Raw genomic sequence first — 72,089 nt, forward strand, 5'->3', positions numbered from 1 at the left:
GAATGCAGGTGATAGAGACTGTCACACACATGGAAAATAGCAATGGCTGAGTTTTTGGAAGTAGATTGCCAGGCCTTTCCTCTGAGCTACCTCTAGGTGGACTTCAACCTCCAACCTTTCAGTTAGCAGCCGAGCGTGTTAACTGTTTGCACCACCCAGGTACTCCTCAGGGTGTGGAGGTGCCTCACAACGGTGGTTTCCCTTCCCCTTCCCTCTCCAGATTCCATGATACTCCCAAGGCCAGGGGAGGAAATGAAACCTGCACTCAATACACGTGATGGCTGGCCAGAGCCCCACCCTGCAACGTTCCGTAGCCTGCAGGATAATGTCTCTGAGCCTGACTGACTCAAAACTGAGTGATCCGGCCCTGAGGACAGCACTGACGTCATGTCTTCCTCTCATCCCTTTACGCATCAGCCAGACTGAAACACTAGTAATTCCTCTAAAAGAACCAGGTTCGAGTGGACTCTTACCTCCACCTTTTGCATTTGTAGTGCCGTCTGCCTGGAACAAAGAAAACTCCAGTGGTATGGTGGTTAAGCGCGTGGCTGCTAACCGAAAGGTCAGCGGTCGAACTCACGGAAGACAGATGTTGCAGTCTGCTTCTGTAAAGATCGCAGCCTTGGAAACCCTATGGGACAGTTCTACTCTGTCCTATAAGGTTGCTATAAGTCGGAATTGACTTGACAGCAATGGGTCTGCCTGGAGCACTGGCCATCGGCTCCTGTAAAGATTACAGCCAAGAAAATCCTATGGGGCAGTTCTATTCTGTAACACAAGGGGTCGCCATGAGTTGGAATTGACTCGACCGCAAAAGTCGAGTTTTGGTTTTCTGCTTAGAACATTTTCCCTCTGTTCTTCATCTGGCTACTTATACTTCAAGGAGCCCTGGTGATGCAATGGTTAAGTGCTTGGCTGCTAACCAAAAGGTTGTCAGTTTGAACCCGCTCAGGGGGAGAAAGACTTGGCAATCTGCTTCAGTAATGATTACAGCCAAGAAAACCCTATGGGGCAGGTCTACTTTGTCACATGAGTTGGAATTGACTTGACAGCACCTAGTAATGACAACTTATACTGCAGGTCACAGCTGAGCCCCCTCTCCTCCAGGAAGCCCTCCTGGATGCTCGGGCTGGGTCATGCTACCCTCTGATCACCACTGAGACCCAGCCAGGCTCGGAGCTGCAGAAACCAGCTTCCTCTGGGTTTCTCTGTCCCATCTAGGGACGGGTTTTGTCACTTGCTGGGCTGTAAGTTTCATGATGACAGGGCCCAATGCTATATTAACTTACTGTTAGGAAGTGAAAACTCAATTTTGTCATCTGTGAAATGAGCTAAGCATCCACTTTCCAGCGTCTGGGGGAATAACTGAAATGATACGCAAAATGTCTGGCAAACATCACCCTCCAGAGACATGATTGCCCTTGCTAATGATCTTAATGTGTTCTTCTGCACAGCTGACACCTCCCTCAGGAAGCCCTCCTGAATTCCCAGGCTAAATCAAGAGTCCCCCCTGGGTTCCACATTCCAGCCCTGATCGCTCTGGGTCACCACTGTCTGGGGACAGGTCTGTCTCCCCCACTGGACCCCCACTACCGCCTAGCACAGGGCCCCACACAGACAAGGCACTGGGGGAAGATGTGTTGAATAAATGGGTGGTGAACTAATAACTTAGCAGTGACTTAATCTCTGATTGTTGTTTGTCCACTAGCCCTCCTTCCCGTTCTAGCAAAAGGTATCTGAAAGCAGACACTGAGGTGTGTACAATTATGTCATTTTTCTCTAAATGCTAAAATTACAGTGGCTTAATATTTACTTCTTCTTTCATGCAAAAGAAATCCACAGGGATTTAGGACAGGCCTAGTTGGGTGACTTCACAAAGTCTCTAGACACCTGATTCTTCTTCACTGGTGTGCTGGTAAATTAGCTTTCTGAAAAAAAAGAAAGTCCCTGACCACAATCAAAATCAAACTACTATTATGACATCATTTAATGTGGAGTTGGGAAGAGATGCACACAATTCACTCTCACAAGCTGGGTTCAGCATTACTCTGACTTGATGCTCTGTCGCCCTCCACATGTGGTGTTCACGTTATGATCCAGGATGGCTGCTCAGTTCCAGCCATCACATTCCCATTCCTGTCTGTAGGATAGAACTGATGCCACTCCTTCCTTTTAAGGACATGCTCCATAAGTCACACACTATGCTTCTCACACCTTAATGACCAAAATGTAGTCACGTGGCCACACCTAATTCAGGAGAAACTGGGAAATGCAGTTTTTTTTCCAGGGACACCATGCCCAGCTAAAAATGGAGAATTCCGTTACTATAAAGGGAGGAAAGAATGAATACTGGGGCTCTGAAGGCAACCTGTACCATAGCTGCTGACCAGGTTGAGCTGTTCTGTGGTGAAATGACCATTGTGGCGCAGGCGGTTTGCACTCCACTACTATCCTAAAAGCTGGTATTCAAACTTACCCAGTGGTGCCACAAAAGTCCTGGCGATCTGCTTCCATAAAGATTACAGCCAAGAAAACCCTATGGAGCAGTTCTACTCGGTAACACGTGAGGTCACTGTGAGTTAGAATCGGCTCGACAGCAGAGGGTTTGGGTTTGGTTTAGGGTTTGGGGAGGGGCCTCAGGATGCTTGACCTTTTTTTTCTGAAGGAGAAAGAGGGGAGTTGTGTCAGGTTATTTCTGCTGAACTCCACCTTGGGGAAAGGTTTGGGACTCAATCAATCTTACATTTCTGAGCCTGTGAGTGTTGTGTTCTTATTCTCTTATTCATTCATTTGTTCATTCATTCAACAAACATTTATTGAGCACCTACTGTATGATAGGAACTCCAATGGTACCATGGTGAAGCACTCAGCTGCTAACTGAAAAGTCAGCAATTTGAAACCACCAGCCACTTCATGGGAAAAAGATATGGCAGTCTGCTTCCTTAAAGACTGTTGGTGTTGTCATTAGGTGCCTCGAGTCAGTTCCGACTTACAGCAACCCTATGCACGACAGAACGGAAATCCTTAAAGATCACAGCTTTGGAAAGCCTGTGGGGTGTTCTACTCTGTCCTGTGGGGTTGCTACGAGCCAGAATCCACTCCATGGCAGCAGCTTTGGTTTGGTTAAATACGTTTCACCTTCTTTGTCTCGTTTGCTTCGAAGGACCGTTGTTTCTCTGTTCTTTGTGTGTCATGTGATTTTTCATGGGGCGTTGGAATTTTCGAGGGTGTTAACTTTCTCAATTCCCCCCAGTATTTGCTGTTTTTGCCCTACTGCTTTCTGCAAGAAGCTCGTAGGTGGGCAGAGCCTTTGGCGTTTGCTTACTGTTTCCTCTCCTTCTCTGTGATAGCTCCTTCTCCTTCTCTGGTTTAGTTGGGATTTGAAAATTCCAGGTCTCATTTTTCAGCTTTCAGTGTCTGCCAAACGCACCAGAGTGTCAGTCTGCTTCTGTAAAGATTACAGCCTGGGAAATCCTAAGGGGCAGTTCTGCTCTGTCTTACAGGGTCGTTATGAGTCAGCAGCCGTGGGTTGTGGTTTTACTGTATGACAGACACAGGTGTGGCTATCTTAGAGCTGACAGTCTAACGGAGGAGACGAATGTTAAATAATCGCACAAATAAACAGTTAATGATGTAACGTGATAAATGCTACCAAGGACAACAGGGCTCTGAGAGTGTTTAACAGGGCTGAATCTGTGATATGGGAAACGGAAAGGTATCTTTGAAGAAATTTGTACAGTTTTATTTTGGGGGGAAAAAATCACAGTGATTCTCAGCTGTTCCCAGTGGCAAGGGAGATTGCTGCAGACTTGGCCAAAGGGTGACAGGACACTGGCTGGTGGCCAAGGTGGCAGCTTCAATGTCACCACTGTGACTCAGCAAGGCTTGGAGCTGCAGGAGCCAGTTGCCTCTGTCACTACCAGGCAGGAAATGACTATTTTATTTTTTTACTTGTCATTTGACCTGATTTTTTAAAATACTTTATTTTTGTTGTTGTGTTGTTGAAAATATACAAAGCAAAGCATATACCAATCCAACAGTTTCTACATGTACAATCCATGACACTGATTACACTTGGGTTGTGCAACCATTCTCGCTCTCTTTTTCTGAGTTGTTCCTCCCCCATTAATGTAAGCTCACTGTCCCCTAAGCTTCCTATCTAAACTTTCTAGTTTGTGTTGTCGGTTTGATCCCATATAGGTAGTTGTGATGGTTAAGGTTGTGTGTCACCTTGGCTGGGCCATGATCCTCAGTGGTTTGGCAGTTATGTAATGATGTAGTTATCCTCCATTTTGCAATAATGTAATCACTTCCATGATGTGATCTGATGTGATCAGCCAATCAGTTCTAAGGGGAGTTTCCTCAGTGGTATGGTCTGCATCCAATACATAAGGATGTTCTGGCGAGGCTCGCTGGCTTTTGCTGGCTCGGATCCTGCATTTGGCTTATCATAATCTGACGTCGGGTCCTTGAGGCTTCATTGAGCCAGCAGCCTGTTGCATTGCCTGCCGATCTTGGGATTCACTGGCCTCCACAGCCTGTGAGCCATCACACTGCCATCTTGCCTGCTGATCTTCAGTTTGTCAGCCCCTGCAGCTGTGTGAGTCAGGAGAAGCCTCCGGCCTGATGTGTGACCCACAGACTTGGGGCTTGTCAGCCTCTATAACTGTGTGAGCCATTTCCTTGACATAAATCTCTCTTTCTCTCTCTCTATATATGCTTCTCTAGAGAACTCAGGCTAAGACAATAGTTCTTTAAAAAAGCACAACGCTCAAGACAGACAGTCTTTACTAATTAAGGCTAAACTATTATTTGGTTTAAGGAAGACTTCAGGGGGTATTTTTGATTTAAGCTGCAAAGATTATCTCAGGACAATAGTTTTGGGGGTTCACCCAGCCTCAATGGCTCCAGAAAATCTGAATTCCAGAAATAGCTAATCTCTCTTTTGACAGTGGAAGGAGGTCAGGGTGGGAGTGAGAGGAAGGAGTCCGTAGAGTAGGGGTTTCGGGTTGGAAGGGAGCTGGCTAGATATTAGGGGCTTCCTAGACAGTCTGGACTCTTGGACAGACAAGGGTAAGGCCTCCCAGAATGGCTTTCCAGGGCAGCCACAAAAGCAGCAATCTGCACATATGGGCTTTGGGGGGTTTATTTTTTAAACAATTAGAATTTGGAGCTGCATTGTCCAATGCAATAGCCACTGGCCACAGGTGATTGCATAAATTAAAATTAATTAAAAGCAAATGAAATAAAAAATTCAGTTCCTCAGTTACCCTGGCCACATTTCAAGGGCAGTAACTACACGTATCGGACAATAATTGTATTGGCCAAAGCAGGTATAGAGCATGTCCATCGCTCTAGAAAATTTTATTGGACAGGGATAGTCTTAAGGCATGAGCTTTGGAATCAGGTAGACTGAGTTGGCATTATGCATTGCTGTGTGACCTTGGGTAAGTCACTTTCCCTCTCTGAGCCTCACTTTTATTCTACATACATCTACTAAATATAGAAGGTGGGAGTGGGCTATGAGAGATGGGGAATCGAGGCTCCAGGGAGGGAGAAATAGCTCTGTGGAGGGGCTGGGAGCAGGGATTTCTGGGCCAGGCAGCCTGACGTGGAGACCAATTCCACCATGTTCTACCTGCGTGACCCTGGGCAAGTCACTTAACCTCTCCTTGAACCTCACCTGCTTAGTCTGTACAGTGAGAGCAAATTATCTTTTCTTCAGTGGGTATAGTGAGAATGATATTTGTTGCAGTTGAGTTGATTCCGACTCATAGCAACCCTATACGACAGAATAGAACTGCCTCATCGGGTTTCCAAGGCTGTAATCTTTATGGAAGCAGACTGCCACATCTTTCTGCAGTGAGTGGCTGGTGAGTTGGAACCGTTGACCTTTCAGTTAGCAGCTGAGTGCTCAACCACTGTGCCATCAGGGCTCCTGAGTGAGGATGGCAGGGCACCTGAATTACATAACACACACACAGTGTAGTGGCTGGCAAGTGGCAAGTCCTCAATAGACAAGATTTGAGCTCAGGTCTGCTACTACTGTGGGCAATGATCACGCCGCACTAGGTGGCTTTGTGTGGCTCACAGAAGCACTGAATGTTTTTCAAATGGTAGATCTGTCCATGTAGGAGTTTTATCTGTACTCATTTCTCTGGCCGTCATCTGTTTCAATTCTCCACTGAAGGGGTGTAAAATTCAAATGGCTCAAAACTGAGCGGTCAACCCTACCTACACGTGTGCTGTGAGGACTTCTGGCGGTTGTGATACCTCCCCATTTTCTCTGCATCCGGTACTTTTTTTTTTTTCAAAAGAGAAAAATTAAGTGCCATGTGTAGAGGCTACATTTTGAAGTGCCTGGCCAGTTACAAGAGAACGCTTTTGCTGTTTTCTGAGCATACCTCCCCTCTTGCCCCCCAAGACAAGATTGAGCCCCAGAAGCTCTGAACAACACATCCCTGCACCCACACACTCTGACCACAGTGATTGGACCAAGGATGGGCACCTGACCCAAGTGAGCCAATCAAGAATCTTTGAAACAAGGGCTGGTTATACAACTCATCCTTCCTCCACTCTGACCACAGTGATTGGACCAAGTGTAGGCACCTGACCAAATTGAGCCAATCAGATGCCTTCTTCAGGGGCCTCAGAAATAAGGGTTGATTACACAATTTGTCCCTGCCTCCACTCTGGCCACAGCAATTGGATCAAGGGTGGGCCCAAGTGTGCTGATCAGATGCCTTTTCCAGGGGTTTCGTAAACAAGGCAGAGGGATTCTAGATAAGTTGGGGTGTTCCCTTGAACAGAGGTACTGTGGACTTGAAAGCTGTGGGGTGGCTGTCTGTCTACTCATGGATGGAGAAACAAAGAACCCATCAGCAGATAGAGAAGGAACTGTGAATTTCATGTACCTGGAGAAGAGGAGTGAAGTCCCTGGGTGGCTCAAATGGGTAAGTGCTGGGCTACTAAAGGCTGGCAGCTCGAACACACCAAGAGGTGCCTTGGAAGAAAGGCCTGCTGATCTGCCTCTGAAAGATCAGCCATTGAAAACTCTACGGAGGACAGTTCTACTCTGACACACTGTCGTGGATTTAATCGTTTCCCCCCAAAAACATCTGTCAACTTGGCTAGGCCATGATTCCTAGTATTGTGTGATTGTCCACCATTTTGTCATCTGATGTGATTTTCCTATGTGCTGTAAATCCTACCTCTATGATGTTAATGAGGTGGGATAGTGGAAGTTTATGTTAATGAGGCAGGACTCAATCTACAAGATTAGGTTATGTATTAAGTCAATCTCTTTTGAGATAAAGAGAAAAGTGAGCAGAGAGACTGGGGACTTCATACCACCAAGAAACAAGAGCCAGGAGAATAGTGCATCCTTTGGACCTGTGGTCCCTGCCCTGAGAAGCTCCTCAATTGGGGAAGATCAGTGATAAGAACTTTTCCCCAGAGCCAACGGAGAGCAAAAGCCTTCCCCTGGAGCTGGCACCCTGAATTTGGCCTTCTACCCTCCTAGACTGTGAGAAATAAATTTATCTTTGTTAAAGCCATCCACCTGTGATACTTCTGTTATAGCAGCACTAGCTAACTAAGACAAACACGTGGGGTCATCATGAGTCAGAATCAGAAAGTGGCACCTGGTTTAGTTTTGGTTTGGAGAAGAGGATAGAACGGGCAGGAGGGTTAGGGCTGAGAGAGGCAGCAATCAACTGCCTGGTTCCAGGAGCTTTCCTGCTTTCTGACTATGCACTCCGACCTTTGGTGGTAGATTGCAAAATTGGCCACAAATTAAAAAATGGCCAGAAAGAGGTGAAGTCAATTTCCCCACCTCTTGAACCTGGCTGGGCCTGCCACGTGACTTGCTTTGGCCAATAAGATGTGGCCGAAATGATGGCGTGCTAATTCTGAGCTTGGGCCTTAAGAGGCCTTGTTGCTTCCACTCTCTTGGAATCTTGCCTCTGCCATGTAATCAAGCTCAGTCAGCCTGACAGAGGATGAGAGATTGGTGGAGGAGAGGCCAGTGGTCCTAGATGAGGCTACCTTGTCCGTCCAGGCAACCTGCCAACTGAACATAGATACGTGAGCGAGCCCAGCCAAGACCAGAAGAACTGTCCAGCTGAGCCCAGCCCAAAGTCATGACCCACAGAACTGTAAGCTAAACAGTTTCAAGCCACTAAGTTTTGGCATGTGTTTGTTATACAGCAAAAACTAACTGAGACACTCTTAGATTCCTGGAAATTTCCCTAGACCCTTATATTAAATTCCTCATTTTTTTTTTTCTTAACCTACTTCAGTTAATTTTTTTGCTTGCTGCCCAAGAATTTTAAGCATTAGAGACTGCTTATCTAGGTGACTTCTGGGAATTGGTGAGCTGGGGTGTTGGCAGGTGGCAAGAGGATAGACAAGCTGTCCCTGGGGCTTCCAACAAGATGGAAATGTCCCACAGATGAGTGACTAGGAAATCAGGAGGAAGGAGGCCTCATATGGAACCCTTGTGAGGAACCTCGTCCTGTCCCCAGTCCCAGGATTCTCTTCCCACCCCGCCTAGTATCACCTCTTGGGCTGACAGGACAGATGCCCATTCTTCAGCTGCATCTCTGTATTGTTTGTCTGTCAGTCCTATGATAAAGGGAGAGGAAAAATAATAAAAAAAATAATAATAACAACAATAGTAATACTCATGGCTGATATTAAGGGCTCACTGTGTGCCAGGTACTGTTCATCTTATTTAATCCTCACATCTACCCTTTGAAGTAGGTATTATCATTTTCCATGTTTTACAGATAAACAACTGAGGCACAAAGGGGTTAAAAGGGTCACCCAAAGTTCCACAAGCTAGTGTATGGCAGAGCTGGGAGTTAAACCCTAACAGCATGGCTCCAGGATTCAGGCCCTTAACTGCTGTTATGGATTGAATTGTGTCCTCCCTCAAAATATGCACTGGAATCCTAACCTCTATACCTGTAGATGTAATGTAATGTAATTATTCGCTCTGTTGTACATAAGGACACTATGACTTGGAGCCAACTCGAAGGCATCTACCAACAACAACAACAACAATGTGATTACCTTGCACGTAATGTAATCATCTTCCATAATGGAATGCAATCAGTCAGTTGAGGTCATACCAGTGTAGGGTTGATTCTAAACCTAATCATGTCAGAGTTATAAAAAGAGCAGAATAAACACAGAGACAGGAGGACAGAGAGGTGCCAAGGAACACCAAGATTGCCAGTAGACACCAGAAACAACAGAGAGGCTCACAGAAGGAATCAACAAGGCTGAGACCCAGATTTGGACTTTTAGCCTCCAGAACTGTGAGAAAATAAATTTCTGTTCTTTAAAGCCACCCACTCGTGGTACTTGTGTTACAACAGCTCTAGGTAACTAAGACAATGGCAAACAACAGGGATCTCTCTTGGCCATTGGTAGGTATGGTAGATGTGTACAGGGTGTCTCACCCAGCCCATACCCCTCTTTTCTGAGACCTGCCTCTCCCCACCAGGAAGGTCAAGGCCACCATGTTGGTGCCACATGACCTCATCTCCAAGGTAACAACTGATCGGACAATGCTGGTTCCTTCCAGCTGGTGCTAGTACTGGTCTGTCATGGGAGTCTGTTGTCTGCAATTGTATAAATCTTGGACAAGATGAGGGGGAAGACAGGAAGTGGCCCCTCCCATCTGCTCAAGGGTGGGAGTGGGGCAGGATGACAGGGCCTCATGATGGGCCGAGTGAGGATTTTCAAGGCAGCCTGATTTCTTGATCTTTCCCTCTAAGTACACAGCTTTGGTTAGATCTGGGTTAGTTCACGTTCAGCTGCGTGTGGGCAAGCTGAGGAATTTCCCTGAGGTTTAGTATTACTCATTTGGAAAATGCTGGTGATAATAGTACGCACCTCTGAGAGTTGGTGTGACTTTAAGACATCTGGTACTTACTGAGGATCCAGGAAATTGGAGCTATCACGATGATGAAGATAATGGGGATAATTCAGGCAGCAGCCTGCCCCTCTCCCCAATCCAGAAGGTCCCACAGGGGCTCATGGACTGGTAGGCCTGGCCCATGTCCCTCCCAGCCAGTTTACAAAGTCTCCCCAAACTATCTCAACCCTCTAGAAGACTTCTTTTCTTCGGTACAAAGAGTACGAAGGCTTGTATTGTTAATAGTGGGAAAAGAGGCAGTGTTGGGTAGGAGCTAGAACTAGGAATCAGGCAGGGCTCTGGGTTCGAATCCTTTCTTTCCAGCTGTGAGGCCTTGGGCAAATCTCTTCTTTATGAATCTTGGCCTCCTCTTGGACAAAAATGAGATCTTCATCCCTACTCCCCAGAACTCTTGTGGGGAGTATGCTAGAATAATATTTAGAAAGCACATAGTAGGTGCTCAATAATTGGTAAGATGCTAAGCGCATTCTAATAACTGCTAGAGGCAATGGTGGTTCAGTAGTAGAATTCTTCCTGTCATGGATTGAATTGTGTCCCCCCAAAATATGTGTATCAATTTCACTAGGCCATGATTGTGTGATTGTCCACCATTTTGTCATCTGAGGTGATTTTCCTATGTGTTGTAAATCCTATCACTATGATGTTCATGAGATGGATTAGTGGCAGTTTTGTTGACAAGATCTACAAGATTAGTTGTGTCTTAAGAAAACCTCTTTTGAAATATAAAAGAGAGAAGTGAATGGCGAGACAGGGGGCCTCCTATCACCAGGAGAGCACCCCCGGGAGTGGAGCATGTCCTTTGGACCCAGGGTTCCTGTGCAGAGAAGCTCCTACATTGGGGAGGATTGATGGAGGGGACCTTCCCCCAGAGCCATCAGAGAGAGAGGGCCTTCCCCTGGAGCTGGCTCCCTGAATTCAGACTTCTGACCTACTGAACTATGAGAGAATAAACCTATGTTTGTGAAGCCATCCATTTGTGGTATTTCTGTTATTGCAGCACTAGATAACCAAGACACTTCCCCTCCATGTGGGAGGCCCAGATTTGATTCCTGGCCAATGCGCCTCATAAGCAGTCACCACCCATCTGTCAGTGAAGGCTTGGGTGTTGTTCTGATGCCGAACAGATTTCAGCGGCACTTCCAGACTAAGATGGACCAGGAAGAAAGGCGCGGTGATCTATTTCCCAAAATCAGCCAGTGAAAACCCTATGGATGACAACAGTGTGATCTGCAGCCGATCGTGGGGATGATGCAGGACCAGGCAGTGTTTTCGTACGTTGTGCCTGGGGTCACTATGAGTCGGGGCCAATGGCAGGTAACAACAGCAACAATAGTAACACCTAACACATAGGGTTAAACTGTAAGGTGGATCCTGTCCTTCCTCTGCTCTGAGCCCCTCAGGGCGCCCGTACACATCAGGGGGCCATGTTATTCTCTCCACATAGGCCTAAAGCCCCTTGGGGTGGAGTCTATTGGGTTGGCCTCTGACTCGCTGGGGAGGGAGCTTTGTGCCTTGTGGGGCCCCGGGCTGAGTGGAGATTGGCTGGTGGACAGCGTGAGGGACAGGAGGTACCTTTGACTCTAGATGTTGGTGAAGCCCATGCTGCCCATCAGTGCCACAAACCCCAGAGATGTGGCCTCGAGGAGCCTATGGCAAAGGCTCCTGACAGGGAGAGTACGGGGTCCAGCTCACTGGGTCTTCATCAGCTTCTGGGGTTAAGTGGGGACAAGACTGAAGGAGCCACCCTCTCTCCACGCTCCCCACCATCACACCTCCTGAATCTCTCTTCTTTTCATCCCCTGGTCCTTGCTCTGCCTCCTCCCTGGTCTCCTGCCCCAGTCTCACCCTTGCCCCTCTCTCCACCACACAGGAGACGGAGGGTCTTTCTAAAGTACAAAACTGGCTCTGGCCTTCCTCTGCTCAGAACCTGCTGTGGCTCTCCAGCAACCTACCCCCCGTCCGGCCTCATCTCTTTCCACTTCTGCCCCTTTACCATCCAGCTACAATAGACCCCGTTCCATTTGCCAAGCTCACCTCTCTCTTACCTCCAGTCTGTGCTGCTCCCTATCTGTCTTTGTTCTCTAGTGCTGCTATAACAGATATACCGCAAGTGGATGGTTTTAACAGGGAGAAATTTATTTCTCACAGTCTAAAAATCAGGGTGCTAGCTCCAAGGGAAGGGTTTTCTGTCGGTTCTCTGGGAAGGTCCTTATCATCAATCTCTCTCTGGTCTAGGAGCTTCTCAGCGCAGGGACTCCAGGTCCAAAGGACGCTCTCACTTCTGGTTCTTCATTCTTGGTGACAGGAGGTCCCTCTGTCTCTCTGCTTCCTTCTCTCTTTTATATCTCAAAAGAGATTGGCTCAAGATACAACCTAATCTTGTAGATTGAGTCCTGTGTCGTTAACATAACTGCCTCTAATTCTTCCTCATATGCATGTGAAAGCTGGACAAGAATAAGGAAGACTGAAGAAAAATTGATGCCTTTGAATTGTGGTGTTGGGGAAGAATATTGAATGTACCATGGACTGCCAAAAGAACAAACAAATCTGCCTTGGAAGAAGTGTGACCAGAATGCTCCTTCGATGCAAGGATGGTGAGGCTATGTCTCACATACTTTGGACAGGTTGTCAGGAGGTATCAATCACTGGAGAAGGACATTATGCTTGGTAAAGTAGAGGGTCAGGGAAAAAGAGGAAGACCCTCAATGAGACAGACTGACGCAGTGGCTGCAACAATGAGCTTAAGCATAACAACGATTGTGAGGATGGTGTAGGACTGGGCAGTGTTTCGTTCTGTTGTACATAGGATTGCTATGAGTTGGAACCGACTCAGCAGCACCTAGCAACAAAAATCCTGCTTCATTAACATTGTAGAGGAAGGATTTACAATATGGAAGAAAATCACATCAGATGACAAAATGGTGGACAATCACACACTATTGGGAATCATGGCCTAGTCATTTGACACCCATTTTTAGGGGACATGATTCAATCCATAACACTCTCCCTGGAATGGTGTCTGTGCCATTGCTCTTCCCCTTGGCCTGGATAAAATTCTTAGGTCTCCTAGTGCCACCTCAGACATCCCTTTCTCCAGGAAGCCCTCCATTATCCCAGGCTGGGTCAGGCACCCCCTCTCGACTCCTGCAGACCCCTAGGCTCCCACATCCCAATCCTGGGTTGTTACCATCTGGAAACAGGTCTGTCCCCCACTGGGCTGTGAGCCCTGGGAGGGCAGACTCAGGACTGTCTTGGTCACCGTGGTGTCCCTAACGCCAGCCAGAATGCTCTGGGCACACAATAACCAACAACCAAACCCGTTGCCATGGAGTCAATTTCATGTGTTTCAGAGTAGAACTGCTCCATATGGCTTTCAATGGCTGTGACCCTATAGAAGTAGATTGCCGGGTCTTTCTTCTGCAGTGCTGCTGAGTGGATTCAAACTGTCAACCTTTTGGTTAGTAGCCAAGTGCAAACCCTTTTTGGCACCCAGGGACCTGGGCACACAACAGGTGCTCAATAAACATTCCCTGACTAGTTGATGAATGAATAAAGGGGGTCTTGAAAGTATCGCCACTCTAAATGAACACAATGGGCTCACCAGTGGCTACAAGATTTTATTTTTTTTCTCCCAGCGAGTCACCCCGACACCAAATCCTAAAGGCCCCACTGGACTCTGGCTAGGGAGAGGAGGCAGCTGCCTGGGACCCAACCAAGGCTTTGTTTAGAAAGCACATAGTAGGTGCTGAATAAGTGGTAAGATATTAATAGTATTATGACAGCTAGAGGCATTTGTGGGTCAGTGGTAGAATTATGGAGACCTGGGTTCAATTTGGAGCCCTGGTGATGCAGTGGTTGACAGCTACGGCTGCTAACCAGGTCGGCAGTTTGAATTGGCCAGCCACTCTTTGGAAACCCTATGGGGCAGCTCTACTATGTTCTTTAGGGTCACTCTAAATCAAAATTGACCAGATGGCAATGAGTTTGGTTTTTTTTTAGTTCAATTTAAGAGTCCTGGTGGCACAGCGGTTAAGCACTTGGCTGCTAACCAAAAGGTCAGTGGTCCAAACCCACGTTCGAACACGGAACACAGAACTGACATGGCCCACTTGCATTAGTCACCTCCCTGATGACATCTTTTATACACTTCCTGGGCCATGGTACTGATACGTACTGCATTTGTGATATACTTCACAGAACACAGTACTGTTATGGCCTGCTTGCAATTGGCACCTCATTTTTTTAGATATTAGAAAACTACCAACACATAATAATTCAGCATCTATTCCATTAGTGAAAAAACATGGCATTACCAAAAAATTTCTCTGCCTGCCGCCCGCAAAAAAAATTTATCCTTTAAAGGATTCTCCTCAGTTACTCCTTTTGAGTAGGCCATCTGTTTCTTGTCTTGTCTCTGATTGGTACAACTATTATAGCCTTTTACAAAGGACAAAATGGAGGCTCCGAGAATTTAAGTCACTGGTCCAGGATGTCATAGGTGGCAAAGAGCAGAGCTAGGATCTACACCAAGGCAGTCGAAATTCTCGATCACTTAGTCAAGTGTGCCCCCACCACCCTATCCCTGGCTTTGGTTTCACTTATTCTTCTAAGTCAGTTTTCATATTGTCTGGAGTTGGGAGTTGGACCCTTAGACTTTGATTCCAGACCCTACGCACTCGCCCAGCTCACTCTTCTGCCTCTTACTGAATGGTGACTGTTGTGGTTGGAACACAAGCTCCAGTCATAAAATGCTGAAGAATTTGAGCATGTAGAAATAGAAATTTCTCCAAGGTTAAAAAACAAACCAACAAAACACACACAAACACACAACCATCCATAAAGCCTAAAGAACAATAATATATCAGAAAAAATTATATGCAATCGATATCACAAAGAGCTAATTTCACTTATACATAAAGAGCTCCTAGAAATCAATAAAAAAAAAACCAACAACTTAATAGGAAAATACACAAAATATGTGAGTAGGCAGGTCATAGAAAATAAAATTCAAATGCCTCTTGACAGAGACAAAAATGCTTAGCTTCACTCATGGTACGAGAAATGGAAATTAAAATAAACCAAGATAACATTTTCTACATATCAGATTGGCAAAGACCCAAAATTTGACGACTTATCATGTTGGCGAGTTGAAGACAACAGGAACTCTCACACATTACTGGTATAATCCCTGTAGAGAGTAAATCTGCTAGTCTTTGAAAATTGAAAATTCCCATTTTCTTTGACCCTGTGATTGAACTTTGAGGAACGTATTCCACAGGTGAGGAGTCCCTGGGTGGTGCAAACAGTTAACAAGCTTGCCTGCTAACCCAAAGATGGGCAGTTTGAGTCCACCCAGCCTCATTTTGGAAGAAAGGCCTGGTGATCTAAGGTGATCTACTTCCGAAAAATCAGCCATTGAAAACCCTATGGGGCACAGTTCTATTCTGATACACATGGGGTCCCTCTGAATTGGAATTGACTCCACAACAACTGTGTTTTTTTTACTGGTTTGTTCTACAGATGCACTTGCACAGTGTGAAATAACTGATGTACAAGGTTATTTATTGCACCTTGTTTATGATAGCAAAAGTTTGGAAATACTCAACTTTGTATCAGTAGGGAACTGATTAAGTTATGGTCCATTCACACAATGGAATAATACACAGTTGTACAAAGAATGAGGAAAATCTCTCTCTTGGTTACCTAGCGCTTCTGTAACAGAAATAACCGCAAGTGAGCGGCTTTAACAAACAGAAATATAGTTCCTCACAGTTAAAAAAAAAAAAAAACACCAAACTCATTATCATCGAGTTGATTCTGGCTCACAGCGACCCTACAGGACAGACAGAGTAGAACCGCCCCATAGAGTCTCCAAGGAGAGCCTGGTGGACTCTAACTGCTGACGCTTTGGTGAGCAGCCATACCACTTAGCCACTATGCCACCAGGATTTCACAGATTGGGAAGCTAGAAGTCTGAATTCAGGGCACCGGCTCCAGGGGAAGCCTCTCTCTTTGTTGGCTCTGAGTGGAGGTCCTCATCTCTTCAGCTTCTATTCCTTGGCTCCTTGGCAGTCTTCATGTGGTGTATCTTCCTCCATCTCTGCTTGCTTGCTTGTCCTAATCTGCTCTTTTTATATCTCATAGGTGATTAATTTAAAACATACACTGATATGGCCTCTTAAGATAACATAACATATGACCTCTTAATATAACATAAAAAAAAAAAGCTCCCAAGTGGGTTTATAACCACAGGTATAAACCCCTAAAACCAAACCCGTTGCCATGGAGTCCCTTCCATATAGGATAGCAACCTGATAGGATACAGTAGAGCAGAACTGCCCCATAGGGTTTCCAAGGCTGCAGTCTTTACTGGAGCAGACCACGACATCTTTCTCTCACAGGGCAGCTGGTGGGTTCAAACCACTGACCTTTCAATTAGCAGCCAAGTGCTTAACCAATATGCCATCAGGGCTCCTTACCACAGATATACAAACCAAAACCAAACCAAATCCGTTGTTGTTGAGTCAATTCTGCCTCATAGCAAACATAGAGGGCAGAGTAGGATTTCCCCGTAGGGTGTCCAAGAAGTGCCTGGTGTATTCAAACTGCTGACCTTTTGGTTAGCAGCCATAGCTCTTAACCACAACGCCACCAAGGTTTCCACCACAGGTATAGGGGTTAGGACTTACAACACATATTTTGGGGGGACACAATTCAATCCATAACGATTCTATGAACTGAGAGGAAAAGGTCACCAAGACAAGTAGTTAAGATATAAATGCAAGCTGCTGAACAGTCTAGATGAGATGCTAACTTTGGTGTAAAAAAGGAGGAAAAATAAATATGTATTTGCATTTGTTTGTAAATCTATAAAGAAATGTGGGGGGGGTGGTGTGAGGGGAGTAGGGATCTGAGAACTGGTTGTGTGGAGTTGGAGGGAGGCTTCAGTGGAGACTATATTTTAAATATATTTTTGAAATTTCACTAATGGGAATGTATAACCCATCCTAAATTTAAGTAACACTTGAATTAAAGAAATGAGAGTATGCTGTGGATTGAATTGTGTCCCCCCAAAAGGTACATTGAAGTCCTAATTCCTCTGGACCTGTGAATGTGACCTCGTGTCTTTGAAGATGTTACTAGTTTGGTTAAAAAAAAAAACAAACCTGTTGCCGGCGAGCCAATTCTGACTTGTAGCGACCCTATAGGACAGAGTAGAACTGCCCCATAGGGTTTCCAAGGAGCACCTGGTGGATTCAAACTGCTGACCTTTGAGTTAGCAGCCTAGCACTTAACCACTAGGCCACCAGGGTTTCCACGTGTATGAATACATAAGGTCATACTGGAGTCCTTATAGAAGGAGGGGAAGAGACCCAGAGACAGACAGACATAAAGAGAAAAACGCCATGTGACCACAGAGGCACAGATAAGATTTATGCTCAGCTGCAAGCCAGGGGGAGTCTCTGGGAGGTGCAAACAGTTAACAAATACACTCAGCTGCTAACCAAAAGGTTGGAGGTTGGAGTCCACCCAGAGGCGGCTGGTGATCTAATTCCAGGAAAAAAAATCGGTCATTGAAAACCCTACAGAACGCGGTTCTACAGTGAACCACACAGGGCTGCTGTGAGTTGGAATAGACTGGAAGGCAAACGGTGGTGTGGACGGCAAGTCCGCAAACAGGGAATGCCTGGGGCCTCCAGACGCTGGCTGGGGGACAAGAAAGGATCTTCCCCTAGAGCCTTTGGAGAGAGCATGGCCCTGCTGACGCCCTGAATTCAGACTTATGGCCTCCAGAACTTTGAGACAACAAGTGTCTGTTGTTTTAAGCCACCCAGTGTGTAGTACTTTGTTACGGCAGCCACAGGAAGCTAGTGTTGTTTTTGTTAGGTGTCACTGAGTCTGTTCTGACTCACAGCAACCCTATGTACAACAGAACGAAACACTGCCTGGTCCTGCACCACCCTTGAAGCCTCCACCAAGCCTTCCCCCTGCTCCGCCAGGGTCCCCACTCCCTCTGCAGCCTTCCAAGCCACGGCTGCTAACAGTGGTTTGAATTTGGTGCCAGAATCCCACGTGTGCACGAACCAAGATTTAGATGCATGTGCAGGGCCTGAAGAGCTGTGTCCTCAGTCTGTCCTTGGACCTAAACATCACCAACATGATTCAACATCTGGACCTCCAAATGTGGGCGTGGGAGGGCTAAGGGCAGAGAGTTCGGGGCACCAAACCCAACCTCCAGATGCCACTGGAAATAAAAAGCTCCCCAACACCCTCAGACAGCAAGCATGTGGCTTTGGGGTCACTAGACACCGCGTTGCTCCTGCCTGTGTAGACAATAAATTTCCACTTCCTGTTTCCCTAGCAACTGGTGGCGTGGCATCTGTCTTATTTCAATCGGCTAATAGGACAGGACAAGAACCCTGTTTCAGTTACATCCTCACAATTGTTGCTATGGTTGAGCCCATTGTTGCAGCCACTGTGTCAATCCACCTCGTTGAGGGTCTTCCTCTTTTTTGCTGACCTTCTACTTTACCAAGCACGATGTCCCTTTCCTGGGACTGATCCCTCCTGACAACATGTCCAAAGTATGTGAGATGTAGTCTCACCATCCTTGCTTCTAAGGAGCATTCTGGTTGTACTTCTTCCAAGACAGATTTGTTCGTTCTTTTGGCAGTCCGTGGTCTATTCAATATTCTTCTCCAACACCACAATGCAAAGGCGTCAATTCCTCTTCGGTCTCCCTTGTTCATTGCCCAGCTTTCAAATGCATATGAGGTGATTGAAAACACCATGGCCTGGGTCAAGTGCACCTTAGTCTTCAAGGTGACATTTTTGCTTTTCAACTCTTTAAAGAGATCTTTTGTAGCAGTTTTGCCCAATGCAATGGGTCTTTTGAGTATAAATTAAGTTCTCATTTGTCTCTCTCACACACTTGTGAGTGAACGTGCACAAATTCACACACACCAGAACCCAAGCCCCAGAGTAAGACTGCCAGGGTGCACGTTCCATCACCTCCTAGCGCTTGTAACTTGGGAAGTTACTTAACCTCTCTAAGCCTTATCTATTTAAAAAAAAAAACAACTATAACACGGAAATAATAAAGGTATCTCCTTTGTATGAGTGTTGTGAGGATTCAAGGGCCTGATAATCCAAGGACCAGTGATTCTCAATTATACTTTGGGGGGTGATTTTGTCCCCCAGGGACAGTTGGCAATGTCTGGAGGCCTCTTTGATTGTCACAACTGGGGGAGGGAGTGGATGTTACTGGTATCTAGTGTGTAGCGACCAATGATGCTGCTAAATATCCTACAATGCACAGCACAGCCCCCCAAAATGAAGAATGTTCCAGTCCCAAAATGTCAATAGGCCGAGGTCGAAAAACTCTGACCTCATTAATGCTTATGTGGAGCCCTGGTTGCACAGTGGTTAAGGGCTACAGCTGCTAACCAAAAGGTCAGCAGTTCGAATCCACCAGCTGCTCCTTGGAAACCCTATGGGAGGCAGTTCTACTCTGTCCTATAGGGTCGCTATGAATAGAAATGAACTCGATGGCAATGAGTTTGGTTTGGTTTTTGGTTAATACTATGTAAGGAGCCCTGGCGGCACAGTGGTTAAGGTGCTCAGCTGCTGAGGCTGCTAACCAAAGTGTCGGTGGTTTGAGACCACCAGCTGCTCTGTGGGAGAAAGACGTGGCAGTCTGCTTTGGTAAGGATTTCAGCCTTGGAAACCCTTTGGGGCAGTCCTGCTCTGTCCTATAGGGTTCCTGTGAGTTGGAATCGACTCAAAGGCAACAGGTAATGCTTGTAAAATGTTCAGAACTGTGCAGGGCACAGGTGCCTGCTGGGTAACTGATTGACATTATTATCATCATTGTTATTGGCATTCCTGTCTCACAATTGCAAGCCCTGGGTGTACTGTAAACATACCTTTTACATATCTCTTGGGAAAGCAGTATAAGAAGTGGTTACGTTTTGAAGATCAGAAATCCCCACTTACAGAACAAATAACCAGGTACAGAATAAGTTTAAAACATCAGCTATCTTCATGGTAAATAATGGCTCGGGGTTACAAGTCCCAGGGGCAGATATGAATGCTAAGCTCTGGAAGCCTGTCCGAGAGGCCTCAGAAGGCAGCCGTAAGTGACCAGCTGCTCAGTGTCAGGATTTCGCCAAGTCCATCCAACCGTTTCCCCACTGCTGTCCCTCACCAACACCGTAGTTGGTGATAAAGTCATGAGCTGTGTAACGTCCATTCAGGCAATGTCTGACCACTTATATGCCTGTGGTCCCATAATGTTATAATAGAGTTCAGAGGTTCAGATTGGAGAACAGGATGTATCGGATTTAAGCATGTCCTACTTGACAATCACAACAGTCCTCAAAAGCAAAGAAAAAACTCTCCAAGCTGTTAAAGGATCGGCTCCGCTGAAAGCCACAAGGCTAACAAAAATGCGAGAGGGACTTAGATATGGAGAAATTGCTAATGATGTGGATTGAGGACCAAACACAGAAGTGAAGCCCTCAATCACTGCTAAGTAAGGCACAAAGCTTGTTCGAGATGCTTAAAGAAAAAGCAGGACCAGACTACGGTATCGAATTTAGTGCTAGCTCAAAAAAAAAAATTTTTTTTTTCTGGGTAGTTTGGGTGCTACAGACAACGTTTTTTTGCTGCATAATGTGAAAATGAGTGGTGAGCCTGAGAGTGCTGATGTGAAGACAGCAGAATTTGTTGAAGCCTTAGAGAAACTAATGGTGTTCCAACAATGTCCAAATCACACAACGGCCTAATTTGCAGTACTTAGACTCTGGTGCTTTAGTGGTTTAGAGCTACGGCCGCTGTAGCTAACCAAAAGGCCGGCAGTTCGAGTTCACCAGGTGCTCCTTCGAAACCCTATGGGCCAGTTCTACTCTGTCTTATGGGGTTGCTATGACTTGACAGCAACCGGGTTTTTTGTTTATATCATGAAAGTTAAGCAGCACGTGACTGTACTTCCATTTTACAGGTAGGAAAACTGAGGCATAGCAAGCTTGGGTTGCCATGGTCATAAATAGAGAGGTAGGAGGTGCCCCACCAGAGTGCCCAGTGGGGAGCTCGCTACCTCCCTGCCACCTGCATTGATTTCATCTCTGAGTCTGCAGCTGGTGTGACATTTCTAAAGTGGTGCTCCAACTCCCCTGCTCATAAACCCTTCATGGGTCTCCAGTGTCCTCAGGACACAGTGCAGACTCCTTAGCTTGGCACATCTGCTCCATCTCCTGCTCTGCCCACCACTCTCCCATCATTCTCTGCGTCTGTCAGACACAACTCGTTACGGTTGCTCTGGCCTGCAGGCCTTTGCGAATACTGTTCCCCTACCCAGGATGCTGTTCCTTGCATTCTTTCTCTACCTGTGATTCAAGTTTCTTCACAAGGATCCTCTGTTCTGAAGCCATTCCTGTCCCTCAGGTGTGCTTGGTAATAGGTACTACAATGTTTGGGCAGGGACCCCAATTGACCTGATGGGGTGATGTTGTTGTTAGCTGACCGCCAGTCAATTTGCAACACATAGCAACCCAAATGTGACAGAGTAGAACTGCCCCATATGGTTTTCCAGAAGTCGACTCGACTGCACTGGGTTTTTTTTTTTTTAATCTTTACGGGAGCAGATTGCTGGGTCTTTCTCCTGAAGAACCACCAGGTGGGTTAAAATTGCTGACCTTTCTGTTAGTAGCTGAGCACTTAGTCATTGTGCCACCAGGGGTCCTTCATAGGGTGATAAACCAAACCAAACCAAACCAAACCCTTTCTCCCTCAGAGCAGCTGGCGGGTTCGAACCACCGGTCTTTTGGTTAGCAGGCCAGCGCTTAACCACTTCGCCACCAGGGTGCTGCTCTCTTTAGTTAATAATGATGTCTCGCAACTCCTTCATCGGTTTGTGAAATGTGTACCACACTAATGCAAGTTGTTAGCAACAGGAGAAACTGTGGCCTTTGGTCATTCCTGCCTCTGATGCGGAGTGACCAAAATGGGGTAACTATGCCCCACTCTCCATCTTCATCATTCTCCCAGCTTGCAGGGGAGGGACAAGTGAAACCCCGGAGACCTTCTCCTTTGTAAAATGGGAAATTAATAACAATGCCCTGCTCCAGGGTCAGACAGGACCAAGAACATGAGGCGCCCAGCACAGCGCCTGGCTCATAATAGATGCTCAATGGATGGTGGTAACTCTTAAAATAATGTCAATTACGATTATTATCAGGGCACTGGTGGCTCAGCGGTAGAATTCTCACCTTCCATGCAGGAGACCCAAGTTCGATTCCCAGCCAGTGCACCTCATGGACAGCAACCAGTGGAGGTTTACATGTTGCTGTGAGAATGAACAGGCTCCAGAGGAGCTTCCAGGCTAAGATGCACTAGGAAGAAAGGCTTGGCGATCTACTTCCAAGAATCAGCCAATGAAAGCCCTATGGATCGTAATGGTCTGATCCATAGCCGATTATGGGGATGATGCAGGACTGGGCAGTGATTCCTTCCATTGCACATGGGGTCACCATGACCCGAGGTCCACTTCAAGGCAGTATTTTGCTACTACACTGCAGGGGAGAGGAAATATTTGCCACTATACTACTATCGTAAATAACTATTTTTCCTTTGGTTCACTTGTTTATTCCCCGCCCCCCACCCCCCCGACCCAGCACACCTCTCCCAACTAGACTGTCAGTTCCAGGAGGGCAGAGATTTTGTCTTGTGTCCACAGTGCCTGGTGTATCATAGGTGCCTAATAAACGTTTTTTAAGCAAATGAATGAATGAATGAGTGAAATGGAGGTGTTGGAATTTGAAGTCTCAGAAGCTCATGCTTTTCCTTCCCAGAGAGGTCAAGGTTCCATGGTGAGGCAAAAGATCAGCCACAAATCTCTCAAAACAGTCATTATCAGGTGACTGGATGATTTCTTTCATAAGGTTTTCACTGGCTAATGTTTTTCAGCAGTAGACTGCAGGGTCCTTCCTCCTAGTCCGTCTTAGTCTGGAAGCTCAGCTGAAACCTGTCCTCCATGCGTGACCCTGCTAGTATCTAAATACCGGTGGCATAGCTTCCAGCATCACAGCAACACGCAAGCCCCCACAGTATGACAAACTGACAGACACGTGGGGGTCTTTATTAGCATTAGTCAAACTGCCTCTCCACAATTTCTCTGAGGCCTCTGCCCCACAAGGCTGGGGCAATTGATTACACAGGTCAGAAGACCACCAATGAGTGATAAGCAAAGACCTGCAGTGTGATTAATAACCTGGGCTCTGGTTCCTCCATTCCCAGTATCCACTCTTTTATCCAGGTAACAGCGCCTGAAGTCTCCTTTGAGAAACCAATTTCCTCGTGGTTCCAGAGAGGCGAGTGACCCAGGTCTGGGTAATCAGAGCACTTCACCCAGCCACAGTGATTGGTTGATAGCTGGACACATGACCCAAGTCTGGCCAATCAGAGCATTTCATCCCCACACCACAGTGATTGGTTAAGGGCTGGGCATGTGATCCAAAGCAGGCCAAGGAGGAGCAATCCTAGGACTTTTGCTGGAATTGGGGAAATACTCTCTTTTCATGGAATTGCTAAACTAAAGTAATATATGCATGGAGCTGATGGAAGCCATCTTTCTACCATGAGGAGAGAATTTGCCCAAGAACAAGGTAGACATATAGGAAAGCACAGCTAGTATAAGAAAAGAGAGATTTCTGATGACATCATTTAAACACCCAGATTCAGCTGTGCCTGAAATTGGCTCTGCTCCCTCAGATTTTGTGTTATGTGGGCCTATATACTCCCATTGTTTCTCTTGAACCAGTTTGATTTGGGATTCTGTTACTTGTACTCAGTTACTTATTTCCAGCCTCAAGTAGCTCCAAAAGAGCTCTGATCGAAAGGAAAGCTGACAAACAAAGTTTTGGGATCTAGCTGAGTCTGAAGGTGAGTAAACGAAGCAACCTAGGGGAAGATGTGGCTGAACTGAACCCTGGGGGAAGTGGAGAGTTTAGCAGATCAGTGTTTCCCAAACCTCTCATGTTGTTATTAGTTGCTTTCCAGTGGATTCTGACTCATGGCGACCCCATGTGTACATAGTAGAACTGCTCCATAGGGTTTTCAAGGCTGTGACCTTTTGGAAGTAGATCTCCATGCCAGGCTTGTCTTCTGAGGCAACTCTGAGTGGGTTTAAAATGCTAACATTTTGACTATTAGTTGAACGCTTAACAGTTTGCATCACTCGGGGAATCCTAAATATCTAAATTCCAACCAAGGCTTTAACAGCTTCTGCCTGGTTCAGTCATGGCCTAGGATGCACCACCAGAATGGACTAGAATTATTAAAGTTATGATGAATAGTAAAGATAGCCAAAATGGGAAAAATTATGGGTTGAATCGCTACTAGAAATTTAATCTCCCTTTGGAGAACAACGGCAGTGTAAGCACTGCGTAGCAACCAATCTCTAGCTCTTGGATTTTGAGCACAGTCCAAAGCAGCACTGCCTGCCTTAAAGATGGCGGCACCCTGCTCAAAAATGGCAGTGCCATGCTCAAAGATGGTGGCACTTAGCTCAAAGATGCTGGCCACCATGCTGCTTTGAATGTGTGTTGCTCTCCTGCAGTCCTGCCAGTAATCCAATCTCAGGCATCAGGCTCCTGAAAGGGCTCGCTATGCCTATTCCAAGTCTCTCATTCCAGAGCTTGGACCCATAGTGTTTTTGGATCTGAGTACTGTACAGAATATGCCAAATTGTAATACTTTCAGTCAGTTTCTGTTTTGTCGGCCATGACTGAATCCATTGGAACTGGTTCAGTGCACACCTGTGGAGGTGGGGCCATGCAAATAAGGTGTATGGAACCCTAACGAGGGGGACTGGTCAGTTTTGCAACCCCGCTAGGCTTAAAGGAAGACAGAGAAAGAGAGAGAGGAGCTGTAACATGGAAGACAGAGAGAGGCAGCAGAGGCAGCAGAACCAGGACAGACAGGGAGAGCTGTATCACTGGAAAGGGTGAGAAGCAGCAGCAGAGAAAAGGCATCAGCAGAGGCAGGAGACTGGCAGGAGATCAACAGTAGGGGTCCTGGTGGACTCCCTGGCCCACAGAGTGAGAAAGCTGAGCACCTTCAGGCAGGAAGCTTGCAGGTGGAGTAAGGTGCCTCCAGGCATGTGGTGGAGCTAGGTTTGCCAACTCACTGAGCTAGAAATCTGAGTGCCTTTGGGCTGAGGCTTACTGGCAGAGTAGGGTGCCTCAGGGCACATATCCACAGAGCTAAAACAGCTTTGTAACATTTGCCCAAGTAGGGCAGAGGCCAGGCTGAGGAACCAAGGGACAGAGAGAGACCTGCCTGGGGGCATGGCTGAAAAGAGGGTGTCCTGGTTGAAGAATTGTATCTTGAGTGTTCCTGAACCCGAACTGTAACTTGTTACTTCCTTAATAAACCCCATAACCCTGAGTATGGTCTGTGAGTTCTGTGTGGTCATTGCAACGGATTACTGAACCCAGCAGAGAAGTAGAGAGTGTCATGGGGCTGGGGGGGGGGGGGCGCTGGTGTCAGAATTGGTAAAAAGGTTGGATGGTAGAGGCACATCTGACCTCCACTTCATAGGAATCAGCCTTGGACTGTTGATCGTGATTCAACTTTCCCTTTGTGAAGTTAGAGGTCAGACTCCCCCAGCATACGATTTTTACAGTTGGCATCAGAAGCAGAATTAGAGCCTAGAAAATCCTATGGGGCAGTTCTACTCTGCCACATGAACTCGCTATGAGTCAAAAAATCTACTAAACGCCATAAAACAACAACCCTTTGACCCATTTCTGAAAGTCTATCATACAGAAATAATCATACATGTAGACAAAGATATAGGTTATTGTTAAGTTCAGTCAAGTTGATTCCAACTCATAGCGACCCTATGTACAGAATGAAATACTTTCCAGTCCTGTACCAACCCCACAATTGTTGCTATACCTGAGCCCGTGGTTGCAGCCACTGTGTCAATCCATCTCATTGACCATCTTCCTCTCCTTTGCTGACGCTCCACTTTACCAAGCATGGTAACTTTTTTCAAGGACTGACCCCTCCTGATAACATGTCCACAGTACATGAGATGAAGTCTCGCCATCCTCGCTTCTAAGGAGCATTTTTTAAAGAAATTTTACTTTAGATGAAGTTTTACAGAGCAAACTAGTTTCTCATTAAGTAATTAATACACGTATTGTTTTGTGACATTGGTGGCCAACCCCACCACACGTCAACACTCTCCCCTTCTCGACCTTGGGTTCCCCAGTACCAGCTTTCTTGTCCCCTCCTGCCTTCTTATCCCTGCCCCTGGGCTGCTGTGCCCATTTAGTCTCATTTTGTTTTATGGGTCTGTTTAATCTTTGGCTGACGGGTGAACCTCAGGAGTGACTTCATCACTGAGTTAAAAGGGTGTCCTGGGGCCATACACTTGGGGTTAAGGAGCAGTCTGGCTTTGCTTTTCTACGACAGATTTCTTTGTTCTTCTGGCAGTCCATGGTATATTCAATACACATGAACACCACAGATCAAAGGCATCAATTCTTTTCCAGTCTTCCTTATTGGTTGTCCGGCTTTCACATGCGTAGGAGGTGATTGATTAACAACACCATGGCTTGGGTCAGGCACACCTTAGTCCTCAAAGTGATATCCTTGCTTTTTAACACTTTAAAGAGATCTTTTGCAGAGGATTCACCCAATGCAATACATCATTTGATTTCTTGACTGCTGCTTCCATGGGCATTGATTATAGTTTCAAGTAAAATGACATCCTTGACAACTTCAATCTTTTCTCTGTTTATCATGATGTTGCTCATTGGTCCAGTTGGGAGGATTTTTGTTTTCTTTATGTTGAGGTGTAATCCATACTGAAGGCTGTGGTCTTTGATCTTCATCAGTAAGTGCTTCAAGTCCTCTTTGCTTTCAGCAAGCAAGGTTGTGTCATCTGCATAACACAGGTTGTTAGTGAGTCTTCCTCCAATCCTGATGTCATATTCTTCTTCATATAGTCCAGATTCTCGGATTATTTGCTCAGCATACAGATTGAATAAGTATGGTGAAAGGATACAACCCTGATGCACACATTTCCTGATTTTAAACTACGAAGTATCCCTTGTTCTGTTTGAATGACGCCCTCTTGGTTTATGGGTAAGTTCCTCATAAGCACTATCAACTTTTCTGAAATTTCCATTCTTCATAATTTTATCCATAATTTGTTGTGATCCACAGTCGAATGGCTTTGCACAGTCAATAAAACACAGGTAAACATCTTTCCGGTATTCTGTACTTTCAGCCAGAATCCATCTGACATCAGCAATGATATCTCTTGTTCCATGTCCTCTTCTGAATCTGGCTTGAATTTCTGGCAGTTCCCTGTCGATACACTGCTGCAATCATTTTTGAGTGACCTTCAGCAAAATTTCACTTCTGTTGTGATATTAATGATATTGTTCTATAATTTCTGCATTCTGTTAGACCACCTTTCTTTGGAATGGGTACAAGTATGTATCTGGTCCCTTCGGTTGGTCAGGTACTTGTCTTCCAAAATTCTTGGCAAAGACAAGTGAGTTCTTCCAGTGTTGCATCCCCTTTGTTGAAACATCTCAACTGATATTCTGTCAATTACTGGAGCCTTGTTTTTTTTGCCAATGCCTTGCTGCAGTTTGGGCCTCTTCTTTCAGCACCATCGGTTCTTGATCATATGCTACTTACTAAAATTTGTGAACATCGACCAATTCTTTTTGGTACAGTGACTCTGTGTAATCCTTCCATCTTCTTTGATGCTTTCTACGTTGTTCAATATTTCGACCTTAGAATCCTTCAGTATTGCAATTCAAGGCTTGAATTTTTTCTTCAGTTCTTTCAGCTTAAGAAATGCCAAGTGTGTCCTTCCATTTTGATTTTCCCACTCCAGGTATTTGCACATTTCCTTATTATACCTTTCTTTGTCTTCTTGAGCCACTCTTTGAAATCTGTTCAACTCTTTTACTTCATCATTTCTTCCTTTTTGCTTAGGCTACTCTACATTCAAGAGAAAGTTTCAGAGTCTCTTCTGACATCCATTTTGTTTTTTTCTTTCTTTCCTGTCTCTTTAATGGCTTTTTGCTTTCTTCACGTATGATGTCCTTCATGTTATCCCACATCTTGTCTGGTCTTTGGTCATTAGTGTTCAATGCATCAAATCTATTTCTGAGACAGTCTTTAAATCCAGGTGGGGTATACTCAAAGTTGCACTTTGGCTTTCATGGACTTGTTTTAATTCTCTTCAGCTTCACCTTGAACTTGTGTATGAGCAATAGATAGTCTGTGTTATAGTTGGCCTCTGGCGTAATTATGACTGATGATATCGAGCTTCTCCATCGTTTCTCTCCACAGATGTAGTAGATTTGATTCCTGTGTTTTCCATCCACTGAGGCCCATGTGTGTAGTCTCCGTTTCTGTTGTTGAAAAAAGGTATTTGCAATGAATAAGTTGTTGGTCTTGCAAAATTCTATCGTGTGATCTCCCATTCGTTTTTATCACCAACACTGTATTTTCTAGCTACCGATCCTGCTTCTTTGTTTCCAACTTTTGCATTCCAATCACTAGTAATTATCAAGGCATTTTGATTGCATGTTTGATCTATTTCAGATTGCGGGAGTTGGTAAAATTCTTTAATTTCTTTATCTTTGGCATTAGTGGTTGGTGTGCAAATTTGTATAATAGTCATATTAACTGGTCTTCTTTGTAGGCTTTTGGATATTATCCTATCACTGATGGTATTGTACATCATGATAGATCTTGAAATGTCCTTTCTGACCATGAATGCAATGCCATTCCTCTATATTCCTTGCATATAGACCATATGATTGTCTGATTAGAAATGGCCAATAGTAGTCCATTTCAGCTCACTAATGCCTAGGAAATGTATCTTTATGTGTTCCTTTTCATTTTAGATGGCTTCCAAATTTCTTAGATTCATACTTCGTAAATTGCACATTCTGATTATTAATGGATGTTTGCAACTGTTTCTTCTCTTTTTGAGTTGTGTCGTATAAGCAAATGGAGGTCTTGAAAGCTTTACTCCAACCGTGTCATTAAGGTTGACTCTACTTCAAGGAGGCACCTCTTCCCCAGTTGTATTTTGACTGCCTTCCAAGCTGAGGGGCTCATCTTCCCACACTATATCATCGGCCTGGTAAGATACACCCTAAGGGACCTCTCCTATATTCCAGGCATACTCTTCTTTACCTCCATTATGTAATACCAATCCTATATCCCCTTGGTAATCAGGATCAATCACACCAGCCAATATGGTAACTCCCTTTTTTGCCTGTTGATCCAGAGGCACGAGGAGCCCAAAGTGGCCTGTTGGCATTCTTAACTTCCAGTTCAACGGAATAAGTGTGGGAATATTCCTCCTTTTGGAACTGAGACTTCTAGGCCCACAGAGCATAAGGTAGTGGCGACAGGAAGCAAAAATCTTGTGAGCGGGTCACTAGGGGTAATAGTGAGTGCTGCCACTCCCATTTCCACCCCTAGAATCCTAGCTATGGGAGAAACAACACCATATATTGGATGCTGGTTTAGAGCACATACAGCCTCCTGGAGAACATTGCCCCAACCCTACAAAGTATTGCCACCTAGCTGGTGAAGTAATTGTCTTTAGAATGTCATTCCATCGTTCCATCAAGCCAGCTGCTTCAGGATGATGGGGAACATGGTACTGAAGCCAGTGAATTCCACGAGCATATGCCCACTGCCACACTTTGTTTGCTGTGAAGTGAGTCCCTTCATCTGGGGCAATGCCATGTGGGATGCCATGACATGGTGGATAAGGCATTCTGTGAGTCCATTGATGGTAGTTTTGGCAGAAGCATTGCATGCAGGGAAGGCAAATTCATATCGAGAATAAGTGTATATCTCAGTAAGAATGAAACGCTGCCATTTCCATGATGGAATTGATATAGAGACCCTAAAGAAATTATTTGAGGCATCACCAGAGTAATTCGAAGCTGGGTTGGAGTCTAGGCTTAGAAACTCATTTTGTGTAGAAAAACTTGTAGAACCAGAAATCTGAACTGGTTACAGCAGTTCTGCCTGCCAAGAAGAGTGACTGCTCTGTTGTGACAAAGCCAAGAACAAACGTTGTTCCCAAGGATGCCCCCACCCCATATCTAACCAACAAAGCATATATCATTAAGTGGGTACCTAGTCGTACAAATCACTAAGTAGGTAACTAAACCAAAACCAAACCCCATTACCACTGAGTCAATTCCAACTCATAGTGACCCTATAGGACAGAGTAGAACTGGTAGATTCCAACTACTGACATTTTGGTTAGCAGAAGAACTCTTAAAGTAGGTAACTAGTCTCTATGAGTTGGAATTGACTCGACAGTAACTAACAACAACAACAGTCAACAAAAACTCTTTAAATCCATCATGCAACTCACATATATTGTGTTCCTTAATCATTATTCAAAAGCGGCTGTAGCAGTACATGGATGTAGCAATAGAAGTGCTCACTCGTCTATACCAAGAAATTTGGAAGACAGCTACCTGGCCAACCAACTGGAAGAGATCCATATTTATGCCTATTCCCAAGAAAGGTGATGCAAGTGAATTGGGAAATTATCAAACAATATCATTAATACCACGTGCAAGCAAAATTTTGCTAAAGATCATTCAAAAGTGGCTGCAGCAGTATATTGACAGAGAACTGCCAGAAATTCAAGTGGGATTTAGAAGAGGACATGGAACTAGGGATATCATTGCTGATGTCAGATGGATCCTGGCTGAAAGCAGGGAATACCAGAAAGATGTTTACTTGTGTTTTATTGACTATGCTAAAGCATTAGACTGTGTGGATCATACCAAATTATAGATAACGTTGCAGAGAACAGGAATTCCAGGACACTTAATTGTCCTCATGAGGAATCTGTACACGGACCAAGAGGCAGTTGTTCGAAGAAAACGAGGTAATATTGCATGCTTTAAAGTCAGGAAAGGTGTGCATCAGGGTTGTATCCTTTGCTGTATTGTGTCTGTATGCTGAGTAAATAATCCAAGAAGCTGAACTATATGAAGAAGAATGGAGCATCAGAATTGGAGGAGGACTCATTAACAACCTTCGATATGCAGATGACAACCTTGCTTACTGAAAGTGAAGATGACTTGAAGCACTTACTGATGAAGACCAAAGACTACAGCCTTCACTATGGATTGCACCGCAACATAAAGAAAACAAAAATCCTCACAACTAGACCAATGAGCAACATCATGGTAAATGGAGAAAAGATTCAAGTTATCAAGGACTTCATTTTACTTGGGTCCACAATCAACACCCTTGGAAGCGGCAGTCAAGAAATCAAAAGACGTATTGCATTAGGCAAATCAGCTGCAAGAGAGCTCTTTAAAGTATTGAAAAGCAAAGATGTCACCCTGAGTACTATGGTGGGCCTGATCAAGCCATGATGTTTTCAATCGCCTAATATGCATGTGAAAGCTGGACAGTGAATAAGGAAGATTGAATAATTGACGCCTTTGAATTGTGATGTTGGCGAAGAGTATTGAATATACCATGGACTGCCAAAAGAATGAACAAATCTGTCTTGGAAGAAGTACAACCAGAATGCTCTTGGAAGCAAGGATGGCGAGACTGTGTCTCACAAGCTTTGGGCATGTTTTCAGGAGGGATCGGTCCCTGGAGAAGGACATCATGCTTGGTAAAGTAGAGGGTCAGGGAAAAAGAGGTGGATTGACACAGTGGCTGCAACAATGGGCTCAAGCAAAGCAACAATTGAGAGGATGGCACAGGACAGGGCAGTGTTTTGTTTTGTTGTGCATAAGATCATTATAAGTCGGAACTGACTCGACGGCACCTAACAACAATAACAACACACCTCAACATAAAGAAAATAAATATCCTCACAACCGGACCAATAAGCAACATCATGATAAATGGAGAAAAGATTGAAGTTGTCAAGGATTTCATTTTACTTGGATCCACGATCAACACCCATCAAAGCAGTTAAGAAATCAAAAGATGCATTGCATTGGGTAAATCTGCTGCAAAGGACCTCTTCAAAGTGTTGAAGAGCAAAGATGTCACCTTGAAGACTAAGGTGCACCTGACCCAAGCCATGGTGTTTTCAATTGCCTCATATACATGCAAAAACTGGATAACGAATAAGGAAGACCGAAGAATAACTCATGCCTTTGAATTGTGGTGTTAGCGAAGAATGTTGAACATATCATGGACTGCCAAAAGAATGAACAAATCTGTCTTGGAAGAAGTATAACCTGTATGCTCCTTAGAAGCAAGGATGGTGAGACTCCCCCCAAAAAACCCCAGTGCCTATGTCTCACATATTTAGACATGTTGTCAGGAGGGATGAGTCCCTGGGGAGGGACATCATGCTTGGTAAAGCGGAGGGTCAGAGAAAAATAGGAAGACCCTCAATGAGATGGATTGACACAGTGGCTGTAGTGATGGGCTCAAGCACAACAATTGTGAGGATGGTGCAGGATCTGGCAATGTTTTGTTCTGTTGTACATAGGGTCGTTATGAGTCAGAACCATTTCCATAGCACCTAACAACAACAATCATTATAAGGACCCCACTTTCGTTAACCTGCTTTTACTTTTTACAAATGGCATTGTAACCAACCCATATTTTTCTTCTGTGTTTGCTTCCTCCTGTTAAAGTACGTTAATCAACTGTTGACTGTACTTTCTTGGATTCTGCTAGTTTCTTGTGCCCCGGTGCACATTGGCAGAAGTCCCTTATTCATGAATGATTTCCTTATCTTTGTCTTGGCTTAATAAAAGCCTGTTTTGATTAAAAATGTGTCTAGGTTCTTTGTGCTCTACAAAAGAAGTGGTCTAATGTAATCAAACTGCTACCAGGTGGCTGGTTGATGGGCTTGAGGAATGGTGCTTTACTTAGCATCCTCAACAAGATGGACTGACACAGTGGCTACAACACTGGGTTCAAACATAGCAATGATTTGAGGATGGTGCAGCACCAGGCAGTGTTTCCTTCTGTACACAGTGACACTATGAGATGGAATTGACTGGACGGCACCTAACAATAACAACTAGTGCTACTATAACAGAAATACCACAAGTGGGTGGTTTTAACAAATGGAAATTTACTTTCATGGTTCAGGAGGACAGAAGTCTGAATTCAGGGCACAAGCTCTAGGGGAAGGCTTTCCTTCTCTGTCCCCTCTTGGGGAAGGTCCTTGTCTCCTTTCAACATCTGTGGGCCCGGAGTCCCTTGGAGATTTCCATAGGTCTTGGCATCAATCTTCCCCTGGGTCAGGGAGTTTCTCAGCATAGGGACCCTGATTCCAAAAGGAAGCACTCTGCTCCTGGCTCTTCTTTCTTGGTGGTAGTCAGGTCCCTCCTCTCTCTGCTCCTTTCTCATTTTATTTCTTGTAAGATAAAAGGTGTAACCCAAGCAAGAGTGTGACTTGAGTGAGGCTGGTAACTCAATATGCATCCTACCCTAGTCTTGCCTCTATGACTTAACAAACTCAACCCATTCACAAATGGGAATATAAACATAGGCAGAGGTTAGGATTTAGAACACATCACAAAATGGAGGATAATTACATCATAGGTACTGGTGCTGTGATTGTACCAAATCCAGTTGGGGTGCCTTAACTCTTGCAGTGTCTGCCTCAGCTTGGCCATATACTCTTTAAGATTCCCCAGGTGGAGAGTTCCTTGGATGCCCATGTAACACTCCAGAGGGACGGGAAACAGCCCAAGTCTGAACTTGCTCAGTGGGAGAATGTGCCAAAGCAAGCTCTCCAGGACAGCCGTGGAAATGGGTTTCCAAAAAAGCTGAAGGTGGTAGCTGGGAGCATTGGCCCAGGGCAGGCATGATGGCAGTGAGCTGGGAGTCTGTGATCCCACACCCATGTAAGTCCAGGTGATGGAGGGTGGCTGAGGCTCTCGCTAGCAGAACTTGGAAGAACTCAGCCCTTAAGCCAGTCAGGTTGACATCACTCAAATTCAGGTGACTTAGGTGGCTGGTGCTCAGGCATAAGCACAGGTATGTCAAGTCAGACTCCAAAAGCAAGCAATTTGTTATGAAGAGGGTCTCCAAGGGGGTCTTCAGGCACCTGAGCACCTGGTCCAGGTGTCCTTCAAGGAAGAGGATGGAGCCCAGGTGGAGCTCCTGGAGCTGATTCAGATTGAGCAACTGAGAGGTGAAATGGGCAACAAGCTTCTTCACATCCTCTGCTGTCCGGGAAATGAGGGAAATTATGTAGATGTGAGAGAGATGGAGTCCAGTCAGATTAACCATCTGCCCCAGGTGAGGAGCAAACCTGGCCAGGGTGGACAGTTCCCAGGTACAATTCACTTCCACCTCCTGGACACAGTCCGTTTTGAGGATCTTCTTAATATTTTGGAGTGGCATTGCAACAATATTCAGCTTCCTACAGCACAGGTGTATCTGACCTTTTCTCTGCTTGACCTTCTTAATGAGGAAGGTGAGAAGTTGATCAGGGGCAGCTTCATCGAGGCACAGGTCTATCAGCACCTCCATGGGGCCATAGGCCACTTATCCCCTGCCTTGGAATTGTCTACTTTTTTCTTTTTAGTCCTTAGTTCCTCTAATAAGCACACAGAGGCCCTGGCCCCAGTTCCAGACCATACATTCCAGAAGTCGGTATGAGTATTTGCCCGTAAATCCAGCACTTTCAGTTTTCCTCTCCTGGGATGAAACTTCTGGGCAAGCAGGACATCAACCCCATTCAGTGCAGCCCTTAAAATGTCCTGGCGACACTGTCAAGCCTTCATCAGAGCCCCTAGGGGGAGGCGAATGAAGGGCCATGCCTGCACCATTGCCTTCAGTGTCTCGCTACGTCTGCCAGCGACAGCCGCCTTGAACAGGGGCGGGAAGAGTTCCGTGGGCAGTGACCGCAGAGCAGCGATGGCCAAGGCCTCGTCCCTCAGCAGGCTCTGGTTTGCAAGGTCCAAGAGCCTGGGTGGGCCCCAGCTGTTCATGCTGATGAGTCTCCTCCAAAAGCAATCCCGATCTGTGGTTGGCAGGGTTGGTGTGCTCAGACCTCAGGCAGAGCCAAGGTAGTGACTCCAGCATTCAAGGCTCTGGATCACTCCCTAGGTCCTCAGAAACCTTCAGAGACCTTTCTGGTTCCACATCTTTGGGTCAAGCATCAGGCCAGAGGCTTCTCCTGACTCACATAGCTGCAGGGGCTGACAAACCCAAGATCTACAGGCCAGATGGCAGATGGCAGGCTACTGGCTTAGAAGCTTTGGACCCTGTCGAATCCAAGATCCTCGGGTGAAACAGGAGGCTGCTGGCTGAAGGGCTGCAGGGTATGATGAACCGAAGACCAGCACGTCACAAGGCAGGCCACTGGCTCACAGGCTGAGGAGACTGATGAATCCCATGATCAGCAGACAATACTGCAGGGCACTGGCTGTAGTCCAAGAACTGGAGGTCAGGTGATGTAGAGCTGCATGCAAGATCCAGAGGGAAGAAAGCCTTGCTGGAACATCCATATATATACCGGAGGTAGGCCACACCCCCAAGGAATCGTCCCTTTCAGCTGATTGGCTGCTCATAGTAGATCTCATCACAGAGGTGATTACATTCTACCAGATCTCATTATGGGAAATGATTACATTATATCAGATCTTATCAATGAGGTGATTATATTATATTTCATCAGGACGGTGATGCTATTAAAGCAGATCTCATCATGGAAGTGATTACATTATTACATAACTCAAGGTTCCATGCAGAGGTAAAGGCTCAGTCAGGAATCTCTTAAAGAGTCATTCTCAGGTGACTGGATTATTTCTTTAATCTTATTGTTGTTAGATGCCGTCCAGTAGGTTCTGATTCATAGCGACAGAACGAAGCACTGCCTGGTCCTGTGCCATCCTCACAATTGTTGTGCTTGCGTCCATTGTTGCAGCCACTGTGTCGATCCTTCTCATTGAGGGTCTTCCTCTTTTTCATTGACCCTCTACTTTACCCAGCATGATGTCCTTCTTCAGGGACTGATCTCGCCTGAAAACATGTCCAAAGTATATGAGGCCCAGTCTGGTCATCCTTGCTTCCAAGGAGCATTCTGGTTATACTTCTTCCAAGACAAATTTGTTTGTTATTTTGGCAGTCTGTGGTATATTCAATATCTTTGCCAACACCACACTTCAAAGCTGTCAATTCTTCTTCAGTCTTCCTTATTCATTGTCCAGCTTTTGCATGAGAGGCAATTGAGAATGCCATGGCTTGAGTCAGGCGCACCTTAGTTCTCAGGGTGATGTCTTTGCTTTTTAACACTTTAAAGAGATCTCTTGCAGCCAATTTGCCCAATGCAATATGTCTTTTTATTTCTTGACTGCTGCTTCCATGGGTGTTGATTGTGGATTCAAGTAAAGTGAAATCTTTGACAACCTCAATCTTTTCTCCATTTATCATGATGTTGCTTATTGGTCCATTTGTGAGGATTTTTGTATTCTTTATGTTGAAGTGTAATCCATACTGAAGGCTATATAGTCTTTGATCTTCATCAGTAAGTGCTTCAAGACCTTCTCACTTTCAGCAAGCAAGGTTCTGTCATCTGCATAACGCAGATTGTTAATAAGTCTTCCTCCAATTCTGATGCCCTGTTCTTCTTCATATAGTCAGGCTTCTCGGAATATTTGCTCAGCATACAGATTGAATAGGTATGGTGAAAGGATACAATCCTGATGTACACCTTTCCTGACTTTAAACCATGCAGTATTACCTAGTTTTGTTCCAATGACTGCCTCTTGATCCATGTACAGATTCCTCATGAGCACATTTAAGTGTTCTGAAATTCCTAATTTCCGCAATGTTATACATAATTTGTTGTGATCCACATAGTCTAATGCCTTAGCATAGTCAATAAAACACAGGTAAACATCTTTCTGGTGTCTTTGCTTTCAGCCAGGATCCATCTGACGTCAGCAATGATATCCCTGGTTCCACGTCCCCTTCTACAGCCATCTTGAATTTCTGGCAGTTCTCTGTCAATATACTGCTGCAGCCACTTTTAAACGATCTTCAGCAAAATTTTCCTGGCATGTGATATTAATGATACTGTTTGATAATTTCAGCATTCAGTTGGATCACCTTTCTTGGGAATAGGCATAAATATGGGTCTCTTCCAGTCGGTTTGACAGGTAGCTGCCTTCCAAATTTCTTGGCATAGAATTCCAGTGTTGCATCCGTTTGTTGAACATCTCAATTGGTATTCCATCAATTCCTGGAGACTTGTTTTTCACCAATGCCTTCAGTGCAGCTTGGACTTTTTCCTTCAGCACCATTGGCCCATGATCTTATGTTACCTCCTGGAATGGTTGAACGATGACCAATTCTTTTTGGTATGGTGACTCTGTGTATTCCTTCCATCCTCTTTTGATGCTTCCTTTGTCATTTAATATTTTCCTTGTAGAGTCTTTCAATATTGCAACTTGAGGTTTGAATTTTTTTTTTTCAGTTCTTTCAGCTTGAGAAATGCTGAGCGTGTTCTTCCCTTTTGGTTTTCTATCTCCGCGTCTTTGCACATGTCATCATAATACTTTACTTCATCTTCTCGAGCCGCCCTTTGAAATGTTCCGTTCAGCTTTTATTTCATCATTTTTTTCTTTTGTTTTAGCTACTTGACATTTAAGAGCAAGTTTCAGAGTCTCTTTTGACATCCATTTAGGTCTTTTCTCTCTCTCTTGTCTTTTTAATGACCTCTTGCTTTCTTCATATATGATGTCTTTGATGTCATTCCACAACTCATCTGGTCTTTGGATATTAGTGTGCAAAGTGTCAAATCCATTCTTGAGATGGTCTATAAATTAAGGTGGGGTATACTCAAAGTCGTACTTTGACTCTCATGGACTTGTTCTAATTTCCTTCAGTTTCAACTTAAACTTGCATATGAGTAATTGATAGTCTGATCTGCAGTCAACCCCTGGCCTTGTTCTGACTGATGATATTGAGCTTTTCCATCATCTCTTTCCACAGATGTAGTCGATTTGATTCCTGTGTATTCCGTCTGGTGAGGTCCATGGGTATAGTCACTGTTTATGTCGGTTAAAAAAGGTATTTGCAGTGAAGAAGTCATTGGTCTTGCAAAATTCAATCATGCAATCTCTGGCATGGCTTCTATCACCAAAGCCATATTTTCCGACTACTGATCCCTCTTTGTTTCCAACTTTCGCATTCCAATCACTAGTTATTATCCGTGCATTCTGATTGCGTGTTTGATCAATTTCAGACCGCAGAAGTTGATAAATATCTCCAATTTCTTCATTTTTGGCCATAGTGCTTGGTACGTAAATTTGAATAATAGTTGTATTAACTGGTCTTCCTTGTAGGCATATGGATATCATCCTGTCAGTGACAGCGTTGTACTTCAAGATAGATCTTGAAATGTTCTTTTTGATGATGAATGCAACGCCATTCCTCTTCAAGTTGTCATTTCTGGCATAGTAGGCTATATGATTGCCCAATTCAAAATGTCAAATACCAGTCCATTTCAGCTCACTAATGCCTAGGATATGTGTTCTTTTTCATTTTTGACAATTTCCAATTTCCTTAGAATCACACTTCAGACATTCCAGGTTCAAATCATTAACGGATGTTTGCAGCTGTTTCTTCTCATTTTGAGTCCCGACACATCAGCAAATGAAGGTCCTGAAAGTTTGACTCCACCCACATCATTAAGGACGATTCTACTTTGAGGAGGCAGCTCTTCCTCAGTTGTATTTTGAGTGCTTTCCAACTTCAGAGGCCCATCTTCGGGCACTATGTCAGACAATGTTCCACTGCTATTCATAAGGTTTTCACCAGCTAATTCTTTTCAGAAGCAGACCGCCAGGCCCTTCTTCCTAGTCTGGCTTAGTCTGGAAACTCAGCTGAAACCGCTCTGCCATGGGTGACCCTGCTGATATTTGAATACCGGTGGCATAGCTTCCAGCATTGCAGCAACGCCCAAACACCACAGTATGATAAACTGACAGATGTGTGGGGAATTTCTTTAATAGCATTAGTCAAACAGACTCTTCTATGATTTCTCTGAGGCCTCTTCCCCACTGTGCTGGGGCAATTGATTACCCAAGTCAGAAGACCACCAATGGGTGATAAGCAAAGACTTGCAATATGATTAATAAGCTGGGTTCTGTGATTTCTCTGTGCCCAGTGTTCATGAGTTGTAGAATGATACCAAAGACATCATACATGAAGAAAGCAAAAAGTCATTAAAAAGACACTAAAGAAAGAAAAGACCAAAATGGATGTCAAAAAAGACTCTGAAACCTGCTCTTGAAAATAGAATAGCTAGAGCAAAAGAAAGAAATGACGAAGTAAAAGAGCCGAACAGAAGATTTCAAAGGGTAGCTCGAAAAGACAAAGTAAAATATTATAAAGAAATGTGCAAAGACCTGGAAAGAGAAAACCCAAGGGGAAGAACACTTTAGGCATCCCTCAAGCTGAAAGAACTAAAGAGAAAATTAAAGCCTCGAGTTGGAAGGACTTCCTGATCATTCCCAATCACAAAAACGGAAGATTTTAAGTCTTCCAAAGAAGTTATTATTTGGTTCTTCTGTCAACCGATCTCCTTCACAAATGAGGGAGATGACATTTATTTTCTCACAATGAAATCTGAAGGAGTTTAAGAGACCTGCTTTAAAGCTGATTTTCCTCTAGGTTTTCAATACTTCTCCTTAACTCTTGCAGTTGACTGTATAAAACAATGTTAAATTTCTGTGAGTCAAAATTTGGTCTTTTACTTCTTTTAATACATCAGCATTTGGTTGGTGGACAGATTTTATACATTCAGTGTCTGACTCATAAAATGTTACTTATTTTGTAGAATTAACAAAACAGTTATGAAAAGGATAAAGTCCTCAGTTATGCTACCACTGAGGACTTTCAAAAAATGTGCCATGAATTCTGAAGAAAAGTCCAGAAGTGATGTGAGCCACAGCAGTATCCTTGAGCTAACGGCATTGGCTCCTGCAGTAACTTTGCTGAAGAAGTAGTATTCACAAGGCCACTTGACACCTGGGATGAAAGATTTCCCACTTACTATCTCCTTCTCATTTGTTGAACAACCTTGCTGTCATACCTAGCAAATCAGAGGAGGTAACACCATGCAAATGACAGGGCAATGTAGCTCAAACACATTACTAGAAACCAAAAATTCCAAGCCAGTTTCCTTTGAGAGGATACCGATTCATGGTGACACCGTGTGTTTTAGAGTTGAACTGTGCTCCATAGGGTTTTAAACGGCTGCGATCTTTTGGAAGTAGATTGCTAGGGCTTTCTTTGGAGGTATCACTGAGTGGATTTGAACTGCCAACCTTTTGATTAGTATCCTAGTGCTTAACCATTTGTGCCACCCAGGGACTCCTAAACACAATGCTAAAACTAAAAATTCTCCATTACTTAGTCCCTGGCTACCACCAGTCTGTCAGTTTGTGGTATGTGGTTGCTTGAGTGTTGCTGTGATGTTGGAAGCTCTGCCATCGGTATTTCAAATACCAGTAGAGTCATCCATGGTGGACAGGTTTCAGTAGACTTTCTGAAATAAGCCAGACTAGGAAGACATGCTTGGCAATCTACTCCTGAAAAGTAGCCAACGAAAACCCTACGGATCACAACATAATATTATCCAATGTAGTACTGGAAGATGAACTCCCTAGGTTGGAAGAACTCAAAGTACAGAGTGGCTGCAACAATGAACACATATGTCCCAACGACCATGATGATGGCACAGGACTTGGTAACATTCCATTCTTTTGTACATGGGGTCACTATGAGTCAAAGGCAACCTGATGGCAATGAATAACAACAATGTCCCAGAGAATTTATAGTTCAAAAGCAAAACCTTCTCTCCCTGATATATTAAAATCCTGCAGTACAGTGAATTATTTAATATGGCACATCTAGTTAGCCATAGTCTTTGTTACTCCCACCAATAACTAGGTGGGACTATGCAAATGAGGTGCTTTTGGCTCACCAAGGGGATTGGATAACTTGTTAATGGTGTAAATAAGGTGCACGGCATGTGGGGCCATGCAAATAAAGTGTATGGAAACCTAATAAGGGCATTGGTCGGTTTTTTCATCATGCTAGTCTTAAAGGGAGATACAGAGAAAGAGCGAGAAGCTGTAACATGGAAGACAGAGGCAGCACAGCAGCAGAACCAGGACAGACAGGGAGAGCTGTAACACCAGAGATGGTATGAAGCAGTGGCAGAGAAATGGTGGCAGCAAAGGCAGGAGACTGGCAGGAGACAGTGTGGTGAGCTTCCAGGCCCACAGAGTGAGAAAGTCAAGCACCTTCAGGCAGGAGGCTTGCTGGTGGAGTAGAGTGGCTCTGGGTACTTGGTGGAGCTAGGTTTGCTGAGCCATGGAGTTAAAGACCTGAGCCCTTTCCAGGCCGAGGCTTACTGGTGGCGTGAGATTCCTCGAGGCACTTACTAGCAGAGCAGAAAGAGCTTTGTTACACTTGCCCAAGCAAGGCTGAGGCTAGGCCGAGGGCTAGAGGGCCAGAGAGAGACCTGCCTGCAAGCATGGCTGAGAAGAGGCAGTCCTGATTGAAGGACTGTATCCTGAGTGTTCCTAAGCCTGAATTAAAACCTGTTACCTCCCTAATAAACCCCTAAACTGTGAGTTTAATCTGTGAGTTCTGTGTGGCTGTTGCAACGAATTATGGGACCCAGCAGAGAAGTAAAGAGTGCCATGGGAGGGATGGTTGTGTCAGAATTGGTAAAAAGGTAGGAAGGTGGAGGCATGTTTGACCTCTGCCTCATAGGAATCAGCCTTGGGCTGTTGATCTTGATTCTCCTTCTCCTTTGTGAAGTTAAAGGAGGTCAGACCCCCCTGCCGTACCATTTACACAGTTGGCATCAGAAAGGGGATTAAAGCCTAGAAAACACCCTATGGGGGCAATTCTACTCCATCACATGGGGCAGCTATGAGTTGAAATCAACTCAGTGATGTAAAATGGCAATGCTTTGACCCAGAAATTCTACTTCTGAGAGTCTATCCTACAGAAATAATCACACATGTGGACAAGGATGTTTCTTGAAGCATCACTTTTCATAAATGCCAAGGATTTGAAACAAGCAATGTGTCAATCAATATCAGAGTAATTAAATAAAATATGATAAATTTCTAATATGAAATACGAGAAAGCCATTACAAAGAATGAGAGAGTTCTATGTGTACTGATGGGAAAGATTCCCTAAATATACTATAAATTGGAGGGAAACTTGCAACTAAAAAAAATGGTAACCATGGGGTTATGTATTTTAAAGAGCTTCCGAAGAATACAAACTGGTAAGTGATATAATAGACATTGGGTGGGATTTTTAGCTGTCCAGTTTCTGAAACACCTTCATCTGTCTGGAGAAATGCTCACCATGTAGGTCTTAGCAGTGGACTGAGGTAACACTTCCCTATTTAAAAAACAAAACAAAACAAAACTGACACATAGACCAACAGAACAGAATTGAGAACTGGAAATAGAATCCATCCATCTATGGGCAGCTGATTTTCAATAAGGAGTCAAAGTACATTCAATGGGGAAGAAACAGTCTCTTTAACAAATGGTGCTGGAAAAACTAGGTAACCACTTGCAGGAAAATGAAACAGGTACCTCACACCATGTACAAAAACTAACTCAAATAGGATCATAGACCTAAATATTAAAGCTAAAATTATAAAGCTAATGGGAAGATAATATAGGGAAAAATGATATGACCTTATTTTCTTTAGAAATAGGTGATCAAACACAACTACAAATACATGAAGAGCAAATTAGATAAATTTTGTTGTTGTTGTTTAAAAAAAAACCCAGTGCCGTCGATTAGGTGTCATCAAATCCATTCAGACTCATAGCGACCTACGTACAAAATAACAGAACACTTCTGGTCCTGCTCCATCCTCACAGTTGTTATGCTTGATCCCATTGTTGCAGCCACTGTGTCAGTTCATCTCCTTGAGAGTCTTCCTCTTTTTCGGTGACCCTCTACCTTACCAAACATGATGTCCTTCTCTAGGGACTGGTCCCTCTTGATAACATGTCCAAAGTATTTGAAAGAAAGTCTCACCATCCTCCTTCTAAGGAGCATTCTGGCTGTACTTTTCCAAGACAGATTTGTTTGTTCTTCTGGCAGTCGAGGGTATATTTGGTATTTTTTGCCAGGACAATAATTCAAAGGCATCAATTCTTCTTTGGCCTTCCATATTTGTGGTCAAGTTTTCACATGCATATGAGGTGATTGAAAACACCATGGCTTGAGTCAGGCATACCTTCATCCTTAAAGAGACGTATTTGCTTTTTAACACTTCAAAGACGTCTTTTGCAGCAGATTTGCCCAATGCAACGCGTCGTTTGGTTTCTTGACTGCTGCTTCCATGGGCATTGATTCTGGGCCCAAGTAGAATGAAATTCTTGACAACTTCAATCTTTTCTCCATTTATCATGATGATGCTTATTGGTCCAGTTTTGAGGTTTTCTTTTTTTCTTTTTGTTGAGGTGTAATCATCCATATTGAAGGCTGTAGTCTTTGATCTTCATCAATAAGTGCTTCATGTCCTCTTGACTTTCAGCAAGCAAGGTTGTGTCATCTGCATAACGCAGGTTATTAATGAGTCTTCCTCCAAACCTGATGCCACGTTCTTTTTCATATAGTCCAGATTCTTGGAATATTTGCTCAGCATACAGATTGAATAAGTATGGTGAAAGGATACAACCCTGATGAATGCTTTTCTTGACTTTATACCATGCACTATCCCTTTGCTCTGTTCAAGGACTGCCTCTTGATCTAAGTACAGGTTCTAAATGAGCACAGTTAAGTGCTCTGGAATTCTCATTCTTTTCAATGTTATCCACAATTTGTTATGATCCACACAGTTGAATGCCTTTGCATAGTTAATACAACACAGGTAAACATCTTTCTGGTAGTGTCCTGCTTTCACCCAGGAGCCGTCTGACATCTGCTATCCTCGTTCCACTTCCTCTTCTGATACCAGTTTGAATTTCTGGCAGCTCCCTGTTGATGTGCCGCTGCATCCGCTTTTGAATGATCTTCCCCAAAACTTTACTTCTGTGTGATATTAATGATATTGTTCGATAATTTCTGCATTGTGTTGTATCACTATTCTTTGCAATGAGTACAAATATGGATAACTGGGACCTCCTAAAATTAAATATTTATGTTTATCAAAAGACCTTATCAAAAGAGTAAAAGACACCCTACAGACTGGGGAAAAATCTTTCGGAATGACATATTTGATAAGTGTCTAAATTCTAAAATGTATAGAAACTTCAACAGCTGAAGAACAAAAGACAAAAAATGCAATAAAAAAGGGCAAAGAACATGAACAGACACTTCACCAAAAAGCACATTCAAGTGGCCAAAAATCACATGAAATGATGTTCATGATTATTAGCCGTTAGAGAGATGCAAATCAAAACCACAATGAGATACCGTCTCACCCTTGAAAAAAATGGCATTGATCAAAAAAAACAGAAACAAATGGGGGTTAGGTTGCAGGCAGATTGGAACTCTGCTCCGCTTTTGGTGGGCTTGTATATGAATTCAACCACTATGGAAAATTGTATGGTGCTTCCTCAAAAAGCTGGAAATAGAATTACCCTATGACCCAGCAATACCACCTGTAGGCATATATCCTAGATATCTAACAGCAGTGACATGAATCAATATATGCACACCCATGTTCATTACAGCATTATTCACAATAACATGGAAACAACCTTAGGGCCAATCACAGATGAATGGATAAACAAATTGTGGTACATACATGCAATGGACTACTATGCACTCATAAGGGATAATGATGATTTCTCAAAATATATTATAACGTGGATGAATCTGGAGGACATCGCACTGAGTGAAATATGTCAATCATAAAAGGACAAATATGTATAATCTCACTAGTATAAAAAGACAAGAGTAGGTATACATATAGAAAGCAACGTTCTTTGGTGGTTACCAGGGATGGAAGGGGAGAGAGACTGTAGACACTTGTTGGTTTAGGTGATGGAAAGACACCAAATAAGGGTGAAGTCAGCACAACTTGACTAAGGTAAATGATGACACTAAGAAGTACATAGAATATGGGGTGATTTTGTAAATCCCTGGTGGTACAGTGGTTAACAGCTCAGCTGCTAAGCAGAAGGTTGGCAGTTTGAATCCACCAGCCAATGTTCGGAAACCCTTGGAGCAGTTCTACTCTATCCTATAGGGTTCCTATGAGTTGGAATTGACTTGACAGCAACAGGGGTTTTTAAAAGGGTATAATATAGACAATTTTGTGTGTGGTTACATAGATAGATACGTACGCATATTTGTGTATTTTGTTGTTAGGTGCTGTTAAGTCAGTACCAATGCATACTGAGTCTATTTACAACAGAACGAAACACTGCCTGGTCCTAAGCCATCCTCACAATCCTTATGTTTGAGCCCATTGTTGCAGCCACTGTGTCAGTGCACCTTGTTGGGGATTTTCCTATCTTTTGCTGACCCTCTCCTTTACCAAGCATGATGTCCCTCTCCAGGGACTGGTCCCTCCTGATAACATGTTCAAAATAAGTGAAACAAAATTTCGTCATCCTCACTTTGAAGGAGCACTCTGGCTGTATTTCTTTCAAGACAGATTTGCTAGCTCTCTGGCAGTCCACGATATATTCAATATTCTTCACCAACACCATAAATGAAAGGTATCAATTCTTTTTCAGTCTTCCTTATTCATTGTCCAGCTTTCACATGCATATGATTGAAAAAATCATGGCTTGTGTCAGGAGCATCTTAGTCCTCAAAGTGACACCTTTGCTTTTTAACGCTTTAAAGAGATCTTTTGCAGCAGATTTCCCCAATGCAGTTCATCATTTGATTTCCTGATTGCTACCTCCCTGGGCATTGATTGTGAGTCCAAGTAAAATGAAATTCTTGGCAATGTCAGATTTTTCTCCATTATCACGAGGTTGCTTATTTGTTCAGTTGTGAGTATTTTTGTTTTCTTTATGTTGAGGTATAATCCATAGTGAAGGCTGTGGGCTTTGAACTTCATCAGGAAGTGCTCCAAGTCCTCTTCACTTTCAGCAAGAACTGTTGTGTCATTATATCTCACAGGTTGTTAATGAGACTTCCACCAATCACGATGCCACATTCTTCTTCATTTAGTCCAGGTTCCTGGATTATCTGCTTAGCATACAGATTGAATAAGTATGAAGAAAGGATACAACCTTGACGCACACCGTTCTTGATCTGAAACAATGCAGTGTCCCCTTGCTCTGTTCAAATGCCTGCCTCTTGGTCTATGAACAGGTTCCACATGAGTATAATTAAGTGTTCTGGAATTCCCATTTTTAAAAATATTATCCATAATTTGCTATGATCAACACAGTTCAATGCCTTTGCATAGTCAATAAAGCACAGGTGAACATCTTTCTGGTATTTTCTGCTTTCAACCAAGATCCATCTGACATCAGTAATGATATCCCTGGTTCCACATCCTCTTCTGAATCCGGCTTGAATTTCTGGCAGATCGTTGTCAACGTGCTGTTGCAACTGCTTTCAAATGATCTTCAGCAAAATTTACTTGTGTGTAATATTAATGATATTGTTCAACAATTTTGCATTCTGCTGGTTCACCTTTCTTTAGAATGGGCACAAATATGGGACTCTTCCAGTTGGCAGGGCAGGTATCTGCCTTCCAAATTTCTTGGTTTGACAAGTGATCACCTGCATCCACTTGTTGAAACGTCTCAATTGGTATTCCATCAATTTCCGGAACCTTGTTTTTTGCCAATGCCTCCAGTGCAGCTTGGACTTCTTCCTTCAATACCATTCGTTCTTCATCATATGGTACTTCCTGAAATTGTTGAATATTGACCAATTTCTCTTGGTAAAGTAACTGGGTGTACTTCTTCTGTCTGCTTTTGAGTCTTCCTTTGTCATTCAAAATTTTTCCCATAGAATCCTTCAAAATTGTAACTTGAGGCTTGAATTTTTTGTATCCACAGGGGTCCTGGAACCAATCCCCCACAGATACCGAGGGACGACTGTATACATATACCAGCAGTATGTACATATACATATCTCACATGGTGGTTGAATTTCAGCAGAGACTAAGGTAGACTGGGAAGATTGGCTTGGAAATCTACTTCTGCAAATCAGAATATTGTCCAATGAAGTGCTGAAGATGAGCCCCCTAAGTTGGAAGACACTCAAAGTACACATTTGCTGCAATAATGGACACGTGCATACCTACGATCTTGATGATGGCACACGACTGTGTAACATTTCATTCTGTTGTACGTGGGGCCTCAACGAGTGGAAGTCCACTTAATGGCAACTGTAATAGCAGCAATGTTCCACAGAATTTAGAGTTCGAAGGTAAAACTGTCCCCCTGATCAATTAAAATCCTGTGATGCAGTGAGTTGTTTACTAAGGCCCTTCTAGCCATAGTCTTTGTAACTTCCACCTAATGACTGGACGGGACAATGCAGATGAGGTGCTTTTGGCCCACCAAAGGGATTGAGTAGCTTGCTAATAATGAAAATTAGATGCCTGGCACCCTTGTTGGGTTGGGACCATGGAAATAAGGTGTATGGATCCCTAGTGAGGGATTGGTCAGTTTTGCCACATTGCTTGGCTTAAAGGGAGACACGGAGAAAGAGAGAGAGGAATTGTAACACAGAAGACTGAGAGAGGCAGCAGAGCCAGGTCAGACAGCAAAAGCTGTAACATTGGAGGTAGGAAGAAGCAGCAGCAGAGAAATGGGGTCAGCAGAGGCAGGAGGCTGGCAGAGATGGCCCAGTTGGCTTCCTTGCCCACAGAATGAGAAAGCTGAGCCTCTTCAGGCAGGGGCTTGCTGGAGGAGTAGGGTGTAGAGACCTGAGCTCCTTCTGGATGAGGCTTACTGGCCTAGTGGGGCGCCTCTGGATACTTATCAGTAGAGCTAACAGAGCTTTGTAGCACTTGCTGCTATAACAGAAACACCACAAGTGAATAGCTTTAACAAACAAGTTTATTGTCTCACAGGTTAAAGGGCTAAAAGTCTGAATTCAGGGTGCCAGTTGCAGGGGAAGGCTTTCTGTCTCTGTTGGTTCTGGGGGAAAGTCCTTTTCACTTTTCAACATCTGTGGGCCTTGCATTCCTTGGAGATCTCCATATGTCTTGGCATCAGTCTTCCCCTGGTTCTGGGAGATTCTCAGCTTAAGGGGCCTGGGTCCAAAGGGATGGGCTCCACTCCAGGCTCTTCTTTCTTGATGGTAGTCAGCTCCCTCCTCCCTCTTCTCCCTTCTCTCTCTTTTTATCTCTTGTAAGATAAAAGGGGTGACTCAAGCAAGGGTGTGACTTGAGTAAAGGTGGTGACTTAACATGCATCCTGCCCTAATCCTGCCTCATTAACATAACAAACATAGCCTACTCCTCATGAACATAACCTAAACCCACCTAATTAACATAACAAACACTACCCATATAAACACAGGCAGAGGTTAGGATTTACAACATATCGCAAAATGGAGGATAATTACATCAGATCACAAAAACGGAGGATAATCACATCATAGCTACAGACACGGTCACTGAACAACAAGACTGAGTTGGGCCTCCCTAACTCCTGCTTTATCAGCCTTAGTTGGGTCAGATACCCTTGAAGATTCCCCAGGTGGAGAGGACCTTGGATGCCCATGTAACACTCCAGAGGGACAGGAAAAAGCCCAATTCTGAACTTGCTCAGTGGGAGGGTGTGCCGAAGCAGGTTCTCCAGGACAACCATGGAGACTGGGTTTCCACAGAAGGTGAAGGTGGTGAGCTGAGAGCAGTCGCCCAGGGCAGGCAGGATGGCAGTAAGCTGGGAGTCTGTGATCCCACATCCATGTAAGTCCAGGTGATGGAGGGTGGCTGAGGCTCTCGATAGCAAAACCTGGAGGAACTCAGGACTTAAGCCTGCCAGGTTGACATCACTCAAACTTAGGTGCCTTAGGTGACTGGTGCTCAGGCATAAGGACAGGTATGTCAAATCGGACTCCAAAAGCAAGCAATTTGTTATGAAGAGGGTCTCCAAGGGGGTCTTTAGGCACCTGAGCACCTGGTCCAGGCGGCCTTCGAGGAAGAAGACAGAGCCCAGGTAGAGATCCTGGAGCTGGTGCAGGCTGAGTAACTGAGAGGTGAATTGGGAAACTAGCTTCTCCACGTCCTCTGCTGCCCAGGAAACGAAGGAAGACATGACGATGTGAGAGAGACGGAGTCCAGTCAGATTAACCATCTGGCCCAGGCGAGGAGCAAACCTGGCCAGGGTGGACAGTTCCCACGTGCAGTTCACTTCCACCTCCTGGACATACTCCAGCTGCACCGTTTTCAGGATCTTCTCAATATTTTGGAGTGGCATTGCAACAATCTTCAGCTTCCTACAGCAGAGGGCTAGCAGACCTTCTCTCTGCTTGACCCTTTTAATGAGGAAGGTGAGAAATTCATCCATGTTGGTCTCCTTGAGGCACAGGTCTGTGAGCACCTCCATGGGGGCCAAAGACTGCTTCTCCCCCATCCTCGAATTGTCCACTTTTTTCCTCTTAGCCCTTAGCTCCTCTAATGATCCCTTAGAGGTCGTGGGCAGGGTTCCAGACCATATGTTCCAGAAGTCGGTATGAGGGTTTGCCTGTAAATCCAGCACTTTCAGTTTCCATCTCCTGGGGCGAAACTTCTGGGCAAGCAGGACGTCAAGCCCGTCCAGCGCAGCCTTTAAGATGTCCCGGTGAGGCTGCAGAGTCTTCATCAGAGCCCCCAGTGGGAGGCGGGTGAAGGGCCAGGCCTGCAACATTGCCTTCAGTGTCTTGCTGTGTCTCCCTCTGGCGGCTGCCATGAAGAGGGGTGGGAAGAGTTCAGTGGGCAGTGAATTCAGAGCTGCAATGGCCAAGGCCTCATCCTGCAGCAGGCTCTGGTTTGCAAGGTCCAAGAGCCTGAGTGGGCGCCACCTATTCATGCTGATGAGTCTGTTCCAAAAAGAATCCTGATTTGTGGTTGACAGGGTGGGTATGCTCAGTCTTCAGGGAGAGCCAAGGTGATGACTCCAGCACTCCAGGCTCTGGGTCCCTCCTTAGCTCCTCAGAAACCTTTAGAGACTGTCCTGATGACACTCCTGCCCTTTCGACTCTATTTTTTAGTGGCTGGGAAGTTTCAAGGCTTTGAATCAAGCATCAGGCCTGAAAACCCAAGATCTGCAGGTCAGATGGCAGGCTGCTGGCTTAGGAGCTTTGGAGGTTAATGAATCCAAGATTGCCAGGTAAGACAGGAGGTTGCTGACTGAAGGGCTGCAGAGGCTGATGAACTCAAGATCTGCAGGTCAGAAGGCAGGCCTCTGGCCCACAGTCTGGGGATACTGATGAATTCCAGGTTGGGAGGCAATCCTCAGAACACTGGCTCAATCCAAGAACCAGAGGTCAGGTGACATATAGCTGCATGTAAATCCAGAGGGAAGAGAGCTTTGCTGGAGCATCCACATACATATATAGGAGGAAGGCCACACCCCCAAGGAATCACCTCTATCAGCTGATTGGCTGCTCATAGTAGATCTCATCACAGAGGTGATTACATTCTATCAGATCTCATCATGGAAATGATCATGTTATATCAGATCTTATCATGGAGTTGATTACATTATATCAGATCTCATCAGGGAGATGATTACATTATTACATAACTCAAGATTCTATGGAGGGGTTAAGGCTCAGTCATGAATCTCTAAAAGTAGTCATTGTTAGGTGACTGGATTATTTCTTTAATAGCATTAGTCAAACAGACTCTTGTATGATTTCTCTGAGGTCTCTCCCTAACTGTGCTGAGGCAATTGATTACCCAAGTCAGAAGACCACCAAGGGGTGATAAACAAAGACTTGCAGTGTGATTAATAACCTGGGTTCTGTGGTTTCTCTGTGCCCAGTGTTCACAGGTTATAGAATGACAACAAGGAAATCATACATGAAGAAAGCAAAAGGTCATTAAAAAGACACTAAAGAAAGAAAAGGCCAAAATGGCTGTCAGAAAAGACTTTGAAACTTGCTCTTCAATGTAGAGAAGCTAAAGCAAAAGAAAGAAATGATGAAGTAAAAGAGCTGAACAGAAGATTTCAAAGGGTGGCTTGAGAAAGCAAAGTGTTATAATGAAATATGCAAAGACCTGGAATTAGAAAACCAAAACGGAAGAACACGTTAGACATTCCTCAGGCTGAAAGAACTAAAGAGAAAATTCAAGCCTTCAGTTGCAACACTGAAGGATTCTACGGTGAAAATGGCATCTATCATTTTGTCATACTGTGGGTGCTTGTGTGTTGCTGCGATGCTGGGAGCTATGCCACCAGCATTCAAATACCAGCAGGGTCACCCGTGGAGACACGTTTCAGCTGAGCTTCCAGACTGAGACAGACTAGGAAGAAGGACCTGATGGTCTACTTATGAAAAGAATTAACCAGTGAAAACCTTATGAATAGCAGTGGAACACTGTCTGATACAGCGGTGGAAGATGAGTCCCTCAGGTTGGAGGGTACTCAAAATACGACTGGGGAAGAGCTGCCTCCTCAAAGTAGAGTTGACCTTAATGATGTGGGTGAAGTCAAGCTTTCTGGACTTTCATTTGCTGATGTGGCATGACTCAAAATGAGAAGAAACAGCTGCAAACATCCATTAATGATTGGAACCTGGAATGTATGAAGTATGACTCTAGGAAAATTGGAAATCATCAAAACTGAAATGGAATGCATAAACATTAATAACCCAAGCATTAGTGAGCTGAAATGGACCGGCACTGGCCACTTTGAATCAGATAATCATATGGTAGTATGTCAGGAATGACAACTTGAAGAGGAATGGCCTTGTATTCACTGTCAAAAAGAACATTTCCAGATCTATTCTGAAGTACAATGGTGTCAGCAATAGGATAATATCTATATGCCTACAAGAAGACCAGTTAATATGACTATTGTTCAAATTTACACACCAATCAGTAAGGCCAAAAATGAAGAAATTGACTTTTACCAACTTCTGCAGTCTGAAATTGATTGAACAAGCAATCAGGTTGCACTGATAATTACTGGTGGAAAAGTTGGAAACAAAGAAGAATTGGTAAGTGGAACATATGGCCTAGGTGATAGAAATGACGCTGGAGATCCCATGATGGAAATTTGCAAGACCAGTGTCTTCATTGCAAATACCTTTTTTCACCAACACAAACGGCAACTGTACATGCGGACCTCGCCAGATGGAATACACAGGAATCAAATCGACTACATCTGTGGAAACAGATGACGGAAAACTCAATACCATCAGGCAGAACAAGAAGGCCAGGGGCCGACTGCAGGAGAACAGGCCATCAATTGTTCATATGCAAGTTCAAGTTCAATCTGAAGAAAATTAGAACAAGTCCACGAGAGTCAAAATATGACCTTGAATATATCCCATCTGAATTTCGAGGCCATCTCAAGAATTGACACACACACACACACAAAAAGAATTGACACATTGAACACTAATGACCAAAGACCAGACGACTTGTGGAATGACATCAAGGACATCATATATGAAGAAAGCAAGAGGTCATTAAAAAGACAGGAAAGAAAGAAAAGACCAAAATGGATGTCAGAAGAGACTCTGAAACTTGCTGTTCAATGTCTAGTAGCTAAAGCCAAAGGAAGAAATGATGACGAAGTAAAAGAGCTGAACAGAAGATTTCTAAGGGCAGCTCGAGACAACAAAGTAAGGTATTATAATGACATGTGCAAAAACCTGGAGATAGAAAAACAAAAGGGCAAACCACACTTGCCATTTCTCAAGCTGAAAGAACTGAAGAAAAAATTCAAACCTCGAGTTGCAATAGTGAAGGATTCTATTGAGAAAATATTAAATGATGCTGGAATAATCAAAAGAAGATGGAAGGAATACACAGAGTATTCCTATATATCAAAAATGAATTGGTTGACATTCAACCATTTAAGGAGGTAGCATATGATCAGGAACCAATGGTACTAAAGGAAAAAGTCCAAGCTGTGCTGAAGCCAATGGCGAAAAACAAGGCTCCAGGAATTGACAAAATACCAATTGAGATGTTTCAACAAACAGATGCAGCACTGCAAGTGCTCAGTCATCTGTGCCAAGAAATTTGGAAGACAGCTACTTGGTCAACCAACTGGAAGAGATTCATATTTATGCCTATTCCCAAGAAGGGCGATCCAACAGAATGTGTAAATTCTCGAATGATCATTCAAAAGCGGCAGCAGTATATCAACAGGAAACTGTCAGAAATTCAAACCGGATTCAGAAGAGGACATAGAACCAGCAATATCGTTGCTGATGTCAGATGGATCCTGACTGAAAGCATAGAATACCAGAAAGATGTTTACCTGTGTTTTATTGACTATGCTAAGGCATTCCACTGTGTGGATTGTAACAAATTATGGATAATATTGCCAAGAATGGGAATTCCAGAACACCCAATTGTGTTCATTCAGCACCTGTGCATAGATCAAGAAGCAGTCATTCAACAGAACAAGGGGATACTGTGTGGTTTAAAGTAAGGAAAGTTGTGCGTCAGAGTTGTGTCCTTTCACCATCCCTATTCAATCTGTATTCTGGGCAAATAATCTGAGAAGCTGGACTATATGAAGAAGAACGGGACACTGAGATTGGAGGAAGACTCATTAACGACCTGCGTTATGCAGATGACACAACGTTGCTTGCTGAAAGTGAAGAGGACTTGAAGCACTTACTGATGATCAAAGACCACACAGCCTTCAGTATGGATTACATCTAGCCATAAAGAAAACAAAAATTCTCACAACTAGACCAGTAAGCAACATCATGATAAATGGAGAAAATGTTGAAATTGTTAAGGATTTCATTTTACTTAGATCCAAAATCAACACCCATGGAAGCAGCAGTGAAGAAACCAAAAGACGCATTGCATTGGGCAAATCTGCTGCAAAAGATGTCTTTAAAGTGTTGAGAAGCAAAGATGTCACCTTGAAGACTAAGATGTGCCTGACCCAAGCCATGGTGTTTTCAATCGCCTCACACGCCTGTGGAAGCTGGATGATTAATAAGAGACAGAACAAGAATTGATGTCTTTGGATTGTGGTATTGGCCAAGAATATTGAATATACCATGGACTGTCAAAAAATGGACAAATCTGGCATGGAAGAAGTAAGATCAGAATGCTGCTTAGAATCAGTGATGGCAGGACTACGTCTCACATACTTCGGACATGTTATCAGGAGGGATCAGTCCTTGTAGATGAACATCATGCTTGGTAAAGTAGAGGGTCAGCAAAAAAGAGGAAGACCCTCAAAGAGATGGACTGACACAGGGGCTGCAACAATGGGTTTAAGCATAACAACAATTATGAGAATGGCGCAGGACCAGGCAGTATTTTGTCATGTTGTACATAGTGTTGCTATGCGTTGGAACTGACTTGATGGCACCTAACAAGAACAACAGATGGTGAAAACAGTAAATGACGCCATAAGCATCAAAAGAAGATGGAAGGAATACACAGAACCACTGTACCAAAAAGAATTGGTTGACTTTCAGCTACTTCAGGAGGTAGCATATGATCAAGAACTGATGATACTGAAGGAAGAAGTCCAAGTTTCATGAAAGGATTGGCGAAAAACAAAGCTCCAGGAATTGACAGAATACCAATTGAGATGTTTCAACAGACAATTACAGCTCTAGAAGCGCTCATTGCCTGTGCCATAAATTTGGAAGACAGCTACCTGGCAAACTTAGGGAAGAAATACATATTTGTGCCCATTCCAAACAAAGGTGATCCAGTAGAATGTAAAAATTATCGAATAATATCATCAATATCACCCACAAGTAAAATTTTGCTGAAGATCATTCAAAAGCTGTTGTAGCAATACATCAACAGGGAACTGCCAGAAATTCAAGCCAGATTCAGAAGAGGACATGGAATGAGAGATATCATTGCTAATGTCACAGGGATCTTGGCTGAAAGCAGAGAATACCAGAAAGATGTTTACCTGTGTTTTATTGACCAGGATGCCTTTGAATTATGGTGTTGGTGAAGGTTATTGAATATACCACGGACTGCCAGAAGAACAAACAGTTCTATCTTGGAAAAAGTACAGCTAGAATGCTCGTTAGCAGCAAAGATGGCAAGACTTTGGCTCATATACCTTGGATATGTTATCAGGAGAGACCAGTTTATGGAGAAGGACATCGTGCTTGGTACAGTGGATGATCAGCGAAAAGGAGAATGTCAATGAGATGGACTGACACAGAGGCTGCAACAACGGGCTCAATCATAACAATGATTGCGAGGTTGTCACAGGACTGGGCAGTGTTCTGTTCTGTTGAACATGGTGTCACTATGGGTCAGAACCAGAGGCAGGTGAGAGAGGATCCTACCACCATCAAGGAGAAGTGAGAGCGAAGCATGTCCAGGATCCCTGTGCTGAGAATCTCCTGGAACTATGAGAGAGAGAAAGAAACAGCTGTAACAGGAAGATGGCGAGAAGAGGTGGCAGAGAAATAGCAGCAAGAGAATGTGGCAGAGATGGTACAGTGGCCTTCCCAGCCCAGGGAGTGAGCAAGTGAGTGCCTTTGGGTGGAGGCTTACTGGCAGAGTGGGTTTCTTCTGGGCACTTACTAGCAGGGCTAAAAGAGCTTGTAGCACTTTCCCGAGCAGGGCAGAAGCTGAGGGGTGGAGAGAGGTGTGCCTGGGAGCATAGGAAGTCCTGATGGAAGGACTGTGTCCTGAGTGTTCCTCAACCTGAATTATAAACTGTTGCTTCCCTAATAAACCCCATAATGGTGAATATTGTCTGTGAGTTCTGTGTGGCCATTCCAATGAATTATCCAATCCAGCAAGAAGTAGGAAGTGCAGTGGGAAGTACAGTTGGTGTCAGAATTGGTAAAGATGGCAGAGAGAGAAGGCATGTCTGACTTCCATCTCATAGGAATCAGCCTTGGGCTGTTGATCTTGGTTCTCCTTTCCCCGCTGTGAATTTAGAGGAGGTCATAAGCCACCCCCATGCCATTTTTACAGTACCATTGTTTCCATTTTTTCACATGCAGAAGCAGAGGCACATGGAGGTTAAATAAATTGTCCTACTAAACCAAAAGCAAAGAAGCTTCCTGAATAAACTGAATGCTTTGAAGGCCAGCATAGCAGGGGCACGGGCTTGGGGACCATGGTTTCAGGAGACATCTATGTCAATTGGCATAATAAAATCTACTAAGATAACATTCTGCATCCCACTTTGGAGAGTGGGGTCTGGGGTCTTAAACGCTAGCAAGCAGGCACCTAAGATGCATCAATTGGTCTCAACCCACCTGGAGCAAAGGAGAATGAAGAACACCAAAGTCACAAGGTAATTATAAGCCCGAGAGACAGAAAGGACCACATAAACTAGAGACTACATCAGCTGAGACCAGAAGAACTAGATGCTACCCGGCTACAACTGATGACTGGCTTGACAGGGAACACAACAGAGAACCCCTGAGGGAGCAGGAGAGCAGTGGGATGCAGATCTCAAATTCTCGTAAAAAGACCAGACTTAATGGCCTAGCTGAGACTAGAAGGACCCCGGAGGTCACGGTCCCCAGACCTTCTGTTAGCCCAAGACAGGAACCATTCCCAAAGCCAACTCTTCAAATAGGGATTGGACTGGACTATGGGATAGAAAATGATATTGGTGAAGAGTGAGCATCTTGCATCAAATAGATACATGAGACTATGCAGGCCGCTCCTGTCTGGATGGGAGATGAGAGGGCAAAGATGGTGAGAAGCTGGCTGAATGGACACGAAAATAGAGAGTGGAGGGAAGGAGTGTGTTGTCTCGTTAGGGGGAGACCAACTAGAAGAATATAGTAAGGTGTATATAAATTTTTGCATGAGAGACTGATTTGTAAACTTTCACTTAAAGCACAATAAAAATAAAATAAATTGTCCTACATCACATGTTAGTAAGTGGCAGTACCAGGATTTGGACCCAGGGTGTTGGGTTGCAGAGTCCAACTCTGTGTTGGGTGAAGATGCGTGGGTATCAGGGTGTGGGGCTCTTCGGAAGAGCATTCCAGGCTGCAGGAACAAACAGATAAATTTGTTCTTCCCTTCTGGCTTCTCCTCAAATCTATGTTTTCCGCCTTAAGTTGGCCCCCAGCAGTCCCTGGCAATTTGTTTATTTCCCCTCGGTCTTCTCATCGTCATTCCTCTCATCAGTCATCCCAAACCTTCCACACTTCACTAGAGCCCACTGCTTGTCACGAATGCTCCTCAGGCCAACCATTTCAACTTTCACAGGTTAAATTCTGGCCATTCAGCCTGAACACACTTTATTTTCTGTTCCCACCCCACCATACCCACAAACTTATCTCCATCCCAAACCCACCTCATTTCCTTCCTCTGTCCTCAGAAAATGAGGTTACTGAGACACAAAGTCGTCCCCGTTCTGGTTCCTGGAGGATCAGTCATCTCTCTCCTGCCCTTTACATGTTAAATAGCCAGTGCAGGGTATATCTGGACAAAGTTGAATTGGACAAAGCAGCTTGTCGCCCAAAAGGGCTGAGCAACACTTTCTCCTTCCTATTAGGTTTGGGCTAAGTTTGAGTTGTTGTTCCTTGCCATGGAGCCAATTCCGACTCATGCGTTTCAGAGTAGAACTACTCCATAGTTTTCAAGGCTATGATCTTTCATAAGTAGCTCCCCAGGGCTATCTTCTGAGGCACTTCTGGGTAGGTTCAAACTACCGACCTTTCTGCAAGTAGTCTGGCACTAGGCAGTTTCCACCACTCAGGGATTCCTAAGTAAGTATTACTGTTGAATCAATTTGGACTAGGGCTTTGAACCAGTTCTCCCGGGTTCAGTCATGGCTGAGGAAGCGTCACCAGAATAGACTTGAATATTTCAAGTTAGGATGAACTGGAACAGGAATAATTACAGGTCGAAGTCCCACTAGAAACTTATTCTCACTCTTAGAGAAGGGCAGCGTACACGTTGCAAGGCAACCTAATCTCTTGCCCAGTTGGAAACACGGCTGCCTTCCTCAAAGGCGGTGGAGCCCTTGCAAAGATGGCGGCGCCCGCTCAAAGGTGGCAGCACTCTGTCCAAAGATGGCAGCGCCCATTCAAAGATGGTAGAGCCCCCAAAACTAAGTAGGTAGCACCTAATGTCGATTTGAATGTGTGTCTCTCTCCCACAGTCCTGCCAATAATCCTCTTACACATCAGGGTCCCAAGAGAAGCTCATTGTGAGCTCTGAGTCTCTCATTCCACAGTTTTGACATAATTTTTCCCATTCCGGCTAGCATGCAGAATCTGCCAAACTGTGTAACTTAGGGTGTGTACCTGTTTTGCTTTTTTAACTTAGGGTGTGTACCTGTTTTGCTTTGTGGGCCCTGACTGAACTGGTTCGAGCAGGTTTGATGCCCTGATTCTGATTCGCGGTGCCCCAATGTGTTACAAAGCAGAACAGTTTCATAGGGCTTTCTTGGCTGTAAACTTTAGGTGAGTAGTTCCCCCCAGGCCTTTGTTTTGCAGAGCTGCTGAATGGGTTTGAACTGTCACCCCTTAGGTGAGCAGTCAATCAGAAGCCACTTGCACCCCCCAGGCTCTAAGTTTGGGTGTGGAAAGCCGTATTCTACACTTCCCTTGTTGCCACTGGAAGGACTTCCTGATCATTCCCAGGTACAAAAATGGAAGATTTTAAGTCTTCCAAAGAAGTTATTATTTGGTTCTCCTGACAACTGGTCTCCCTCACAAGTGCGGGAGATCACACTGATTTTCTCACAATGAAATCTGAAGGAGTTTAAGAGACCCGTTTTAAAGCTGATTTTCCCCCAGGTTTTCAATACCTTTTATCTCTTGCAGTTGATGGTATAAAACAATGTTAAATTTCTGGAGTCAAATTTGGTCTTTTTCTTCTTTTAATACATCAGCATTTGGTTGATGGACAGATTTTACACATTCAGTGTCTGGCTCATAAAATGTTACTTAATTTTGTAGAATTAACGGAGAAGTTATGCAAAAGATAAAGTCCTCAGTTATGCTACCACTGAGGACTTTGAAAAAATGTGCCATGAATTCTGAAGAAAAGTCCGGAAGTGATGTGAGCCACAGCAGTATCCTAGAGCTAAGGGCATTGGCTCCTGCAGTAAGTTTGCTAAAGGAGCAGTACTCACAAGGCCACATGACACCGGGATGAAAGATTTCCCTCCTTCTATCTCCATCTCAATTTTTTAATAACCTTGCTGTCATACATAGTAAATCAGAGGAGCTAACACCATGCGAATAACAGGCGATGTAGCTCAAACACAATTCTAGAAAGCCAGTTTCCTTTGAGAGGATTCTCATTCAGGGCAACCCCATGTGTTTCACAGTTAAACTGCGCTCCATAGGGTTTTCAAGGGCTGTGATCTTTTGACGGTAGATTGCTAGGCCTTTCTTCTGAGGTATCGCTGAGTGGATTTGAACTGCCAACCTTTCGATTAGTATCCAAGTTCTTAACAATTTGTGCCACCCAGGGATTCTTAAACACAATGCTAGCAACTAAAAATTCTCCATTGCTTAGTCCCTGGCTACCACCGGTCTGTCAGTTTGTGGTATGTGGTTGCTTGAGTGTTGCTGTGATGTTGGAAGCTATGCCACAGGTATTTCAAATACAGCAGGGTCACCCATGATGGATAGGTTTCAGTAGACTTTCTGAAATAAGCCAGACTAGGAAGAAATGCTTGGCAATCTACTTCTTTAAAGTAGCCAGAGAAAACCCTGTGGGTCACAACAGAATATTGTCTGATGTAGTGCTGGAAGATGAGCCCCCTAGGTTGGAAGGCACTCGAAGTACAGAGTGGCTGCAACAATGTACATGATCATGACGATGGCACAGGACCTGGCAATATTCCATTCTTTTGTACATAGTGTCACTATGAGTTGAAGGCAACTTGATGACAACAAATAACAACAGCAATGTCCTAGAGAATTTATAGTTCAAAAGCAAAACCTTCTCTCCCTGATATATTAAAATCCTGCAGTACAGTGAATTATTTAATATGGCACATCTAGCCATAGTCTTTGTTACTCCCACCAATAACTAGGTGGGACTATGCAAATGAGGTGCTTTTGGCTCACCAAGGAGATTGGATAACTTGTCAATGGTGTAAATAAGGTACACGGCATGTGGGACCATGCAAATGAAGTGTATGGAAACCTAATAAGGGCATTGGTCGGTTTTTCCATCATGCTAGTCTTAAAGGGAGATACAGAGAAAGAGCGAGGAGCTGTAACATGGAAGACAGAGGCAGCACAGCAGCAGAACCAGGACAGACAGGGAGAGCTGTAACACCAGAGATGGTATGAAGCAGTGGCAGAGAAATGGTGGCAGCAAAGGCAGGAGACTGGCAGGAGACAGTGTGGTGAGCTTCCAGGCCCACAGAGTGAGAAAGTCAAGCACCTTCAGGCAGGAGGCTTGCTGGTGGAGTAGAGTGGCTCTGGGTACTTGGTGGAGCTAGGTTTGCTGAGCCATGGAGCTAAAGACCTGAGCCCTTTCCAGGCCGAGGCTTACTGGTGGCGTGAGATTCCTCGAGGCACTTACTAGCAGAGCAGAAAGAGCTTTGTTACACTTGCCCAAGCAAGGCTGAGGCTAGGCCGAGGGCTAGAGGGCCAGAGAGAGACCTGCCTGCAAGCATGGCTGAGAAGAGGCAGTCCTGATTGAAGGACTGTATCCTGAATGTTCCTGAGCCTGAATACCTCCCTAATAAACCCCTAAACTGTGAGTTTGGTCTGTGAGTTCTGTGTGGCTGTTGCAACGAATTATGGAACCCAGCAGAGAAGTAAAGAGTGCCATGGGAGGGATGGTTGTGTCAGAATTGGTAAAAAGGTAGGAAGGTGGAGGCATGTTTGACCTCTGCCTCATAGGAATCAGCCTTGGGTTGTTAATCTTGATTCTACTTCCTCTTTGTGAAGTTAGAGGAGGTCAGATTCCCCTGCCATGCCATTTACACGGTTGGCATGAGAACTGGGATTAAAGCCTAGAAAACACGCTATGGGGCAATTCTGCTCTGTCACACAGGGCAGCTGAGTTGAAATTCGACTCCACAACACCCAAGAACAACAATTGTTTGACCGAGAAATTCTAATTCTGAGAGTCTATCCTACAGAAATAATTACACATGTGGACAAAGATATAGGTACCAGAATGTTTACTGAAGTATCATTGTACACAATTGGAAAAGATTCAAAACAAGTTAAATGTTGATTAATAGAGTGTACATTACAAAGAATGAGAGATTTTTATGTGTACCGATGGGAAAAAGATTCCCAAAATATACTGTAAATTGGAGGGAAACTTGCAAGTAAAAAAAAAATAATAGCCATGGGATTATGTCAATATATTTTGAAGAGCTCAGGAAAGACACAAACTGATAAGTGATATAGTAGACACTTGGTGGGATTTTTAGCTGTCTGGTATCTGAAACCTCTTCCCGTGTCTGGAGAAATGCTCACCATGTAGGTCTTGGCAGTGGATTGAGCTGATCCATCCCAATTAAAAAAAAAAAAAAAAAAAACTTGTTCAGTGAGAGACACATAGACCTATGGAACAGAATTGAGAACCCTGAAATAAATCCGTCCATCTAAAGGCAGCTGATTTTCAATAAGGGGTCAATGTACATTCAATGGGGAACAAACAGCTTCTTTAACAAATGGTGCTGGAAAAACTGGATATCCACCTTCAGGAAAATGAAACAGGATCCATATTTCACAACATGTACAACAACTAACTCAAAATGGATCAAAGACCTAAATATTAAAGCTAAAACAATAAATTTTGTGGAAGACAATGTAGAGAAAAAATGATGGGACCTCATTTTCTTTAGAAATAGATTATCAAACACAGCTACAAATACACGAAGAGCAAAAAACAAATTAGGTAACTGTTGTTGCTGTTAGGTGTCATCCAGTCGGTTCAGACTCATAGCGACCCTACGTACAACAGAAGGAAACATTGCCTGGTCCTGCACCATCCTCATAATTGTCATTATGCTTGATCCCATTGTTGCAGCCACTGTGTCAATTCATCCCATTGAGGGTCTTCCTCCTTTTCGCTGACCCTCTACTTTACCAAGCATGATATCCTTCTCCAGAGACTGATCCCTCCTGATAACATGTCTAAAGTATGTGAGACATACTCTTGCCATCCTTCCTTCTAAGGAGAATTCTGGCAGTACTTTTCCAAGACAATATATTCAATATTTTTCATCAACACCATAATTCAGAGGCATCAATTTTTCTTTGGTCTTCCATATTTGTGGTCCAGTTTTCACATGCATATGAGGTGATTGGAAATACCATGGCTCAACTCAGGCATACTCTCGTCCTTAAAGCGACATATTTGTTTTTTAACAGTTTAAAGAGGTCTTTTGCAGCAGATTTGCGCAATGTAATGCGTTGTTTGATTTCTTGACTCCTGCCTTCATGGACATTGATTGTGGATCCAAGTAAAATGAAATTCTTGACAACTCCAGTCTTTTCACCTTTTATCATGATGTTGCTTATTGGTCCCATTGTAAGGTTCTTTTTTTTTTTTTCTTTATGTTGATGTCTAATCCATATCGAAGGCTGTAGTCTTTGATCTTCATCAATAAGTGCTTCAGATCCTCTTCACTTTCAGCAAGCAGGGTTATGTCATCTGTATATCGCAGGTTGTTAATGAGTCTTCCTCCAATCCTGATGCTACATTCTCCTTCATATAGTCTGGCTTCTTGGATTATTTGCTCAGCATACAGATTGAATAAATACAGTGAAAGGATAAAATACTGACGCACACCTTTCTTGACTTTAAACATGCAGTATGCCTTTGTTCTGTTCTATGACTGCCTCTTGATCTATGTACAGGTTCTAAATGAGTACAATTAAGTGTTCCGGAATTCTCATTCTTTTCAATGTTATCCACGATTTGTTACGATCCACACAGTTGAATGCCTTTGCATAGTCAATAAAAACATCTTTCTGGTATTGTCTGCTTTCACCCAGGAGCCATCTGACATCAGCAATGCTATCCCTCATTCCACATCCTCTTCTGATACCAGTTTGAATTTCTAGCAGTTCCCTGTCAATGTGCCACTGTGTCTGCTTTTGAGTGATCGTCCCCAAAACTTTACTTGTGTGTGATAATGATATTGTTCCATAATTTCCGCACTGTGTTGCATCACTGTTCTTTGCAATGAGTACAAATGTGGATAACTGAGACCTCCTAAAATTAAATACTTATGCTCATCAAAAGACCTTATCAAAAGAATAAAAAGACACCCTACAGACTGGGGGAAAATCTTTCAGGATGACATATTTGATAAGTGTCTAAATTCTAAAATGTATAGAAACTTCAACAGCTGAAGAGCAAAAAGACAAAAAATGCAAAAAAAGAGGGCAAAGAACATGAAGAGACACTTCTCTGAAAAGCATATTCAAGTGGCCAAAAATCACATGAAAAGATGCTCACGATTATTAGCCATTAAAGGGATGCAAATCAAAACCACAATGAGATACCATTTCACCCTTGAAAAAATGACACTGATCAAAAAAACAGAAACAAATGTGGCTTACGTTGCAGGTGGATTGGAACTCTGCTCCACTGTTGATAGAATTGTAAATGGATTCAAGCACTATGGAAAATGGTATGGTGCTTCCTCAAAAAGCTGGAAATAGAATGACCCTGTGACCCAGCAATCCCATTCCTAGGCATATATCCTAGATATCTAACAGCAGTGACACGAATAGACATATGCTCAGCCATGTTCTTTGCAGCATTATTCGCAATAGCAAAAAGATGGAAATAACCTAAAGGGCCCATCAACAGATGAATGGATAAACAAATTGTGGTACGTACTCGCAATCCACTACTATGCAGGCATAAGGGATAATTATTTCTCAAAATATAATATGGATGAATCTGGAGGACATTGTGCTGCGTGAAATACGTCAATCACAAAAGGAGAAATATTGTATAATCTCACTAGTATAAAAGGATAATAGTTACATATATAGAAAGCAATGTTCTTTGGTGGCTATCAGGGATGGAAGGAGAGAGAGGGAAGGTCATTTTCTAGATTGTAGACACTTCTTGGTTTAGGTGATGGAAAGACGTCTTTGCTTTTTAACACTTTAAAGAGGTCTTTTGCAGCAGATTTGCCCAATTGATTTGATTCGATTTGATTTCCTGACTGTTACTTTCATGAGCATTGACTGTGACTCCAAGTAAAATGAAATCCTTGGCAATGTCAAATTTTTCTCCGTTATCATGATGTTGCTTATTTGTCCAGTTGTGAGGATTTTTGGTCAAGTCAGCACAACTTGACTAAGGTAAATGATGACACTAAGAAGTACACAGAATATGGGATGATTTTGTAAATCCCTGGTGGTGCAGTGGTGAAGAGCTCAGCTGTTAACCAAAAGGTTGGCAGTTCGAATCCACCAGCCAATCTTTGGAAACCCTTGGAGCAATTCTGCTTTGTCCTGTAGGGTCCCTGTGAGTCAGAATTGACTTGATGGCAACAGGGTTTTTTAAACGGGTATAATATGCACAATTTTGAAACAACAGTAATAACTAAAAATTTGTGTGTGGTTACATAGATAGATATGTATGCATATATACGTATGTTATTGTTGTTAGATGCCATTGAGTTGGTTCCAACTCATAGTGAGTCTGTGTACAACAGAGCGAAACACTGCGTGGTCCTGAGCTATCCTCACAATCGTTATGTTTGAGCCCATTGATGAAGCCACTGTGTGAATCCATCTCATTGGGGATCCTCCTATTTCTGGCTGACCCTCTCGTTTACCAAGCACGTTGTCCTTCTATAGGGACTGGTCCATCCTGATAACATGTTCAAAGTAAGTGGGACGAAATTACATCATCCTCGCTTTGAAGGATCACTCTGGCTGTATTTCTTTCAAGACAGATTTGTTAGCTCTTCTGGCAGTCCATGGTATATTCAGTATTCTTCACCAACACCATAAATGACAGGTATCAGTTCTTCTTCAGAGTTCCTTATTCACTGTCCAGCTTTCACATGCATGTAAGATGATTGAAAAAAATCACAACTTGTGTCAGGAGCACCTTAGTCCTCAAACTGACGTCTTTGCTTTTTAACACTTTAAAGAGGTCTTTTGCAGCAGATTTGCCCAATTGATTTGATTTCCTGACTGTTACTTTCATGAGCGTTGACTGTGACTCCAAGTAAAATGAAATCCTTGGCAATGTCAAATTTTTCTCCGTTATCATGATGTTGCTTATTTGTCCAGTTGTGGGGATTTTTGTTTTCTTTATGTTGAGGTGTAATCCATATTGAAGGCTGTAGACTTTGAACTTCATCAGGAAGTGCTTCAAGTCCTCTTCACTTTCAGCAAGAAATGTTGCGTCATTATATTTCACAAGTTGTTAATGAGACTTCCACCAATCACGATGCCACTTTCTTCTTCCTGGATTATTTGCTTAGCATACAGATGGATTAAGTATGGTGAAAGGATACAATTCTGATGCACACCTTTCTTGATTTCAAACAATGCAATATCCCCTTGCTCTGTTTGAATGCCTGCTTCTTGGTCTATGTACAAGTTCCACATGAGCATAATTAAGTGTTTTGGAATTACCATTCTTTGAATATTATCCATAATTTGCTACGATCAACACAGTTCAATGCCTTTGCATAGTCAATAAAACACAGGTAGACATCTTTCTGGTATTTTCTGCTTTCATCCAAGATCCATCTGACAACAGCAATGATATCCCTGGTCCCACGTCCTCTTCTGAATCTGGCATATCACTGTTGATGTACTGCTGCAACCGCTTTTAAATGATCTTCAGGAAAATTTACTTGTGTGTAATATTAATGATATTGTTCAACAATTTCACGTTCTGCTGGTTCACCTTTCTTTGGAATGGGCACAAATATGGAACTCTTCCAGTTGGTAGGCCAGGTATCTGTCTTCCAAATTTCTTGGTATTGACAAAGGATCACCTCCAGCACTGCATCCACTTGTTGAAACATCTCAGTTGGTATTCTATAAATTCCAGGATCCTTATTTTTTGCCAATGTGTCCAGTGCAGCTTGGACTTCTTCCTTCAGTACTATTGCTTCTTCATCATATGGTACTTCCTGAACTGGTTGAATATTGACCAATTTCTCTTGGTAAGGTAACCATGTGTATTTCTTCTATCTGCTTTTGATTCTTCCTTCGTCATTCAAAAATTTTCCCATATAATACTTCAAAATTGTAACTTCAGGCTTGAATTATTTGTATCCACAGGGGTCCTGGAACCAATCCCCCACAGATACCGAGGGACGACTGTATACATATACCAGCAGGATATGTACATATACATATACTACATGGTGGATAAATTTCAACAGAAATTCTAGTCTAAGATGGACTAGGAAGATTGCCTTGGCAATCTACTTCTGCAAATCAGAATATTGTCTGAAGTAGTGCTGAAGATGAGCCCCCTAGGTTGGAAGGCACTCAAAGTATACAGTTGCTGAAATAATGGACACGTGCGTATCAATGATCTTGACCATAGTGGACATTTAACGTTTCATTATGTTGTACATGAGTCAAAGTCAACTTGATGGTAACTGTAACATCAATAATGTTTCAGAGAATTTAGAGTTCAAAAGTAGAAGTCTTCCCCGATCAATTAAAATCCTGTGGTGCAGTGAATTGCTTACTATGGCCCTTCTAGCCATAGCTTTTGTAACTTCCACAAAATGTCCTGGTGGGACAATGCAGATGAGGGGTTTTTGGCCCACCAAAGGGACTGAACAGCTTGCTAATAATGAAAATTAGATGCCTGGCATCCTTGTTGCGTTGGACCATGGAAATAAGGTGTATGGATTCCTAATGAAGGATTGGTCAGTTTTCCCACGCTGCTTGGCTTAAAGGGAGACATGGAGAAAGAAAGAGAGGAATTGTAACACAAAAGACTGAGTGAGCCAGCAGAGCCAGGACAGGCAGGGAGAGCTGTAACATTGTAGATGGAAAGAAGCAGCACCAGAGAAATGAGGTCGGCAGAGGCAAGAGACTGGCAGAGATGGCTCACAGAGCTAGAAAGCTGAGCCCCTACATGCAGGAGGCATGCTGGAGGAGTAGAGTACTTCAGGGGCTGTGGTACCCACTGAGCTAGAGAGCTGAGCTCCTTCAGGCTAAGGCTTACTGGCTGAGTGGGGCGCCTCTGGGCACTTATCAGCAGAGCTATCAGAGCTTTGTAGCACTTGCTGCTATAACAGAAACACCACAAGTGAATAGCTTTAACAAACAAGTTTATTGTCTCACAGGTTAAAGGGCTAAAAGTCTGAATTCAGGGTGCCATCTGCAAGGGAAGTCTTTCTGTCTCTGTTGGTTCTGGGGGAAAGTCCTTGTTTCCTTTTTAACATCTATATGCCCTGCATTCCTTGGAGATCTCCATGTTCTTGGCATCAATCTTGCCCTGGGTCTGGGAGGTTCTCAGCCTGAGGATCCTGGGTCCTTAGGGATGTGCTCCACTCAAGGTTTTTCCTTCTTGATGGTAGTCAGGTCTTTCCTCTGTCTTCTCCCTTCTCTCTCATTTTATCTCTTGTAAGATGAAAGGGGTGACTCAAGCAAGGGTGTAACTTGAGTAAGGATGGTGACTTAAGATGCATCCCACCCTAATCCTGCCTCATTAACATAACAAATGCTACCCATTCACAAATGGATTATAAACACAGGCAGAGGTTAGGATTTACAACACAATGCGAAATGGAGGATAATTACATCATATCATCAAAATGGAGGATTATCACATCATAGGTACAGGCACTGTCACTGAACAACAAGACTGAGTTGGGCTGACCTAATTCCTGCTTTATCAGCCTCAGTTGGGCCAGGTACTCTTGAAGACTCTCCAGGTGGAGAGGACCTTGGACACCCATGTAATGCTCTAGAGGGACAGGAAGAAGCCCAATTCTGAACTTGCTCAGTGGGAGGGTGTGCTGAAGCAGGCTCTCCAGGGCAGCCATGGAGACTGGGTTTCCACAGAAGGTGAAGGTGGTGAGCTGAGAGCAGTCGCCCAGGGCAGGCAGGATGGCAGTGAGCTGGGAGTCTGTGATCCCACATCCATGTAAGTCCAGGTGATGGAGGGTGGCTGAGGCTCTCGATAGCAAAACCTGGAGGAACTCAGGACTTAAGCCTGCCAGGTTGACATCACTCAAACTTAGGTGCCTTAGGTGACTGGTGCTCAGGCATAAGGACAGGTATGTCAAATCGGACTCCAAAAGCAAGCAATTTGTTATGAAGAGGGTCTCCAAGGGGGTCTTTAGGCACCTGAGCACCTGGTCCAGGCGGCCTTCGAGGAAGAAGACAGAGCCCAGGTAGAGATCCTGGAGCTGGTGCAGGCTGAGTAACTGAGAGGTGAATTGGGAAACTAGCTTCTCCACGTCCTCTGCTGCCCAGGAAACGAAGGAAGACATGACGATGTGAGAGAGACGGAGTCCAGTCAGATTAACCATCTGGCCCAGGCGAGGAGCAAACCTGGCCAGGGTGGACAGTTCCCACGTGCAGTTCACTTCCACCTCCTGGACATACTCCAGCTGCACCGTTTTCAGGATCTTCTCAATATTTTGGAGTGGCATTGCAACAATCTTCAGCTTCCTACAGCAGAGGGCTAGCAGACCTTCTCTCTGCTTGACCCTTCTAATGAGGAAGGTGAGAAATTCATCCATGTTGGTCTCCTTGAGGCACAGGTCTGTGAGCACCTCCATGGGGGCCAAAGACTGCTTCTCCCCCATCCTCAAATTGTCCACTTTTTTCCTCTTAGCCCTTAGCTCCTCTAATGATCCCTTAGAGGTCGTGGGCAGGGTTCCAGACCATATGTTCCAGAAGTCGGTATGAGGGTTTGCCCGTAAATCCAGCACTTTCAGTTTCCATCTCCTGGGGTGAAACTTCTGGGCAAGCAGGACGTCAAGCCCGTCCAGCACAGCCTTTAAGATGTCCCGGTGAGGCTGCAGAGTCTTCATCAGAGCCCCTATGGGGAGGCGGGTGAAGGGCCAGGCCTGCACCATTGCCTTCAGAGTCTCTCTACATCTGCAGGCAATGGCCGCCATGAAGAGGGGACAGAAGAGCTCAGTGGGCAGCAACTCCAGAACAGCGATCGCTGTGTTCTCGTCCCACAGCAGGCTCTGGTTTGCAAGGTCCAAGAGCCTGGATGGGTGTCACCTGTTCATGCGGATGAGTCTATTCCAAAAGGAGTCCTGATCTGTGATTGGCAAGGTGGGTATGCTCGGTCTTCAGGGTGAGCCAAGGTGGTGAGTCCAGTGCTCCAGGTTCTGGGTACCTCCCTAGATCCTCAGAAACCTTTAGAGACCTTCCTGGTCACAGTCCCCCCTTTTTAACTCTCAGTTGTAGTGGCTGGGAAGTTCTGAGTCAGTGGGTCAAGTATCAGGCTGGAGGCTTCTCCAGACTCACCTAGCTGCAGCGGCTGACAAATCCAAGACCAGCAAGTAGGAGGGTAGGCCGCTGGCTCACAGGCTGCAGAGAATGACAAATCCCACAACAGGCAGGAAATATGGCAGGCTGCTGGCTCCCGTTGCAAGATGAAAAGTTGGATGCAAGATCCAGAGGGAAGGTAGTATTGCTGAAACGTCCCTGTATATACTGGAGGCAGGCCACACTCCTAAGAAATCCCCCGTTTCATCTGATTAGATGCTTATAGCAGCTCTCGTCATGGAGATGATCGCTTTGTATCACATCTCATCATAGTGGTGATTACATTATCACATAACTCTAGAGTCCACTGCGATGCAAATGCTCAGCCATGAATGTCTAAAACTAGTCATTATCAGGTGACTGGATTATTTCTTTAATGTTGTTGTTGTTAGGTGCAGTCAAGCTGGTTCCAACTCACTCCTAGCAATCCTGTGCAAAAGGGAACCAAACATCCTTGGTTTTGTGCCATCCTCATTATGTTTGAGGCTATGGTTTCAGCCACAGTGTCAATCCATGTCGTTGTGGGTCTTCCTCTTTTTCGCTGACCCTCTACTTTAGCAAGCATGATGTCTTTCTCCAGGGATTGGTCCCTCCTGATAACATGTTCAAGGTACTGAGATGAACTCTCACTATCCTTGCTGCCAAAGAGCACTCTGGCTGTACTTTCTCCAAGACAGACTTGTTTGTTCTTTTGGCAGTCCATGATATGTTCCATATTCTTCATCAACACCATAATTCAAAGGCATCAATTCTTCTGTCTTTCTTATTTATTGTCCAGCTTTTGCATGCATATGAAGTGTTTGAGAATATCATGGCTTGGGTCAGGTGCACCATAGTTGTCCAAGTGACATCTTTGCGATTTAACACTTTAAAGAGGTCTTTTGCACCAGATTTGCCCAAGGTAATAAATCATTTGATTTCTTGACTGCTGCTTCCCAGGGCATTGATTGTGGATCCAAGTAAAATGAAATCTTTGACAACTTCAATTGTTTCTACAGTTAACATGATGTTGCTTATTGGTCCAGTTGTGAGGATTTTTGTTTTCTTTATGTTGAGGTGTAATCCACACTGGAAGCTGTAGTCCTTGATCTTCATCAGTAAGTGCTTCAAGTTTTCTTTGCTTTAGCAAGCAAAGTTGTGTTATCTGCATATAAAAAAATAGCATAGTGAGGTTGTAAATCAGTCTCCCATGAATCCCAATGCCATGTTCTTCTTCATGTTGTCCAGTTTCTCAGATTATTTGCTCAACATACAGATTGAATAAGTATGGTGAAAGGATACAACCCCAATGCAAGCCTTTCCTGATCTTAAACCACACAGTATACTCTTGTTTGAATGACTGCCTCTCAGTCTATGTACAGGTTCCTCATGAGCACAATTAAGTGTTCTGGAATTCCCATTCTTCACAATGTTGTCCATAATCTGTTATGATCCACACAGTAGAATGCCTTTGCATAGTCAATAAAACACAGGTAAACATCTTTCTGGTATTCCCTGCTTTCTGCCAGATTCATCTGACATCATCAATGATATCCCCGGTTCCACATCCTCTTCTGAATCTGGCTTGAATTTCTGGCAGTTCTCTGTTGATGTATTGCTTCAATGATTTTGAAGAATCTTCAGCAAAAATTCACTTGTGTGTAATATTAATGATGTTGTTTGATAATTTCCACATTCTCTTGGAGGACCTTTCTTTGGAATGGGCAAAATATGGGTCTCTTCCAGTCAGTTGGCCAGGAAGCTGTCTTCCAAATTTCTTCATGTAGATGAGTGCTGCATCTGTTGTTGAAACATTTCAGTTGGCATTCAGGCAATTCCTAGAGACCTGTTTTTTGCCGTTCCCTTCAGTGCAGTTTGGACTTCTTCCTTCAGTACCACTGGTACTTGATCATATGATAGCTCCTGAAATGGTTGGACGTCGACCAATTCTTCTTGCTACTAAACCAGAAACTAAACCTGTTGCCGTCGAGTCGATTCCGGCTCAGTATTCCTTCCATCTTCTTTTGATGCTTCCTGCATCATTCAGTATTTTGCCCCTAGAATCCTTCATTATTGCAGCTTGAGGCTTGAATAATTTCTTCAGTTCTCTCAGCTTGAGAAATACAGAGGGCGTTATTCCCTCTCATTTTTCTAACACCAGGTCTTTGCACAATTTATTATAATACTTTACTTTGTCTTCTCGAGCCACCCTTAGAAATCTTCTGTTCAGCATTTTTAATTCATCACTTCTTCTGTTTTCTTTAGCTACTCTACGTTCAAGAGCAAGTTTTAGAGTCTCTTCTGACATCTATTTTGGTCTTTTCTTTCTTTCCTATCTTTTAATGACCTGTGGCTTTCTTCATATATGGTGTCCTTGATGTCATCCCACAACTTTGGTCGTTAGTGTTCAATGGATCAGATGGTCTCTAAACTCAGGTGGGATATACTCAAGGTCGTATTTTTGCTCTCCTGGACTTGCTCACACTCTCTTCAGCTTCAACTTGAACTTGCATAGAGCAATTGATAGTTTTTTCTGCAGTCAGCCCTGGCCGTGTTTTCTGCAGTCAGCCCCTGGCTGTGTTCTGACTGAAGATATTGAGCTTTTCCATTGTCTCTTTCCAC

At 44.0% G+C, this 72,089-nt stretch overlaps 2 protein-coding genes and 1 pseudogene across 2 annotated transcripts; all 3 read right to left on the reverse strand.

The window, feature by feature from the left end:
* Nucleotides 1–11,526: 11,526 nt before the first annotated feature.
* LOC126086259 (melanoma antigen preferentially expressed in tumors-like) lies at nt 11,527–34,959 on the reverse strand (annotated as a pseudogene).
* A 13,558-nt stretch (nt 34,960–48,517) lies between these two features.
* LOC126086260 (melanoma antigen preferentially expressed in tumors-like) lies at nt 48,518–49,969 on the reverse strand. Its single transcript, XM_049902423.1, has one exon. The coding sequence runs from the start codon at nt 49,967–49,969 to the stop codon at nt 48,518–48,520; it is 1,452 nt and encodes a 483-aa protein (XP_049758380.1).
* Nucleotides 49,970–67,774: 17,805 nt separating this feature from the next.
* Nucleotides 67,775–69,226, reverse strand: LOC126086261 (melanoma antigen preferentially expressed in tumors-like). The gene is given in 1 exon segment (XM_049902424.1): nt 67,775–69,226. A coding segment is annotated over 1 exon segment (1,452 nt).
* Nucleotides 69,227–72,089: the final 2,863 nt, after the last annotated feature.

This window comes from Elephas maximus, chromosome 11, assembly GCF_024166365.1.
Source record: "Elephas maximus indicus isolate mEleMax1 chromosome 11, mEleMax1 primary haplotype, whole genome shotgun sequence".
NCBI classification, from domain to species: Eukaryota; Metazoa; Chordata; class Mammalia; order Proboscidea; family Elephantidae; genus Elephas; species Elephas maximus.

Excerpts from the sequence above, each read along its gene's own strand:
- LOC126086260 (XM_049902423.1), bottom strand. The coding sequence starts at position 49,969 with ATGAATAGGTGGCGCCCACTCAGGCTCTTGGACCTTGCAAACCAGAGC.